At 48.2% G+C, this 57,497-nt stretch overlaps 1 protein-coding gene across 1 annotated transcript; it reads left to right on the top strand.

Annotated features, from left to right (window-relative positions):
- The first annotated feature begins 9,073 nt into the window (after positions 1-9,073).
- Efhd1 (EF-hand domain family member D1) lies at positions 9,074-55,241 on the top strand. The gene is made up of 4 exons (XM_052192311.1): positions 9,074-9,501; positions 31,651-31,798; positions 40,727-40,861; positions 54,101-55,241. Exons 1-4 carry the CDS (start codon positions 9,197-9,199, stop codon positions 54,233-54,235), a joined length of 723 nt encoding a protein of 240 aa, XP_052048271.1. The 5' UTR covers positions 9,074-9,196; the 3' UTR covers positions 54,236-55,241.
- The last annotated feature ends 2,256 nt before the right edge of the window (positions 55,242-57,497 follow it).

Here is a 57,497-nt window from a genome sequence, read left to right as displayed (position 1 = left end):
AATGTAAAAAAAAGAACAATAAATAAATTGCTCAGTTAATAAAAGAAAAATAAGAATTGTTGGAGTTGGCAAAATGGCTCAGCAATTAAGAGTTCACTTCTAGGATCCCAAATACATTTCCCAGTGCCCACATCGAGATCTCACAACCACCTGTACCTCCAGAGGATGCCATGCCCTCTTCTGGGCTCCACAGGGACTCTACACACTTGTGAATACCCCACATGGACATACATACATACAAACATACATACATACATGCATATAAATAAAAATAAATCTTAAAAAAAAAGAAATTTTGAGATTCAAACTGGCTTTGGAAAACTTGTGGTAGTGTTTCTACCTGCCCCATTATCTGCCTCTTGGCTCTCCTTCTGTAGGACCATCCCCTACCTGGAGGGCCTGATCCTCCTGTAGAGCTGCACGTTAGAACATCAGATCTATATGTTCTCTTGGAATGGGCAGCTTATAAATCAGAGCTGTAATAAATGGATTCAGTGCAAGAAATTCTGAAAGAGGGCTGGAGAGATGGCTCAGAAGTTAAGAGTACTGACTATTCTATCTTCTGAAGGTCCTGAGTTCAAATCCCACCAACTGCATGGTGGCTCACAACCATCTATAATGAGATCTGACTCCCTCTTCTGGAGTGTCTGAAAACAGCTACAGTGTACTTACATAAAATAAATAAATAAATCTTTAAAAGAAAAAAGAAAGAAAGAAAGAAATTCTGAACGAACAAACCAAACCATTTCCAGACCCTGCCTCAAAACAAAACTGACAAGATTGGACTATACCTCAGTGGTAGAGCATCTGTCTAACAGAGGCTGTAGGTTCAATTCTCTGCACCTCAAGCCCCACAAAACGCACACGAATAAAAACCATAAAAACAAATATAAGAGAAACAGGAATCCAGGGAGGCAGCAGGTTTGATCTGTATAAAAGTCCTGAAGCCTGTGTAATAGTGCCTACATCTTTTTCTTTTTCTTTCTTTTTTTGTTTTTGTTTTGTTTGTTTTTTGTTTTTGTTTGTTTGTTTGTTTGTTTCAAGACAGGGTTTCTCTGTGTAGCCCTGGCTGTCCTAGAACTCACTCTGTAGACCAGGCTGGCCTCGAACTCAGAACTCTGCCTGCCTCTGCCTCCTGAGTGCTGGAATTAGTGCCTACGTCTTTAATCCCAACATTTAGGAGGTAGGGGCAGGAAGAGCTCCGAGTTTAAGGCTAGCCTTCCAAAAAAAAAAAAAAAAAAAAAAAAAATCTTAAAGCCGGGCAGTGGTGGCGCACGCCTTTAATCCCAGCACTTGGGAGGCAGAGGCAGATTTCTGAGTTCGAGGCCAGCCTGGTCTACAGAGTGAGTTCCAGGACAGCCAGGGCTACACAGAGAAACCCTGTCTCGAAAAACAAACAAAACAAAACAAAACAAAAGGCTAGCCCGATCTACAGAGGGAATTCAGAGACTATATGGAGAAACACAGCCCCCCTCGTCTTGAAAAAAAAATAAAGAAACAAAGACCTCAAAAAAGTCCTGAGGGCCCTTTCAGTGGGGCGTGGGAGCAAAAGCTGAACTTCCTGCAACTTTGGAGCAAGCATGGAAGCCGCAAAGACAAAGGTTTTCAAACCCAACAGACAAGGAGAGATGCCCTGGTGTCTCCAAACCACCCTCCCTGCAGCGGGCTGGTCGCTCTTCAGCTGGCAGGACTGTGAGGGCGCTGGGACTCCTCACCTGCAGCCAGGTTAGAGCACAGAGAGCCCTGGGCTGGAGCTAATCCCCTACTCACCGCCCTGCGCCGGTCTGAGCGCTTGAGCGCAGCAGGGGTCCTTATAGCCGAGGTCTGGGAGTGTTAATTCCCCTGGGTTCCTTCCATTGCACTCCACCCTCAAAAGCCTTGGCTTTATCTCGGTTGAGCAAATGAGGAAAGTTCAAAGAGTTTAAGTACTTATTCAAGGGCGCGTAGCCATGAAGTGACAAGGGCTGAATTTATAGCGTGGCTCTCCCTCTCACGTGGCTAAGGCGTATTATTCCTTGTTCTGTGTGGAAAGGGAAGGGCTAGGACGGAGGTGGGCGGGGGAGAGAAGGGAGAACGGAGAGAAATTATGAGAGTTCCATACCAGTTGCTTCTGTTATCGCTGCAGTTGTTTGCAGTACTGAGATTTGAACCCAGAGCTTGGCACATGCTAGACTCATGCTTTACAACTGAACAATATCTTCAGCCCTTATTACTGAGTTTTGAGGCAGAGTCTTACTTATACAGCCCAGGTTAGATTATGTAATCTACCCCTGGTTCTGGAAAGACTCAATGCAACAGTATAGGGGAATACCAGAACAGGGAAGTGGGAAGGAGTAGATGGAGGAACAAGAGGGCTTATGGGACTTGCGGGGAGTGGGGACCCAGAAAAGGGGAAATCAATTGAAATGTAAATAAATAATACATCGAATTTAAAAAAAAGATTATGTAATCTAGGCTAGCCTTGGATTTATAGAACTCCTCTTCCTTCATTCTTCTAAATTCTGGAATTAAAGGCATACATGACCACGCCCTGCTAAGGCTTTCTTATTTTTAGAACTCAAAGAGAAACTTGACTAGTGCTGTCTATAAAACTGGCAGCGAATTTTGGGGTTAAATGAAGTGTGGTATCCCCAAACTTCTGTTAGAAACGCTCTGGCATGTGCCTAGAACCCCAGAAACCTTTCAGCGTTGGACTAGTCCACTCTGAAGGAGAGGCAGCCTCACCCTCTCTTACGAGCTTCGTGCAGCCAAGGCCCCAGACTTCAGTGGCACAGAATGCCTGGGTTAGCGACGCTCATGGCCGCCACTGAACGCAGGGTACTATGTGGGCGGGTTTGCACAGCGCTGGGGTGACAGGGTCAAGAGGACCCGGAGCAGCAGCGAGCCTGACAGCGCTAACACATTCCCAGAGAGGAGCAGCAGAGGGAGCAGTCAGAGCGGCAACTACTCTAGGTCTGTGGACTAGAATATTCCGTGGTGTGGAGCTGAGTTCTCAAGCCTCCTACGACGTCCCGCATAGCTGCGGAGCCCTGGGGATTGGCTAGTGTCAACTGGCCTAGTCCTTATTGTAAAATACGTTCTAATTCCCCACCCCCAACTTGTTACTGGTGCACAAACCCAGAGAGAGCCCCGACCTCTACCATGAACTTTTTTTTTTTCCTTTTGGAGACAGAGTTTCTCTGTATAGCTCTGTATAGCTCTGGCTGTCCTGGAACTTACTCTGTAGACCAGAAATCCTCCTGCCTCTGCCTACTTTAAAAGCAAGACAGTAGCAGCGCTCCTCCACGGCCTCTGATTCAGTTCCTGCCTCAGGTTCCTGCCCCAGTTTGGTACCCACCTTGGTTTGCCTCAATGATGAACATATAAGCCAAATAAACCCTTTTCTCCCCAAACTGCTTTCGGTAGTGGTGTCTTTATCACAGGAATAGAAACGTAGACGCCAGCTGTGATAGTGCATGTCCGTAATCTCCACACTTGGGAGACTGAGGCAAGAGTCAGTGCAACACAGCAAGACCATACCCTAAAAGATTCCCACCCCCCTCTCCTTTAAAGACAAGGTTTCTGTGTATCCCTGGCTGTCCTAGAACTCACTCTGTTGAACAGAGGAGATCCATCTGTCTCCTCCTCCTCCTCTTCCTCCTCCTGCTGAGTGCTGGCCTTAGAGGCGTGGTCACCCTCTGGCGCATGTTTTTCTTTAACATCGTCCGTCCCAGATTTCCTCGGTTTTCTAACTCACAGACGGCTGTTGTTGCCCAGGTAACCTAGTTTCGCACTATGTAATAGGCAGCGACCTTGGTATGTCCTGTGATCCGTAGGCTCTGTCCTGTCCCCCACGTCACAGCTGTGAGTGACCAGAGCCTAGAAGTCACCAGAGCATGTACATCTCTGGGGTTTGGAACCTGCTAACCTGCCCTGGGAGGTCTGAGGCATAGAACCCCCAAACTTTTGCTTCCACATTTGGATATGGGGTTTTCAGGGGATTCTGCTGTAGCTGTGCCAGCTCTGGACTGTAAAGTGAATTGTGGGCAGATTAATTCGGTACCTGTATTTCCTTAAACATTGCTAGTCCCCAATAACCACATAGAGAAAAAACAGATTTATTTAAAACTTCACCTCAATAGCTGGGTAGTTAAATGATTCTATTAACCCTAAGCTATCTGGCCATCTCCCAGCCGGGAGCTCAAATACTTGCATATAATTGTTGAACTGGTTCTTTTGAATTCAGATGTTTTTCTCACGGTGTTTTCTCATCTCCTCATCCTCATGGGAGACACCTGAATATCTCTCCTCTCTCTCTCTCTCTCTCTCTCTCTCTCTCTCTCTCTCTCCTCCCCTGGCCAGTGGAAGCTTAGGAAGAACAGCATTTATTGACAAGGCAGAGAATAAATAGTAAGAACTCTTTATACAAACTTAAGACAGGAGATTCTTGGTGTGAGCATTACAATGCCATGTCTGGACTGAAACAAGATATGAAGGCAAAGAAATCAGCATTTGAAGCTTTTTGTTGTTGTTTTTGTTCTTGGTTTTCATTTTTTCCAAGACAGGGTTTCTCTGTATAGCCCTGGCTGTCCTGGAACTCACTCGGTAGACCAGGCTGGCCTTGAACTCAGAAATCTGCCTGCCTCTGCCTCCCAAGTGCTGGGATTAAAGGTGTGCGCCACCACTGCCCGGCTAGAAATCAGCATTTGAATAACACAAGGAGCCGGGCGGTGGTGGCACACACCTGTAATCCCAGCACTCTGGGAGGCAGAGACAGGCAGATTTCTGAGTTCGAGGCCAGCCTGGTCTACAGAGTGAGTTCCAGGACAGCCAGGGCTATACAGAGAAACCCTGTCTCAAAAAAACCAAATCAAAAATTAAAAAAAAAAAAAAAAAAAAAAAGAATACCACAAGTGAGAACTTTACACAGTGCACAAAAACATTATGCTTACACTGGATGTCGGGACCTAAGCCAGGAGCATCACAGGTGCAAGTCTGGCTAGTCAGTAGTGACAGGATGCAATTGTGGGGAGGGGGTGGGACGACAGTGTGCTGGCAGCTGAGGAGAGGATTTGATGCTCACCACCTCCAAGGACTGGTGGGATGAGCGAGCGCACAGCTGTTAGGCCTCATCACTTCCTGCTGCTCATTACTTAAATGTCAGCTCCAAGGTGCCCCAGGATTCTTCTCGTCCTTTATTTTATTTAAAATTATTATTATTATTATTATTATTATTAAAGATGTGTATAACTGTGTGAATGCAGGTTGGGTGGGGGAGGGGTGCCCAAGGAGGCCAGGTGTCAGATTCCCTGGAACTGGGGTCACAGGCAGTTGTGAGCTACCCTGAGGGCGCTGGGAACCCAACAGAGATCCTCTGCGAGAGCAGCCAGTGCTCTTTACCCCAGTCATCCCTCCAGCCCCATCATTTCTCTTAGCATATACTAATTGTCATGAACTAGGTTTGGAGGTTTCTCCCCAGAGCTCTGCCCAAAGTGCAGACTTGGGAGCAAAATAAATGTTGTCTGAAACCACTGAGTTTGGGGATGGCTTGTCACACACAAACTAGACCAGAAGCCTCTGACTTAAAACAAGCTTTACACAGTGCTTGGTGGCGTAGGCCTATAATCACAGTGCTCGTGAGGTAGAGGCAGGAGGGTGAGGACTTCAAGGCTATCCTTGGCTAAATAGAAGGTGGAGACTAGCCCAGGCTACTTGAGATCTTGGACACACACACACACACACACACAGAGAGAGAGAGAGAGAGAGAGAGAGAGAGAGAGAGAGATTGAGAAGAAAAATAATTAAGAAACATAATTATCTGATTTTCCCCTGTGAAATGGAGACATTCATCACCCACTCCGGAAGAGTATTACTGAAATAGACGTGTCGTGGCCATAACTTGACATAACCAAGATGCTTACTAGGCAAAAACTTCCACTTTCCTATATTCCTTCACGGTCAACATGACATTTCTCTTTCCCTTTCTTAGGTTAATTTTTATCCATCTATGTGTGTGTATGTGCACATGTGCACACAGATATGTGTGTATGGTGCCCTCAAAAGTCAGAAGTGATGTTGGATCCCCTGGAACTGGAGTTATAGGTGGCTATGAGTCACTCAATGTAGGTGCTGGGAATTGAACCAGGGACCCCAGGAAGAGCAGCTAGTGTTTTTAATTACTGAACCGTCTTTCCAGCTTTGCCTAATAGCTTAAAAAAAAAAAAAAAAAAAAACCAAAAACCTTTTTATTGATTCTTGGCCTAATAGCTTTTAAATCATGCTGTTGTATACTTTGATCCCAGCACTCAGGAGGCAGAGGCAGACAGACAGCCCTCTGTGAGTTTGAGGCCAGCCTGGTCTACATAGTTATTTTGTGTATGCATGTGGGTGGGTGTGTGCTTGCCATGGTGGACATGCGTGAGGGTCCAAGGACACCTCTCTGGAGTCAGCTCTCCTCTCCTTCCAGAAGGTGGGTCCTAAAGACAGAACTCAGGCTGTCAGCAAACACCTTATTGTAAAGGTCTCCTCCGAGATCAAAATATTCTGTTCTGCATGAGAGCCCGGTATGCCAGGAGGTAAAAACAAAAGAGCCTAAAGAACTCCCTGAAACCGACTAGATTCACTGGGCCCCTTCCTGCCCGAGTAAACAGAACTCAGCTGCAAAGAAGTCTCTCAGATGAGCCTAGGCACCAAGACTCAGACCAGCTGAACCGCAAAGAACACTCTCAGAAAAGCTGCAGAGAGGAATCAGACTTGGAACAAACTGTTGAGCTCCTGTCCGCTGTGCAGTGTGAACTGTTGAGCTCCTGTCCGCTGTGCAGTGTGAACTGTTGAGCTCCTGTCCGCTGTGCAGTGTGAACTGTTGAGCTCCTGTCCGCTGTGCAGTGTGAACTGCTGAGCTCCTGTCCGCTGTGCAGTGTGCTCCAGCCTTTGTGAGCATTCACCCATGCTGGGGCGTGCCTTGGTGTGCGTTGGTGATACAGCTGTTTTTGAGTCATTTTTGCTCCTGTAAGGGACCCCAGTGAAACTCGTTGGTTTACCAAGTTGGACTTTGGTGATACCTGGTCTGTTGCGGGTTCCCTATCTAGGAAGAGTAGATAAATATGTTTTGTCTCTCAAGGGAAAGTTTTGTCATACAACATACTTTTACCTACCAGCCCATCTCACTAGATCCCTAATAGCTTTTGAAAGACACACACACACACACACACACACACAAACTCAAACCCAGGTTTTCAAAGGTCTGCTACTGAGTTTCAATCCTCACAGTTACCCCCTCCCCTTATAACTGTTTTGTTTGATCTTCGATCTTTGAAGCAGAGGGTTTTACTGTGTAAATATAGCCCAAGTCCTGCCTCAGCCTTCCAAGTAGAATCTCAGGCTCTCATGAGCCACCATGCCCACCAAAAGCGCATTTATTTTAATGACTTATTTTCTTGAACTGCCCTTAAAAATAAAAAATTGCAGGGCTGGAGAGATGGCTCAGTGGTTAAGAGCACTAACTGCTCTTTCAAAGGTCCTGAGTTCAATTCCCAGCAACCACATGGTGGCTCACAATCATCTGTAATGGGATCTGACGCCCTCTTCTGGTGTGTCTGAAGACAGCTATAATTGTACTCATACATAAATAAAAATTAAGAAAGAAAGATGCATCTTTTTCTTTTTCTTTTTTTTTTTTTGATTTGGTTTTTTCGAGACAGGGTTTCTCTGTATAGCCCTGGCTGTCCTGGAACTCACTCTGTAGACCAGGCTGGCCTTGAACTCAGAAATCCGCCTGCCTCTGCCTCCCAAAGTGCTGGGATTACAGGCGTGCGCCACCACCGCCCGGCTAGAAAGATGCATCTTACTTTGTGTATGCTAGGGATTGAACTCAGGGCCTCTTTTATGCTAAGCACTGGGGTTCTGCCCCTGAGACACATACCCCTGTCCCCCGTCCCCCCTCCCCCACTAATTTCTTTTTTGCTTTGTTTCAAAACAGAGTCTTGCTATGAACCCCAGGCTGACTTCCTACCCCGGAATTCTCTTGTCTAAGCCTTCTGAGTGCTGGGGTTATAGGCGTGTACCCCAACGCCAGCTGATCGAATTCTAATCCAATTACGTTTTCATCAGAGCACTGGTAGGCTGAATTTTCCCTGTAGCCCCCTAAGAGGTGCATGCTACCAACTCATGCCTTTCAGAGGTGCACACCACCGGGCTCACCACAGACACTCCCCAGTCTTCAGCCCACAAAAAGTGGAGCAGAGCTGATTATTGTTTCCAGGCTGCTTCTCCATGCTTGGCTGACGTAACCCCCCTTTGCACCACAGCCTTCCTTAGGGAGAATGACGGCTCTACTTGTTTTTACTTCAATCTCTCGTTTTAAAAGTTGGCTTATTTTCAAGCCTTTTCGCCTCCCACCCTCCGCAGTGGTGTCTGTCACGTTAAAAAAGTAAATAGAAAAATCCAAACAGTCAAGATACTTACTACTTTTGGTCTCAACACGACTGCTCCCCCTCCCCCGCCCCCTGCCCCGCCCCCCCCCCCCCCGCTTTTTCCGGGAATCGGGAGGTTTTTCTCACTTTATGTCTAGTGTTTTTTTAGTTTGTTGTGGAAACATTTCAATGGTATATGAAAGGCACCCCGTACTGCCGGGGCATCTCCTACTCCAGAAACACAGGGCGACGGCTGCTCACTGGGGACGTGTAGATGTCACCAGGCACGCTTAGTTCTCCCATCTCAGAGGGTCCTAGGACTTGAGCTCTCTGGTTGGAGAGCTTTGGAAAGAAATGGAACTGCCTGAACGTTTGCCAGACTTAACTCCCCAGTCTTTACTACCAATCTTCCTAGGGACCACGAAACCTCCCAGTTCCCCCAGTTCCCCAAGGGCCGATTCTGGGAGCAAGATCAGAGTTGATTTCAGGGTCCATGTTTGGAATGGGAAACGGATTAGCATTAAGTCTCAGCCTCTGAGAGGTTTAGGCAAACGCGACCCCCAGGACGCGCAGACACCCGCTTGTCCCGTGTTCAGCCGACAGTCCTACAGCTCCCGCGCCTCCTTAAAGCCGCAGCTCCGCCCCGCCCGCCCCGCCTGCCCCGCCTACCCGCGGTTCTTTCCAACCGCCGGGCCCCGAGCGACTCCACCGAGCGTCACAAAGCCACGAGCCCTCAAGGAGCGCACAACCCTCTGCGTCCCCGTACTGGATCGCGAACCCCAGTTCCATCACCACCACCCGCCACCATGTCCAGCGAGGAGCTGGCCTGCAAGCTGCAGCGGCGGTTGAGACTTGAGATGCGGGCAGAGACCGACCAGGGCGGCCCCCAGCCTGCACCCTGCGCTGTCCCCGCCGGGCACCGGGAGCCTGAACCGCCTGCCCGGGCGCCCACGGCCAGCGCAGACTCCGAGCTGAACCTCAAACTGAGCCGCAGGCTGGACATCCACCAGGGCGCAGCGCGGTCCCGCCGCTCCAAGGTCTTCAACCCCTACACCGAGTTCCCGGAGTTCAGCCGCCGCCTCCTGAAGGATCTGGAGAGGATGTTCAAAACGTGAGCGCTCGTCCTGTGCCCCCGAAGAACAGGGGATCCGAGACAGGGCAAGGGGTGGGTGGCCCTGCCGCGAGTGGGACAGTGAAGAAAGGAGGTGCAGGCGTTCAGGAGAGCACTGAGCATCTGGCCAAGTGCAGCCAGATCGTGCGCACCAAGTTCATTGCGCGCTATGGGGGACCTCGTTAGGCTGGGGATCTGAGAGTTAGGAAGCCTCTGTCCCCGGCGGAGCTCAGAGGGTCCCACTAAAAAGCACCCTCCCTGGAGTCCCCTACTCCCCAGGGCGAGGGCGGGTCCCTCATCCTCCTCAACCCACAGATCCAGAGATCTGCTCGGAGCTTCTAGGAAGCGAGGCCGGGGCGCACCTCACCTGCCAGCCTTAATTTTATCCCTCAAGGGAGAAATTAGCTGGATTGTCTTTTATCTTATAAAACTAAAGGAAACAGCTGACCCTTGTCTTCAGTAAGGGGTGTGAGGTATGAACGAAGGCTGAGAACAGGGTTGCGTTAAACTCGGAAGACACATAGGCGTCCCTAGGCCAGTGCGGGGGCGGGGTGGGGAGGGAGCGCAGGAGTCTCCTGGGGGCGTTGCCTAGTCAGTTACCCCTCCAGCCGGTGAGTGGCAGATGCCTCTGGCTGGGGACTGCTGTCTGCCACTAGTCACTAGGGTGCTGCTGGCACCCTAATGCCCATCAGAAGAGGAGGGCATACAAAGACTCAGTAGGTGGCCCGTCACGTGAGAGGACTCTTCTCTGGCCTCATTTCCCCACTTAAGAGGGAAAGCAGTAATGACTCTTGCTGCAGCTTCTTTCTCTGCCTCCCCCCACCCCCCACCCCCGTTACTTTTCTTTCTAAGCGGGATGTGGTGACACTCTCTTCTAATCCCACCATTTGGTTTTGGGAAGCAGAGGCAATCTCGGAATTCGAAGCCAGCCATGACTGTGAAGTCTATATATATATCTAGATATATCTAGATATATCTATATCTATATCTATATCTATATCTATCTATATATATATATATATGTACACACACATAGCACGTGTTTCTTTACCGTGAGTGTGCAAGTGTGCATGCGTGAGGAAGTGTCATGGCACACTAGTGGAGGTCAGAGGACAAGGTGTGAGAATCCCTTCTTTCCCTTCGCCATACAGGGGTTGGGATCAAACTCAGGTGATAAGACCTGGTAACAAGTGCTTTTTTTACCGGCTGAGCCATCGCGCTGGCCCCACCTTTGCCTTTTAAGGCCACAAAGTAGTCAGTATACAAAAAAAAAAAAAAAAAAAAAAAAAAAAAAAAAAAAAAAAAAAGCGCCTCACTAAGCTATTAATATTATTTCCAGAATTGGGCCGAGACCGGAAAATGGCTGGGGGAGCGAAGGCCGCTGGCCAGGTCATGCTTGGGCGTCTTTAAAAGCGCTTGGAATGTGTTTGCCCTCAACAAGGAGCTTCTATTTTAAAGGCACTGTGGCGGTCACCGCCTCCACTACTCCGCTCGCGCTCGCTCAGAGGTCTGCAGAGCACCTGCGATGATCCGGGCTGTTTCTCCAATCCTTTCTCGGTGCCAGCCTCTGTCTTCTGAGTCCAGTTTGGGCAACTGAGGAAGGTGGAGCTGGTAGTAGAGAATGAGACTGAGGTGATGGTGGGAAAGCCTGGGAGGACACCTTGGTCTGACAGATTCCCCGCCCACCCCCGCGCCCCCCTGCAGCTTTCTTTGGGTTTTACTTTTCGCGCGGGAATGGCTGCTGCGCGGATCTTGCCCTCCAGTCCTGGCAGATTCACCTCCACCTTGCTCTGTGGTCTCACCAGCTTCCTTTGGTTTTACTGGGAAGCACCCTTTGGAAGGTTAAGTTTGTTGGTGTGCTGTGTAAGAGGAATAAGGTCCATCCAGTCGGGAGGTCTTTGGGGCCAATCAGGGTTGGCCCTGGCAAAGAACAGGTTCTGACCCAGCATCAAGCTGATGGGGGAAGGCAGAGGGCAAGCTGAGACCCTGGGAGAGCTGACAACCCAAACTGGGCTGGGCGGGGTGTTTCTACAAAGCCAAGCTGCCCTTCTGACGGCTAGGTTAGATCCTTTGCCACCTGCAATAAAACCGCATGAACAAAGGGAAATGACCTGGTTCCTGAAACAAAGGTCCGGTGCCTGCTTCAGGTGTGGCTGGATCAGGCAGACAGGTGACTATACACAGCCACATCTCCTGTCTTGACTCCCTCCCTTTCTGGTTTCTTGAGGTCAGTTACTATGTAGCTGAGGCTGGCTAGCTCCTGGTCTACAATGCCCCCTCCCCTACGGAGAGTCTTCCTCTATAGTCCAGGCTGGGCTTCCAACTGTTGAGGTGACTTGTGTACACCAATAAACCCAGCCCATTTCTTCTTTCCTAAAGCCAGCCTCTCCTCCCCTCCCCTCCCCTCCCCTCTCCTCCCCTCCCCTCCCCTCCCCTCCCCTTCCCTCCCCTCCCCTCCTCTCCTCCCCTTTCCTCCTCTCTCCTCCCCTCTCCTCCCCTCTCCTCCCCTCCCCTCCCTTCTCCTCTCCTCTCTTCTCTCTTTTATCCTCTCCTCTCTTCTCTTCTCTCCTCCCCTCTCCTCTCTTCTCACTCTCAGGTGGCTCCTTTTAGTGGCATAAGTGTGGCCACAGTTGCTCCAGACAAGTCCAGTGAGAAAAAGTAGTCACAGCAGCAGCCTTCCTGTGGCCTTTTTTTTAGGTGTGTGGGGGGAGGGGAGAGGTTACTATTTCTAATTGGCTCTTAGCCAGTTGCTCGGGGTAAATTGTTCTCTTTGGCCAGGACTGAGCCGCGTGCCTTACCACTTTCTAAAGTAAAGGATGCACGCCTTTCCCCACACCTGCACCCAGCTCTTCCTCCCTACCTCAGGCTCCTCATGCCTAGGAGGAGCAGGGGCTGCTCAGCTCAGTCTTTCCCCAGAGTGCTGGGGCTGGATCTTCCATACCTAAGGCTCCAGGAACTTCATCCCGTGTCTCCCCGATGGCCAGGGCCACCCAGTCTAGGAGCTGTCACCCTCTAGACTCTCCTAATACACTCTGGTTTTAGCTCCTGCCCAGCCTGGACCCAGGGAGGCGGGAACCGGGAAGCCCTGACTGAGGTGTGAATACAACCTCGCTTTCTGAAGGGTCCAGAGGTGCCTGCGCTCACACCTGCCCAGACGCTCTGCAGCCTGCCGCCTGCCGCCTTGCACCCTGAGCTGCCTTAGGGCGGCCAGCTGGCTCAGAGTCCTTCCCTCTGTTTCATCAACTGGTGTTTGTGCGCACATACAGTTATGTGCCTGCACTCTGCTGCTTTTATCCAGGCAAGGGCAGGCCCTGAGTCCCCTTCCACCCTTCTGCCGGAGTCACTGGGGCTTGGCAATTTGCAGATCTGCTCTGGCCTGGCCATGTCACCTGTCCTGTAGTTGGTTAGGGTTCCTTTTCCTCTGCCTAAAATACATTTTTTATTTACTGAGACGGTTTGTTTTTTTTTTTTTTTACTGTATAACCAGGCTGGCCTAGAACTTGTAGCATTGCTCCTGCCTTAGTCTTCCACATGCTGAGATTATAGATGTGAACCACCATTGACTCTCTATTGCTATTTTCTTTTCTTTGAGACAGTCAGGCTAGCCTTAAACTCACCCTGTAGCCAAGGGTGACTCTACACTTCTGGTTCTCCTGCCTCTAGTTTCCAGGTGCCAGGTCTACCGTATCCATTTTTGCAGTACTGAGGATCAAACCCGGGGCTTTGTGGAGGCTGGAAGAGTGCTTTACTAACTAAGCTACACCCCTCTCCTCCTGCACGACTTAAAAAAGAAAATACAGGGCTGGAGAGATGGCTCAGCCGTTATAAGCACGGACTGCTCTTTCAGAAGTCCTGAGATCAATTCCCAGCAACCACATGGTGGCTCACAACCATCTGTAATGGGATCTGATGCCCTCTTCTGGTGTGTCGGAAGACAGCTATAGTGTAAGAAAGGAAATATAAAACGGTCCAGGTCCTCCTGAACACCCACTTGCCCTGTAAGTTTTATGCTTTGCCCATAAGAGAGCTTTGGGCAAGACAAGGAAAACCCTGCACAAGGCCTGGGCCTCCTGTGACCCAGACTTCCCTTCAAATCAACTCTCTGCTCTTCTGACCCTGAGAGGCAAGTCTATAGGGGCAAGTTCAGGTCCCCTTCCCACCCTTCTGCCCCCAAAGCAACATGCTAAAAAACAAACAACAGAAACCCAAACACAGAGTGTACCAGCTTGTCACCGGTTAGATGGCTTTTTACCCTTCCCTTCTGGCAGACAGACCACTATGGATAGGTGGTTGTAAGGGGCATGATTGGGAAACAGGTTTCTAAGGTTCAAACTTGGCCTCTGTTCCACTCCCAGGAGAGTTCCTCTGGGCAGCCAGCTTAGGGTTGGTTTCAGTCACCCATTTTTCAAATATTTATTTATTGCTTCTTATGGTTATTTTGGTTTTTGCAAGTAGCCTCTCACTCTGGATCCCAAGCTAACCTTGAACTCAAAGCAATCCTCCTGCCTCAGCCTAAGCTGGGGTTATAGAAATAAGCCACTATGCCTTTCACAGATTTTTTTTAGATCATCACATGGCTGTCATTTAGTCCCCATAAAAACTTCTGCTGCCTTTTTTGTTTAATGAGTCACCTTGCCCGAGGGGTTCTCGGTTGCTTGGTTTTCCTCTCCTGCTGTTGGAGGCAGGATCTCACTGTGAATGGGCTGCATGCTTACCACACCACAGACCTGTGGACAGCCTGCTCTATAAACTGCTGTGGTAGTCTGGTCCTTCCGGGGTCTGCGGGTGGATCCTTGGCTCAGTGTCCTGTTCCCCTGAAGCTTCCAGAACTCAGTCCCATACCCTGGGTAGCTGAAGACAACCATGCCTCCTTCTTCATAGCTCTGAAAGGCCGCAGTGCAGGTGTTGGCTGTACCCTGCCTGTGCTGTGGGCTCCAGGGGGGGATTTTTCCTCTCCTCTTCTCTTCTCTTCTCTTCTCTTCTCTTCTCTTCTCTTCTCTTCTCTTCTCTTCTCTTCTCTTGTCTTCTCTTCCCAAATCCAGCATGGCCTCATCCTAAGTTATTACCTCTACAAAGACTATTTCTAACCAAGGTCACAGAATGAAGTTCTGGGTGGACATGATAAGGAGGGAAGGGGATTCTACTTAACTCAGGAGAGACAAGCGAAGACTCATGAGGGGGGGCAGTTGCAAGGAGGACCTGAGTTTTAGGAAGGTGGGAATTTTATACTTACAGTTTACATAGTAAGCTATGCCCCTGCCACCTCAGCCCTCTCCCTGTGGACCAGCCTTCCAAAAACCTGATCCAAAGGCGCACAGCTCCACCTGTGCCAAGAGTACTCTGGCTTCAGCCGGGCCTGCCAGATTTTCACTTTTCAGCAGTTTCTAGATGCGCATTCTGATGTCGCCTTTTGGCCCCTCGCAGGGTGTAACCTGATTAGACCAGCATGCACAGAGCACACCCACTCTGTCAGGAAGCAAGGCTAGATAGATTCACCCAGACAAATATTCTTTGCTCTTTTATATTCGATTTTCCTGTTTTAAGAGACTTAGCACAGGAGTTTTACACTTTCAAAGCTTTAAAATCTGAGAGAGAGAGAGAGAGAGAGAGAGAGAGAGAGAGAGCACGAGCAGGCAGATATTCCCGCCTGGGAGTTTGCTGGGTTCTTAGAGTAGGTGTCGAATGTCCCGAGTCCTAAATGGTGTGCTGCAGAAGAAAGACAACTTTCTAATGAGTGTGGGAAGCCAGAGGCATCGGCAACCTGGCCAGAGCTAGTTGCCTCTCTGTTTCCAAGCGTGTAAGTGTGTCACTGGATAGCCGGAGCCAGAATAATAGTGGCCTGATTTTAAAGAGAGACTGAGAAGGGCCCAGAAGAAACCTACCCTACAGTGTGTGTACACGGCTGAAACGCGATCGGAGCTGGCTGTGCAGTCAAGGTTAGACAGGAAACTTTAATTACCCTGGCTGCTCCAGAGGCCCCTGGCAAAGGAAGGTAATGGGGACATCCACTTGCAGGCAGGGCCCAAGCACAGCAGCCTAGCTAGCCTGCAGCTGCCGCATCTCTTCAGGCCTGCATCGAGAGCTTGTGTTTCAACTCCCCAAAGAGAGGGTGGGAAGGGGAATGTTAGCCGGCAGCAAAGTTGCTGTTTTATTATGAATTCGAAATGCTGATGTCATGATGCCCCGGCCAAGGCCACATTCCCTATCTGGAACGCCACTGGACACTGGAAGTGTGTACTTCTTACTCCCCCCCCCCCCAGAACTCCCTCCCCCACACTGTAGTCTGCCTAGGAGGAGAAAGGGCAGGAGGAAGAAAGGGGGATAGTATAGATGATTGTCTTTTCTTTCTCCATTTTGGTTCTGGGGTGAGAACTCAGGGCCTGCATGTGCCGAGCATACCCTCTACCGTGGGGCTACACCCTTAACTCTTCTGGATTGGCTGAAGATTTTTCATACAAGTGAAGCGTGTCCTCTTATGGGAGATGGGGTAGGTGCCTCATCTGGGTGTCTTTAGCTTTAGTGGGCATTGGCTTTTGCCATAGGGCAGCCAGGGTGTATGTAGCTCAATCAATGGTAGAATGGTTGCAGTCAGCCTGCTTGAGGCCCTAGATTCCATTCCTAGTGCAAGGACACAGACAGACACATGCGAACACACACACACACACACACAAGATAGAGACAGTAGAGGGAAAAAAATACATGGAAGCTAAGGCCTTTCTGACTTCTGCCTTCCAGCCCTTGCTGGTAGAGACTCACCTTGGGTTTAGTGTGTTCTCTTGTAGGACCCAGGGCTGGTCCAAATCCCTGGGCAGTAGCTCCAGGCCTACTCCAAGGGCCCTGGTTTCTAGCAGGAAGATACATAATTGCCCATCTCCTCCCAAGTCTCTTCTTTCACATTCTCAGCGTCTCCTCTGCATCCTATCTTATGAGAATTTGAGTGAAAATCCTTTGAAATGAGGTGATCAAAGCAGTTTTTAAAACCGGAAAGATTTCTGTGATAGGGAAATCCTAACTGGTGTGCTAGCTGCTGTATCTCCTATACAACCTCCCGGTTATCTCCCAAAGGCTAGCCCTGCATCCTGGGTCTATCCAGGCCAGTGGCCACCCAGGTGAAGGTGATACCATAATGGGTCTGGCCATGCTGGAGGTAGCTCCCCTTCCCTATTGCCTGTGATGGGGATTCTGTTAGTGAGGAAGGAGGGTGTGTCCCTCTGGATCCTGTTTGTGAGATAATGCACCATGATTCTTGTGCACCTGCCTGTGTTGTCTACCTGAGGGGTTCTGCTGCAGGCCTGGAAGAGGTTAGCAATGGGACATTGGAGAATCCTATCATGAAGAGGAGGGGTGGCCCTTAGAATTCTTTCTCCTGGATATCCTGCAAATGTCTGTCTCTGCAGTCTGCATCTACCCCTGTGTTTTCTTCTTGCTTATGGGTAGGTCTCTGGGCAGTCTATAGTACTGGCTACTGTGTGGAGCTGTATGGGTTATTACGTCAGCTGTCTTGGTAACCCTCCACTTCACCCCTCAGGGTTTGAAGGTCCCAGCTGACTGACCTCAGCCACTCCTGCCTGCCTTCTGTCCTTGAGAACTGCTCGCTGATGCTTCTTGCCTTTCCCTGACTCCCTTCACCCCTCAGCTTTTGTTCTCTTCACCAAGTATGTCTTGGGGGTCAAGCCTCTGAGAGTGGGTGGAGTCAACCCACACAGATAGGCCCTGTCCCTTCTATAGAGGTCTGTGGTTTTGTTGCTAAGGTCCCTAACCCTTGGCTTAGAGGCCTCTGTGAGGGTGGGTTTTTTTTCTTTGTGTGTATGTGTGTGTCTGTCTGTCTGTCTTGGTTCCACATGCTGGAGATAGAGCCCAGGACCTTGTGTGTGCTGGGCAAGTGTTTTACTGCGGAGCCACCCTCACCCCTGGGCCATTTCACTTACTTAATAAACACACTCTCTTTGGTGTATGTGCGGCACAGGTGTGGAGGCAAACCTGTGGAGTCGGGTTCTCTCCTTTCACTTTTATGTGGGTCCAGGGGATGGAACTCAGGTCTTTAGCCTTGCATGACAAGGACTTTCCCTGCTCAGACTGCTCACTGGCCTTGTTTGTGTGTGTGTGTGTTTGTTTTGTTTGTTTCAGTCTGGGATCCCTTGCTTCAGAATGAAGGTCTGCCCTTTGGGTTAGAACTAAGCCTGGGCTGCTGGTGCTCCTATCCTTCTAGTCCTAGGCTAGTCAGGGCCTTGGGGACTGGGTGGGAACCGGGTGGAGACCTAGTAGAGTGGCAGGGGCCCCCTGTAGCGGTGCTAGAGTCTTCTGATTCCAATGTAGTGACCCTCATCTCTGGTGGGTGTGGTGGCCTGGTCTCTCTTTCCAAGGCCAGTGGTAGGCCACAGGCCCACCCTCAGCCTACTGCCAACTTGGACTGGGATTGTAGGAAGCAGGGGGATAATGCTCAGGACTTACAGGCTGTTGTGTGCTGGCCCTTCCACCTCTTCCTGAGGGTGAAACGCCAGGAGAACCCCCAACCCCCCAGTCTCTCTCTTCCCTCCCCCCTGCCACACTGCTTACTGAATACCCATTGTGCCTTCGGACAGCTCCTGCCAAAAATATCTCACTGCTGACAGCTCTAGCTCTTTGGCCTTGGGGGCCTGCGGAGTTCAGTCATGGCCTTGGGGAAGCTGGCCCTGGATTCTGCCCAACTTGGTCTTGGCAGTGACTTTCCCTGCCCTTCCCTAAGTGCTTCAGGCTTTCCTGAGTTCTGCCCCCCACCCCCCACCCCCAGCCATGCCCTGTGCTTAGTCATACGAAGTGCTTACTGTATACAGGCACAGTTTGTGCTCATGCGCACCCGGGAACTCATTCCTCCCTTTCAGCGCTCTGACTGGCTGCCAGGAGCAAGCTGGTACGGGACATCGAGGAAATGGAATCACAGAGAAGCCAGAGGGCTGGCCTGCAAGCGGCAGACCTGGAGTTTGAACCCAGATAGCTCGCCCTCTGGCCCTCTGCATCAAGAGCATCCTCCATGACTGCTGTGTCCACTCTAGGCCCCAGGTACCAAGTCACAGCCACCCTTGACACAGATCACTGAACCCTTCACCTCGGTGGACTGCCTGAACTCCAGCTCCTACTGGACCACCCACTTCCTGTCAGACTTGGCACTGTCCATCCATCCCCCATGTTGTAACCACAGGGACCCTGCCTGTACTCAGATCTCATTATGGAGTCCCTTTGCAGAGGCCCTTGTGGATTAGAGGCAGCACAGCACATTGATGAAGCAAAGCCCAACCCATTGCTGATCCTTAAGGCCCAACCCAACCTTCTTTTACTAATTCTTCTGGCTTGTCTCTGCCTCGCTGGGCTAATCTCCACGGTTTCTGCACTGTGTCCTACTTAGCAGCAAATGAGACTTAGGTGTTTCAGTTATGGTCTCTTGTGTGGTCCCCTCCTTCTCCTGGGAAACCAGCCACATACATACATACATACATACATACATACATGTGTGTGTGTGTGTGTGTGTGCGCGTGTATGTTTTGAGACAGGGTCTCCCTATGTAGTCCTGGCTGGCATGGAACTCACTATATAGACCAGACTGGCCTCAAACTCAGAGATCCTCCTGCCTCTGCCTCCCCAGTGCTGGCATTGATGGTTTGTGCTACCACAGCCTTCCTGAAGTCAGATATTTTAAAAGGAAAAACAAAAAACCAACAACAACGTTTTTTAAAGACTAGGTCAAGTGCATTTCAGGTTGGCCTCAAACTTATGTAGCCAAAGATAACTTTGAATTTCTGATACTCCTGTCTACCTCCAAGTGGAAGTGTTGGGATTATAGACAGATAGATGCCACCATGCCATGTTTATATCATGCTAGGAACTGAACTCTGGGTTTCATGTGTGCTAGGTGAGGACTCTGCTAATGTTGTTAATTCTTTATAGTTGAGTGTGGCCAGCCCTTCTCTATGGTCTTCCTGGCTCCTCAAGGGTGTAGATACAGCCAGGTGCCTTGCCCCACCACAGAGAGGTTCTGGGCTCGGGCGACTACAGTTGCAAGGCCCCATGTGCTGCTTGGAAGTAACTCGAACCTGTGGAGGGATCCTGGTGCTCCCTTGAGCAGAGCCACTGACCCACTCAGGCACAAGCCTGTAAGTGAGATGTGGAAAAAGGTAAATGACCACTTCTCGGGTTGTACCCAAGATCGCGTGACCCACTGTGTGTACAGTTGAGGCCTTAATTAGGTCACCGGTTCTAGCTGGGTGCTCTAGACACTGAAGGCTGCTGGGTTTAAGGTGGTGCCAGCCTGGAAGGGGGCACAGGCAGAGAGGTCTTGGTACGGAGCAGACACAGACGACTGAGGCTGAGGACAGGAGGGTGACAACCGGGGTGGCCTAATTCTGGAGCCATAAGTCAGTCCTCACCTTACACCTAAGCTGGACTGTGATCACTGCGTGTCTCCAGGCCCCACCCACCCCAGCTGGCTGCAGAGTTGCCCTTCACCCACCCGGTATCTCCAGGCCTCCTCAGTTTCTTGACCTGGGAGTGAGGAGCAGTGGGCACTGCCTGACCAGCCCTAGTGGACTCTGGAAAGCCTCTAGTGTGTGGGGGCATTGCTCCCCTAGTCCCCAACAGGACTAGTTCCAGGAGCACCTCTATCCTGGGGCCCAGCTCCTCAGGGTTCTTTGAGGCTGCAGCATTGCAGACTCCCTTGGCCAACTCTGGTTGGAAGAACTCTGTGCGCCAAGTGTGACAGGGCAGGCCTGTATCCCAGCTCCTCTGAAGGTGAAGACGTTCTCACATAGCTGGGTGGTGGTAGCACACACCTTTAATCTCAGCTCTCAGGAGGCAGAGGCAGGCAGATCTCTCAGTTTTGAGGCCAGCCTGGTCTACAGCCTGGACTATACAGAGAACCCCCAAGGGTAAAACAAACAAACAAACAAACAAACAAATCTCCCAAGTTCAAAGCCTGCTTAAGCTACAGATTGAGTTCAAGACCAGCTAGAAATACAGTGCTTGTCTAACATGCATAAGAGACCCCGAGCTCAACCACCGGTAACCAACAAAATGAAAAAAATCCCTGACTTTCCCTCTGTACCATCCCACCGTACTGTCTGGGCTGCTCCACACTGCCATCCTACAGGCTGCTAGAGCCTCTGCCTTCTCTGACTGCTCCTTTTTTTCCTCCTTTCTGAATGAACCACCCAGAACTCTAAACCTCCGGGGGGTTTTGGTTTTTGTTTTTTTAAATCACTCTGTTCCCTGTCTCAAACCCCAGGCCAGCCTGCCTGTACCACCTTAGACCCCTTTGAAAAGGACCCTGGGATCAGGGTCTAGCACCGAGGGGCCAGTTTGGGGAAAGGAAGCCGGACACGTAGGTGGACTGAGTGTACTATCTGGTTTGTACTGCACAAGAGTACTATCCTGGGTGATCCCCCACTACCCTTTCCTATTAAATCCCTGGGACAGTTCCTCACAGGGCCAGTGCTCTGTCACTGTATGCATTTGGATACAGCTGATTTGGAGGCTGTTAATGTTGAAGACCCAGTTAGTGATACTGGTCTCGCAGGGTGTTAGGCACACAGTGAGTTCCTTGGGATAGTGTGAATGGCCCTTCTGCTCCCTTAACTCCTACCTTTCCTTGGAGATTTCTAGGCACAGTATACAGAAGTGCTATGGCTAACTAAACTGTAATGTTCTAGCCTCCACTGGTCTTCTGTAGCCTTCAAGAAAATGTCAATCTTTAGCGGGGCGGTGGTGGCGCACGCCTGTAATCCCAGCACTCTGGGAGGCAGAGGCAGGCAGATTTCTGAGTTCGAGGCCAGCCTGGTCTATCAAGTGAGTTCCAGGACAGCCAGGGCTATACAGAGAAACCCTGTCTCGGAAAAAACCAAAAAATCCAAAAAACAAACAAAAAAACAAAACGAAAATGTCAATCTTTTACCAAAAAAAAGAAGAGAATTTGCCAGAAGGGAGCCCCGAGGCTCTGGCACTGTAAAAGCAGGTGAGGCTGGAGTTCAAACTTGCTTTGTGCTACCTCATATCAGGGGCCACCCTCCCCAGCTCTTCCGGTCTTGGCTAGGGATGCCATATATTCAACCAGCTGGGTCATGCCCCCCAAAGATCTATCCTGTGTTGGCACTGAAAGGGAACGTCTTCCACAGACTCACCATGATCTGCTCCTGCTACCCTGAGGGAACCACAGCCCTTCCAGAATGCCTGTGTGAGCTAGACTGCCTCTCCCTTTTCAGAATGTTCTGGTACTCCAAGACCACATGCTAATAGAAGTCTCCTTACTGGGCTCTGCACATTTGCCTCTCAACGCAACGCTGCCATTGTGTCTACATCCCTTCTGGGACTGTCTTTGTATTTCCCCTGTGCCCTGGAGAGGTCCTGGCACACGTGAGCCTAGTGTCAAGGGAGTGACTGAATGAGTATTGCAAGCTCAAGAAGGGGACGGAAGTGGCTGAAGTGGCCATGAGCAGCCGTGACACCAGAGGATTTGTATTAACCCTGTTGTTACACTCCTCCTGAGGGCCAAGGGCTGCCCAGAGCCTGTGCGCTCTGGAAAGCAATGATAACACACTGAAGATCTGGCTTCCCAGTGTGCTGCAATTGGGAAGGTTAGAACAGGCGATATAATGGGTAGGGAGGACCCAGAGAATTGGTTAGAGGGACTACAGCCTGTGGCCTCAGGAAGTCCCTAAGGCTAATCTAGACAGGTACAGTTGGGGCCTCTGAATGACCACCTGCGTGGGGTGGAACCTGCAGTACCTTCCCTGACTTTGGGGTCATGCAGGAGCCTTTGACACGCAGGCTGTTATCCAGCTAGCCTGGGGCAGACAGTGATCCTGATGATCCCACAATATCCCTGTTCTCCTGTGCTCCCAGATCCGGTCAATTGAAAAGACCTATGTTTCCAACAAGGCTTTGCTGTCTGTGCTTGCAGGTGTAAGCTGCGTGCACTCAAAGGGAGATGAATGCGACCCAACAGAAAATCATAAAATTATTTAAAACAGATTTTGGGGATGGGGTGGCAATTTGTAACATGATCTTCTTGACCATGACTTTGTAGATGGCATCATTTTGTGATGTCAAAGGTTGTCCTTGCAGAGACACAGGGCCCCTCCACCAACCCCCAGACACTTTTTGGGCACCTGCCACCTTTCCGAGAATACCCTATCTGAGGGGTCCCCGGGGAGTTTCTTATGGCAGAGTCTCTGGACAAAGGTTACCTGGCTTCTTTTTTTCTTTCTTCATTAGTGGCAGGATTATTCCAGGAGAGGTGAAAATCAAGAAAGCCCAGGGGCTCTGTGCAGTACAAACCAAAAGAATAAGCAATTCACGAGCTGGGGGCTGGAGTGTCCAAAATTGGGCGGACACCAGAAACCGACTCTTGCAACCCTTGCCTAGTCTTCTTTGCTGCCCAATTAGCAAACAGTAGAGAACCTTTTCCAGTTGAGCTGGGACCCTGATGTTGTCCCCAGCGGGCTGGCACAGAGTCTTTTCAGACCCAGAACAGGGGGCAGGGTGGTGGTAGGTTGATGCTAAAGACGGTGAGGACTGGGACCAATGCTGAGTATGGGCATTTCTTTAGGGTAGAAGCTTAGAAGCCATTTACTTCTTTGTCTTTGTCTGTGGCTTGTCTGTAGACAGTAACTCCTTCATAAAAAGAGCCTCAGGCACCAGTCATAGTGCCTGCTGAGGACAGCTCCACAGAGCAGGTCAGATCTCTCCCAGGTACGTAGTAGGCTGGGGCTTGTGCTAGGTCTTCAGAGCCAATGGGACTAGAGTTGTGTCATCCAGCAACAGGTCCCAGAGCCTGAAGAGGGAAGGGACAGAGAAAATGAAAAATGTTGCACATCTAGATCGAAGCCTCAGAAAACAGTGACAGAAGGGCTTCCTTCTTCTTCTTCCTCCCCAACTCCTCCTCTTTAATTTTGTTAAGGTTTATTTTCTTTTACATGTATGAGTGTTTCTCCTGCATGCACATGTTTGTGCACCACATGCCTGAGGAACCTGTGGGTGTCAGGAGAGGGCACTGGATCCCCTGGAACTGGAATTGCAGGTGGTTCTGAGCTACCATGTGGGGGCTGGGAACTGAATCCAGGTTGGCTCGAGGAACAGCGGGAACTCTTAACCACTGAGCTATCTCCACCAGCCCTGTGTTCTTTGCTGGGTGAAATGGCTTTAAAGAGAAATGTTTGGGTTAAAATTTAGATCAGAAGTCCAGGTATGGTTGGAGCATGCCTTTAATCTCAGCAGAGGGGATGCAGAGGCAGGCCGATTTGGTGGACTAGACTGATCTACCTAGTGAGTTCCAAGACAGCCACAGTTATATGGTGAGACCCTGTCTTAATTAGAGTTTTCTTGCTGTGAAATGAAACCATGACAAAGGCAACTCTTATAAAAGAAAACATTGAATTGGGCCCATCTTACACTTGAGAGGTTTAGTCCATTATCATCATGTTGGGAAGCAAGGTGTTACACAGGCAAACATGGCGCTGGAGAGGGAGGCAAGAGTTCTACGTCTGGATCCACAGGCAGCAGGAAGAGACAGAGATACACTGGGCCTGACTTGAGCATATGAGACCTCAAAGTCCACCCCAGTGACATCCTTCCTCCAACAAGGTCACACTTACTCCAGCAAGGCCACACCTCCCAACAGCACCAGTCTCTCTGAGCCTATAGGGCCATTTTCATTCAGAATTCAGACTACCACAGCCCCTCTCTATAAAAACAATTTAAGCACAGGAAGGCTTGGGATGTAGCACAGCATTCGAGTGCATGCTTAGTCCTGGGTTTGGACCTAACACCCCCCCCTCCTCTACTTACAGCAGTTCTCACCTTCCTCATGCTGTGACCCTTTAATATAATTCCTCATGTTGACCCCAACCATAATATTATTTTCTAAAACAAAACATAAGGAAAGAGGAACTAAGATGCTAGTAGAGGAGAAATGGGGACCAGGGGACCTTTCTAAGCCTAAAACCATCTGAAAGATGGAATCTGCCTCTCCAGCCTGATATGTGGTGTGAAGGGTGGGTCTCCCAGTTTACTTTGGTATGCCTAGTGACCTCAGTCGCAGGAGTCGTGATGAGCTTCTGTTTCTTCAATAGCTGGACAATGTCACGCCTTGGAGGGTGGTGCCGAAGGATTAAAGAACTGAAGATTTTCTAAGGGGTTCAGCTGGTGAGACACTGTCTCTGAATGTGTGTGAGGCAGTAATGGTAGCACTCTCTGGACCAGAAAGGAATTCCATTGTATATGCCCCGGAATCTTGGGTACCATGCTATGGGGTCCGACCCAGAATCTATGCATACCTAGGCTATATAGATAGAGCTCCTGTCCTTTCTGCTGGCCTTCATATGTGAATTGCAAAAGATGTAATTCAGCTCAAACAGCTACAATCTTCCTTAGGATGGTGAGCACACCCTGCGCCTGCCCTAACATCATGCACGTTGAGGGCTTCATAGTTTAAATGAAGTCACTGGTTTTTCTTGTCTTCCTTGCAACTGGAGAAAACCTAAAAACCCTTGCTTGCGCCGGGGTAGGAGAGATGGTTCAGTGGTTAAGAGCACGGGTGTTCCTCTAGAGGACCCAGATTCTACTGAGTCCTCTAGCTACACAATGCCTAACTAGCCATAACTTCAGTTCCAAGGATTCCAGTGCCATTCTCTGGCCTCCTCAGGCACTGCATGCAGTTGGCACATAGATACACATACAGATCAAAACCCTACTTGAGAAGCCCATGTTCATAACGTGGCATAGATGTGGCTGGAGTGAAGGCTCAGTGGTTAAGAGCACTGACTGTTCTTCCAGAGGGCCTGAGTTCAATTCCCAGCAACCACATGGTGGCTCACAACCATCTGTAATGGGATCTGACGCTCTCTTCTGGTGTGTCCGAAGACAGCAACAGTGTACTTACATATATAAAAAGTAAATCTTAAAAAAAAAAAAAAAAAAAAAAAAAAAAAAAAACAACCTCAGCATGGGGTTGGTAAAATAACTCAGCTGGTAAAAGGTGCTTGGCACCAAGCCTGATGACCTGAGGTCTATCCCAAAGAAGGAGATTGACAGTTCCAGTAAGTTGTCCTAGGACCTCTACCCAATACCATGGAATATGCCCCACCCCTGAATAAATGAATGTTATAAAAACAAACAAATAAATAGAATTTTCATGGTGGTTTAGATCTATAGGCACTTGGGAGTCTAGGACAAGAGGATCACCCACCAACATGAGGCTAGCCTGGGCTAAATAGGTTAAATAAAAGAGAGTGAGAAGGAAGAAGGTGAGAGAGAAAGAATATACTAGCTTAAATCAGGTCTGCCGTTGTTTTCACCATGCTTTGTGTGAGGCCACTAATTGCCTTCTCCCAGTGAGGTAAGGCCCCCTTAGTGAGTTCTTAATTAACAGCGAGGGCAGGCAGCTATTATTAATTTGTTACAGGATTGTCCTGCTTGCAACTGAGTCAAGGCACTACAGACAAAACAGAGAGGGGTGGGAGCCCTGGGTCCTTTTTTTGTACCACGAAGCTGCAGCCAAGTTAAGTCACTTCCCTCTCTGAGGGAGCGGATAAAATGGGGCAAATGAAAGCAGCCCTGTGTGAAGTTTTATTCTCTGCCCTGAGAACCCAGGCCCTGGGCAGAAGTGACTGCATGCAGGCTCCTCTAAAGGGTCCCTTTGAAGACAGGTCTGGTTTTAAACCCCAGCTCCACAGGGGAGGAAGGCAGCCCTGAAGCGGTCACTTTCTTGTTGCAGCCCAGGACCTCAGCAGATGCCGCCGGGCCCATGATTCTTGCAGGAATAAAAGTCAGCAGCCTTGACCCCAGTGCCTGGGCGGGGAAGGGGGGCTGGCCGGTGCCTCTGTCCTGCTGTGGTGGTTCAGAGATGCTCCTCCGCATCTCTATACACGCTTCTTTCCTGTGTCTGTCAAGTGGCCTCCAGCCACTCGCTCCTGCATCACCCTTGCTCTTTAACCTGCCTGGGAAGAAAAGGTGGTGGCCATCCGCTTTCCAGCACATACTTTTCAAAGGGGCTGACTGCCGATCTCAGCCCCCCCCCCCCTTCTTCTCTACTTTCCGGTCATCACTGTGGTTTTGAGACAGGGTCCCTGTAAGTTCAGTCGGGTCTCAAACTCTCTGATATGGCCTCAGCCTTGAATTCCTAATCTCTCAGCCTCTACCTCCCAGCCATCGGGATTACATGTTTTCTTCTCTATTTCTTCTCCCATGGCCTGTTTTCTTCTCTATTTAAAAAGCAGGTTAAGGGGAGGAGGCTCAGAGAGATGGCTCAGTGGTTAAGCGGAGTAGCTGATATTCTAGAGTGCCCAGGTTTGGTTCCTAGTACCCACAAGGAGGCTAGCAACTGTAATGTATGTCCCAGGGCGATCTAATGGCCCCTTCTGACCTCTACTGTCACTACACACACACACACACACACACACACACACACACACACACACACACACGGCATACATACATGCCGGCAAAATACCAATACAGTTTTTTAAAATTAAAAAGAATAATTCGGAGATTAGTGGATAAAGCCTATGCCACACAAATGTGGGGGCCTGAATTCAGACCCCCAGAACTTTCACAAAGCTGGAAGCAATAGCTTGTCTGTAGTCCTAGCATTCCTACTGAGGTGGGAGGCAGAGACACAGGGGGTCCCCAGGAAACTCTGAGCCAACTAGCAGGGCATACACAGTGGTGACTGTTAATAACTCTCCCTGAAACAGGGTAGAAAGCAAGGGCTATCTCCTGATCCTGTCTTCTAACATACACTTCACACTTGCATGCATGCGTGCGCGTACACACACATGTAATTGTAAACTGCCTAATTGGAATTGTGTTAACTGAGCCTGGTGCTTACTGGGGTCCATTCTGAACTATGTGAGCTTTCTGTCTGGAAGGTGCTTCAGATTTTGGGTCTGTTTGGTTTTCCAGGTCAGAATCCCAGGGGAGTCCCAGAGGACTGCCTTGGTGAGCCGGTCTCTGTGCAGGGGGAGCCCCTGCTCACAGCGGCCTCATTGGCAGCTCTCTGGGGGAGCACGGGGGGGGGGGGGGGGGAAGCTCCCTCTCTTTCCTCCTGAAAGGCTAAAGACAAGTCTCTGCCTTGTTTGTTGACCTTTATCTATCACCCCCATCCTCCAGCTTACCCCTCTCCTTACACCTAATCTTCTCAGCTGCTCCTCCCACTCCACTCCTCTGTTCAACCAGCACTGGAACCTTCTGTTAAGGCCTGGACTGTGTCTAGACGGCACCATCCTCAGTGGCCCCAATCTTCTTTGTAAATGTTAGAATGCTTCGTGTGAACAGAGGACAGCAGACATTTATCTAAATCTCGGCATCAATGTTATGTGGGGCGGGGGCTAACTAGGCCATTTCCCCTGTTATTTTGTGAAGTGTGGGGATGGAATCTAAGGTCGGGTGCATAACAAAGAAGGTGCCGCGCCACTGAGCCACAACCCCCAGCCCTAAGGCCAAGCCTCCTCAAACAGTACCACCGCCTTTTCCATGGAAAATCCCCAGAGGAGGAGGATTGTGAACTTGGGATAAGCTTGTGTGATCTGGTTCCTTCTTGTAAGTTTTGGACACATAACCTTATGGACAGGGTTCTGGAAAGTTCCACACTGTAGAAGTCTGTTGGCTTTGATCAGGACTCTTGCAAGGGAGACGACCCATTCTAGCCTGTTTGTAAAAGATTAGCTTTGCAGGGTCAGTTCTCTGAAGCTCTCTTTTCCCGTGTCTGAGGGCAGCCTCTAACACCTTTAGGCTTTCAAGCAGCATCTGCAGGCTGCTCTTTGCCTCTGCCAGATACCCGCTGTCTCTGATTAGGAATTTAGCCTGTTCACCTTCCTAGGGCTCTCACTGACCAGGCCCAGCCTCTCTGGAGTGCAGGGTCTGCACAATGTAGGACAGAGCATCATGGTACTGGTGAGAAGGTGGCTGTCTTTATTGGGCTTGGGATTTGCCATTACTGAGTGTTGTCAGAGGCTACTGGACTCTGCTGTTCAACAGATATCCAAAGTCATGTTGCTGAACCTGCCCCTTCTAAAGCCTAGGCTTAAAACGTTGGTCTGGGAGTAGAGGGAGATCCTAGTTTTAGGACCTTGGTTTTCTTTTGCTTTCATTAAAAAAAAAATTGTATGGGTGGGCTAGAGAGATGGCTCAGCCTCCGTTTCTTGAATGTTTGGGATTACAGTCATGGGTCACCTGGGTACTTGCATTAATAAGCACCCATACCTCAACTTTTGGTTCCTCAAGGGTCCCGGACTGGCTGGTCTCTCTGGAAGCCTGGAAGCACCCTGTTATTTTCCAGACCTAGACCATGCTTAGTAAGGGATTCTCAGAGGTCATCACCAGTCTCTTGTATCCTTTGTAGTGGAATTCTTCCAGTGCTGCCTGGGCCCAGTGGGTGCTCAGAGAGCTTGAGAGGAAGAAATAAATAGCCAACAGAAGAGGCGGTGAATTCTGGCACCAGACAAAGACGTACAATGGATGCTATTGGAGAATAGGAATCCCACAGAGGAGAGGAGGGAGGGAGGGGTGCCAGTGTCTACAGTGGGTGGAGCAGCATGAATCAGCCACTGTGCCTGGGATGGAGTGTGTCAGGGTTTCAGGGAGTCCTGGGCCCCACATGATAATGTAGACTGTAAATACCACTGCCCCCAGCTTAGATTTCCAGTTGCCCACAGGCTACATTTCTTGTGAATAGTGATGGTTCTCAACAGAGGTGCTTTTTCTTTATGGGCTTTAAGTTGGGGGTGGTGGATAGTGAAAAAGACAGAATATATTAAAAAAAATATGGTAAAATGTCCATAACAGAAATGACCACTTTGAGTTGGTATATAGTTGCACACAAGTGTAATCTAGGTCTTTGGAGGTTTCAGAGTGAATTTGAGGCTGGTCTGAGCTACAGAGTGGAACCCTCTAAAAACACATGTATGCACGTGTGTGTGTGTGTGTGTGTGTGTGTGTGTGTGTGTGTTTATAAGTGGGGGAGACACACAGAGGGGCTGGACCTATGGATGCTTCAGTGGTTAAGAGTGAGACCTGGGGCTGGAGAGAGAGATGGCTTAGCAGTTAAGAGCACTGACTGCTCTTCCGAAAATCCTGAGTTCAAATCCCAGCAATTACATGGTGGCTCACAACCATCTGTAATGAGATCTGACACCCTCTTCTGGAGTGTCTGAAGATCGCTACAGTATACTTACATATAATAAATAAATAAATCTTTAAAAAAAAGAGTGAGGGGCTGGAGAGATGGCTCGGCGGTTAAGAGCACCGACTATTCTTCTAAAGGTCATGAGTTCAAATCCCTGCAACCACATGGTGGCTCACAGCCATCCGTAAGGAGATTTGATGCCCTCTTGAGGTGTGTGAAGATAGCAACAGTGTACTCATATACATAAAATAAATAAATCTTTAAAAAAAAAAAAAAAGAGTGAGGACTGTACTTTTAGAGGACCCAAATTGGATTCCCAGCACCCACAATAGGTAGTTTACAACCTCCTACAACTCCATCTCCCAAAGCCTCTGGCCCCTGTGGACACCTACACTCGTGTGTACATAACTCCATGCAGATGCACATACATGCACATAATTAAAAATAAGAAAAATGTAAAAAAAAAAACAGAGGAAAGAAAAATGACCATTTTCAGCATTGAAGTGAGCACAGTTAGGGGCATTAAGCACATAGATGGCAGCATTGCACTGGCACGGCGGCCACAGCCTCACCCCCGGACTGAATCTTTACCTGTTAAGCCATCCCTCCAACCCCAGGAGAAAACCTTCAGCTTTCTGTCTATGTCAGTTTGACGCCTGTCCTTTCCTGACTGATTTAATCCAATCATCGTGGCATCCCTGAGGGTCACCTGTGCTTGCAGCCCACATCAAAGTTCTCTCTGGCCTTTATTGCCAGAAAATATTCCATTCTGTCACGGTGTGGGTGAGTCCTGGCGCTTACCAGCCCATCTGTCCCTGGGCTCTTGGTTCCCATTTCTTGGGTGTGGAGGCTGGATGGACTCATTCTTTTTTCTGTGTATGTGGTGCTGGAGCTGGGGCCTCCTGCCTAATGCTGAGCAAGTGTTTTTATGGAGCTTCACCCGAAGCCCCTTGTTCTTGTTATTTATGTTCTGAGACAGGGTCTTTCTCTACATAGGCCCGGCTGGCCTAGAACTTACAGAGATCTGTCTGCCTCTGCTTCTGGAATGCTGGGACCTCTTAATTTGTTCTTTAAAGCAGGATATTTAGACCTGAACAACAAGGGGTGGGGGGAATCTCTGGGCAGCAGAAAGTATAAAAAGGACTTGGGAAGGGAGACGGGGAGTCCTGTGAGGTCATACCGGTAGCAAATGGCTGGGAGGAGGTTCAGAGCAGGTACCCGAAGATGGCTGACCCAAGGAGAAAGGCTAACAGTGGACCTCTCACTTCATGAAGCTGGTCTTATTTCCAGGCAGGGATGTAGGGCTAGAGTGACAGGCAGCTGAGGGACCAGCCACTGTGAGAGGACAGCCACCCACACAGCTGTCTGGCCACCCAGGCTGGCTTTGCTACTACTCAGACCTGGAAGTAAAATGAGTGATGTGGAGGTAGAAGCTTGAGGTGAGACCACGCCCACATCACAGCCACAGATTAAGTGGAAAGCAGCTTTCAAAGATAGACACGAGACAAACAGGAGGGTAAGGGGGTTGCCAGGACAGTGTGTGGCAGAGACACCAGGATGGTGACCACTGGGCAGGTTCGTCATTGCGTGTAGCTTTTGTTGGGTTTCAGAGACAATATATGCCCAGAGTCCAACATTTAGAGGAGTTGAGTCCGGGTTAGTTGACTGAAAATGATGGCAATAAAAGACATGAAAGTCAACATGTTGAATAAGATCCATTTTGAGTGTGCACAGCATGAAGACAAGCTTTTATTAACTAAAAGAGGGGTCTCTGATGAGGTGACCTGAAGAGTCCTGATAAAGTGGCCTTGTGTGGGGTGTGTGTGTGTGGGGGGGTGTCCCTTCTGATGAAGTAGCTTCCAAGGGGTACCTTACAGTGAAGTGGCTTGAAGAGGCTTGCAAAGCAGGAGGTGATAGAATTTTGCTCTTAAGTAGGTGAAGCCACACCTGGGAAAGTAACGTGTGTCTTTTTTGTCCTGACCTTGCCTCCGTGGACCATGCAGGTATGATGCTGGAAGGGACGGCTTTATCGACCTGATGGAGCTGAAACTCATGATGGAGAAACTGGGGGCCCCTCAGACCCACCTGGGCCTGAAGAGCATGATCAAGGAGGTGGATGAGGACTTCGATGGCAAACTCAGCTTCCGGGAGGTACCTATGGCTTGTGGGGTGTGTGTGTGTGTGTGTGTGTGTGTGAAGACCCCTCCCCCACAGCTCCCAAGTGCAGATGGGTTTGCCACTTGAGAATGCTCTCTGGTTGGATGCTTAATGTTCAGCTTAGCTCTCAGACATATCTTTTGTAAACTATGTGGGTGGCATATTCCTGTAATCCCGGCTCTTGAGAGCTATTCAAAGAACATGAGTTCAAGGCTAGCACCTGCTACATTGTGAATTACATGAGACCCTGTCGCCAAAGCATATCTTTCATGATAGCTTATGTCTGTAATCCAAGTATATGAAGACTGAGGCAGGTGGATTGCTATAAGTTTCTGCCTATGGGCCACTGTGCCTGAATTCTTATGTAGTTTTTTTTTTCCCTTGGTGTACGTGGGTTTTATTGGAAGGCTTCGGAATGTTTCAGTCACAATGCCATATAACTTGAGACAGAATCTTAACGACAGGACGGTAGAATCGGAGCATCTTCTGTTGTCCTGTTGTGGGTTCTCAATCACCTGAGCCCTTGGGATTAAGAGCGGTAGTCCTAACCACTGAGCCATTCTTCAGCTTTCTTTTCCTCTTATTTGGGGGCCACCTGTAGGTGACCCAACTGAATCTAAGCTACTTGGCTCTCTTTTGGTCAGCATCCAGTGTGGCCTTTTCTCACAGAAGTGAGCATCTAAGGCTTGGAGACCTCCAAAGCAATTTTGTCAGTTCTTGGCCCCTTTAAGAGGCTCCAACAAACGTTGACATCAATCCTTTGTGAGCTCCAAGTCTTGTCTTGGTCCCTTTTCTAAGTTAGCCCAAGTGTGTGGGCTTGGAAGTGGAAGGACATGTGGCCATCTATACCTCACAGGCCACATCCTGCTCTGTGATTTTACGTTGCTGAGTTCACCCAAGGCCAAGCCACCTGGGCTTGCAGTCAGACCTCAAGCTGACAGAGCAGGGCTGTGCATCTTGAGCAAGTTCTTCTTTTCTGGAGACAAGAATCTTTCCCAGGCTGGCTTCAGCTATAGATCCTTCTGCTTCAGCTTCCCATGGGCTGGGACTGCAGGCTTGTACCAGCATGCCTGGCCACCCTGGAGTTCTTTTGCTCTTTTGAGACAGACTATCATACTGTTGTATATGCTAGCCTTGAACTTACTGTGTAGCCCAGTCTGGCTTTGGACAAACAGAAATCTTCCTGTCTTAGGCTCCTTAGTGCTGGGAATTATGGGCATGTACCACATAGTCTGTTGGCACTCCGCCTCTCTTTCTCTCTGTCTCTGTCTCGCTCTCATTTTTGTGTGAGAATGTGTGTGTGTGTGTGTGTGTGTGTTTGGGGTGGGGAGAGTTAAGACGGGTCTTAAAACCAATTTTTTTGTTTTTTTGTTTTTTCAAGACAGGGTTTCTTTGTATAGCCCTGGCTGTCTTGCAAGTCATTCTGTAGACCAGGCTGGCCTTGAACTCAGAAATTCACCTGCCTCTACCTTCCAAGTGCTGGGATTAAAGGCATGTGCCACCACTGCCCGGTTAACAAAACCATTTATAAAATTAATTTTATGTGTATGAATGTTTTGTCTGAGTGTGTGTCTGTGACCTGAGTGCCTGGTTTCTTGGAGGCCAGAAGAGAGCATCAGATCTGTAACTGGAGTTAGAAATGGTAGCGAGCTGCCGTGTGGGAGCTGAGAATCAAACCTGGGTCCTCTACAAGAGCAGCAAATACCGTTAACTGTGGGAGCCATCTTTCTACCTCTGAAGACACAGTTCTACAGAGTTCAGGCTGGCCTTGAACGCCTTACCCCTTCCCCTCCCTCCTAAGTGTTGGGATCACAGGCTTGCGTCATCACACCTAGCTTTAGCCCCTGGGGATTCTTTTGACTTTTTTTTTTTTTTTTTTTTTTTTTTTTGGTTTTTGGAGACAGGGTTTCTCTGTAAAGCCCTGGCTGCCCTGGAACTCACTCTGTAGACCAGGCTGGTCTCGAACTCAGAAATCTGCCTGCCTCTGCCTCCCAGAGTGCTGGGATTACAGGCGTGCGCCACCACTGCCCAGCTTTTTTTCTTTAACCTTATTTATTGTATGGGACGCATATGCCTCTGTGCATGTGTGGAGGTCAGAGGGTGAATTGGATGTCCTTCTGTGTCAGTGCAGTCCTTGAACGCTGTCTGTCTGTCCGTCTTGGCAGCAGGCATCTCTACCTTTTGAGCCATCTTGTCAGCCATGGGTTCTTGACACATCCTTTTCTACAATGAGTTACCTCCTTTGTCCTAATAAGAAATTTTGTTTCTACCATTTACAAATGAAAAGCTCTAACACAGTGTGTGGACACCTCTAGCCTCAGTTAAGAAGTCATGAATTCCCTCACTCAGAGCGAGCGTCCATGGCCCTGTGGGGGAAGGAGCTTCTGAGCTCCCTCCTCCCTCTGTCTTTGTTCTCTACCTCTCCTTCCCTCCCTGTCCCCAGAGTCACAGTTCGGACAGTTTCCAACTGGACACCATGCCAGTCTTTGTGGACTATAAATAGGAAAACAAACAAGGTTGTGAGGCAGTGAGGGAGATTGTCATTGGGGCAGCGAGGGACTATAATGGCTGAGATGGGAGTGCCTGGTGCGCTTGGGTTGAGCTGGATTTCCTTTCTTTTCTTTTCTTTTCTTTTCTTTTCTTTTCTTTCTTTTTCTTTCCTTCCTTCTTCCTTCTTTCCTTCCTTCCTGTCTTCCTTCCTTCCCTTCTTCCTCCTCCTCTAGCTGGCTGGCACTTTTTGGCTGCCTCAGGTTGGGAGACCCCTGAGTTATGCTGGGATCCTATTGGTCATCTGTCATCTGTCGAACTGGCCAAGCGAGCTCCTACAGCCTTGGACCTCAGGCCTCAGAACAAACAGTGCCGGGAAAGAGCAGAGGGCATTCGCTAACGTTTCAGGCACACAATGCCCTTCTGTGAGCGTGAACACTGTCATCTCCACCTACACCTACTTAAAAATAATGTCGTATTTATTTATTTTGTGTGAAGGGAAGCAGGGGGTACATAGGTGCCACAGCACACCTGTGGAGGTCAGAGGTTAACTTCCATCACATGGGCCCTGGGGATCAAACTCAGGCTGTCAGGCCTGACGACAAACACTCTGAACCATCCCGTTAGCCCTCCCTCGTCTTCGGAGGTCAGGAAGTGAATCTTGGGGAATGGAGAGCCCCTGGATGCTCAGCTGGGGCGACCCTCCCTCTTTTCTGAGTAGACTTCCTGAGCCCCTTAGGAGTGCTAGTGTGGAAGGCAGCTCCTCGTTGGGACCCCCAGGAGATGAAGTGCTTTAAGGATAGCTACATGCTCCGTCTAGTTTCTGTTGCGATCTCAGAATGTCCCCACCCCAGCCTAGATAGTTTGGAAAGGAAAGACATTTGTCTTGGCCTGGGAGTTCAAGGTCAAGGCGTCTGCAAAACACTGTAGGCCACGTGCTGCGTGAGCTCACGGCGGAAAGCTCAGGGTAAGCGTAGATGAGAGTCTCACGGTGAGAGAACAGGAGACAACAAAACTCCCTTCATAACACGCAGCACCCCCACCCCCACCCCGGCCTGTTTGCCTTAAGGCAGCCAACCACCTCTCTCAAGCATCATAGGAGACAGGTACCAAGGAACAGGCACTTCCTGCATCCCCCAGCTCATATCTGCCACGCTCAAGTCTCTACTGCATCCATGCCTTTCACTGAGAGAAGAGAGAACCAAGAGGAACGCAGCAGCCACCATTGGTCCTGCCCTCCTGGCCTTTGTCCGGTCGCTGGGGGCCTGGCCTCTTTCAAAACCAATGTGCAAGCTCCAAGAACTGCTGCAAACCCAGTCTTTGCCGGCCTCTAGTGAGGGAGTTGGAAGCTGCAGGTGGGAAACTGGAGAATTTCTTCCTTTAATCCAGACAGCTCCAGGGACCTCAGAGAAGCCACAGGACCCTATACATGTCGCTTCATCTCTCTGATTAGTGTCCCCAGTGTCCGCGGCAGAGCGAGGGCTGAGTGAGAAGCAGAGAGCAGGGAGTTCGAGCCTTGGGAGCTGAGGCACTGGAGGTGGGACTTGGGAATTCCAACCCGCCCGTTGAGGCGGTGACTGTCTTTTTAACATTCTTCCTAAGTATGTGCTTTCCGTAGGTAGCACCTGAAAACCTGGAGAAAACCCCTTTTGGTGGTTTGGATCCATCTATTTATAAGTGGGGGGATGGTGGTGTTGATAGAAACTGCACAATGCTAATTAGGCCGATAAATTTGTAATTTTTTTTTAAAAAAACATTTTTTAAAAAAGATTTATTTATTTATTTCATGTATGTGAGTACACTGTACTGTCTTCAGACATACCAGAAGAGCACATTGGATCCCCAATACAGATGGTTGTGGGCCACCATGTGGTTGCTGGGAATTGAACTCAGGACCTCTGGAAGGGCAGTCCTAACCACTGAGCCATCGCTCCAGCCCAAATTTGTTATTTATAAAGATGTATTTATTTTGTGTGTATGAGTATTTTGCCTCCATGTATGCATACCATGTACATGCCCAGAGCTCACAGAAGCCAGAAGAGGGCGTCGGATCCCCTAGCAGTAGAGTTAGGGATGGTGGTGAGCCACTGTGTGGGTGCTGGGGGAGAGCCTGAGTCCCCTGCAAGTGCTCTCTTAACCACAGACCCATCCCGCCATTGCCCCCTCCCCCCACCATGCTACAGAGTTGTCTTCTGACCTCCATACATACACCATGGCATGCCTATATATAAGGCGAATAATTAATTCACGGAGTGTTTTGTTTGGGGCTAGAGTTTCACACTAGCCCACACTGGCCAGAAACTGTTGGCAATCTTCTGACCTCAGCCTTCTGATGCTGATGCTATTTTACATGGGAGCCACCATGCTAGCTTTATAAAAATTACAGAGAAGGGAACCAAATAACCAGAAAGTAACCCTGGGAGAGAAGGGTAGGTGAGGAGGGACTGCAGTTTCAGAATTTATTCTGCAGAGGCCCTAACATGGCTACCCTCAAAGACTGCTTCGTTTAGGTTACACATTTTGAATGTGGAAGAAGACAGTGGGTTACACAATAAATGTGGGGCTTACTGAGTAACTATTTGGAAGAAAAACAAGGTTAATGATTACCCTACCAATTGAACAGAATACATTTCAGAGATTAAATATTTACGTGTTTTTTTTTTAAAGCTATAAAAATACTAGACAGAAACATACTTGACTGTTTATGTAACCTTGGTGTTGGGGAACATTTTTCGCAGCCTATCTCTGGTAAGAGGAAAGAAAAAGATTTGACAGACTTTAACATTTTTTTGGAGTCAAAAGATACCATAAAGAAGCCAGAAATTTGTGGCACACACTGGTGGTCCCAACTCATTCCAGAAGTCAACACTGGAGTATCAGTTGAGACCAGCAAGATCCTCTTGTCTCAAAAATTAATAAGCAGAGGCAGTGTAATGTCGACTGTCTTTAATCCTAGCACTCAGGAGGCCAAGGTAGGTAGATCTCTGTGAGTCTGAGGTCAGCCTAGTTTGCAAAGTGAGTTCTAGGACAGCCAGGGCATTGAGGGGGAACCCTGTCTCAATAAACAAAAGTAACGAACAGGGCTGATAGGGCAGCTCAGTGGGTAAAGACAATTAATGCCAAGCCTGCCCAGCTGACTTCCATCCCAGGGACTCAGGGTAGAAGGAGAGAACTGACTCTTGCAAGCTGCCCTCTGACCTCCACATGTGTGTTCTGGCATGTGTGTAAACCAACAAAATAGCCATAGCCCCAGCACACTCAAATGACACGCAGCAGAGCTAACATGTTTTAAATCTACTAAGGCCTACAAAGATCTCTCACTAAACTGCAAGAACAGTAAGCAGTCTCATTCAGACACAGGACACATGAGAAAAAAATAGAAGTGGCTAAGAGATATGAAAGGGGGGGGGTCAGGGGTAGTGGGCAGTGAGATAGCTCATTGTGTAAAGGACAAACCTGACAACCTGAGTTTAATCTCAGGGACTCACATAGAGAAGAGAAGCAACTCTACAGTTGTCTTCTGACATCTACATGTGTGCCATGGCACACACACACACACACACACACACAGTAAATACATATTTTTTTTTTTTTTCGAAACAGGGTTTCTCTGTGTAGTCCTGGCTACCCTGGAACTCACTCTGTAGACCAGGCTGGCCTTGAACTCAGAAATCCGCCTGCCTCTGCCTCCCAAGCGCTGAGATTACAGGCGTGTACCACCACGCCCGGCTCATAATTTTTTTAATATAAAAAAATTAAGTTGGGGCTGGTAAAAGTCTACAATCCCAGAACTTGGGAGGCAGAGGCAGGTGGATCTTTGTGAGCTCAAGATTCAAGACCAATTTATGCACGCCTCAAAAACATAAACAACTAAAACATAATTAAATTATTTAATTAAAAAAATAGTGTTTTGCCGGGCGATGGTGGCGCATGACTGTAATTGTAATCCCAGCACTCTGGGAGGCAGAGGCAGGCGGATTTCTGAGTTCAAGGCCAGCCTGGTCTACAGAGCAGGGCAGAGTTCCAGGGCAGCCAGGGCTATACAGAGAAACCCTGTCTTGAAAAAAACCAAAAAAATTAAAAATAAAAAAATTAAAAAAAATAGTGTTTTGGAGTTGGAGAAATGGCTGAACAGAGCAGTGGTTCTCAATCTGGGGTCTCCATACCCTGGGGGGTTGGCACATATCAAATATCCTATATATCAGGTATTTACATTACAGTTCTCAACAGTAGCAAAATTACAGTTATGAAGATAGCAAGGAGGATACTTTTATGTTGGAGGGTCACCACAGCATGAGGACCTATACAAAGGGTTGCAGCGTCAGGAAGATGGAGAATTGCTGGGACTGAGGCTCTAGCCGTCCTCACTGTGTAAACTGGATGCCTGAAGTTTAATCCCCAGAACACACGTAGAGTGCTGGGTGTATTAGCACTTGTATGTAATCCCAGCACGACTACGGGGAGCTGGGAGGCAGAGACAGGAGTCAGTGGGAAGGTGGAGGGTCAGGTAACCTTGAGCAGACAGCAGCAACAGAAACATGACAGACCCTGCCTCAGTAAGGTGGAAGGCAAGAACTGACACCAGAAAATTGACCTCTGCCCTCCACACATGTGCGTGGAACATGCATGCCTATGCTCACACCCAATAAATAAATAAGTGCATCAGTAAATTAATTAATATGAGCTAGACGTATGCCCTCAAACCCAACAGTCAAGAGACAGGAGACAGAGACAGGCAGGTGAACTTTTTTTTTTTTTTTTAAGATTTCTTTATTTATTTTATGTATGGTGAGTACACTGTAGCTGGACAGATGGTTGTGGGCCATCATGTGGTTGCTGGGAATGGAATTTAAGACCTACCTCTGCTTGCTCCAGTCGGCCCTGCTCACTCTTATTAACCATGCTCACTCAATCCCAAAGACTTATTCATTATTATAAATAAGTACACTGTAGCTATCTTCAGACACACCAGAAGAGGCCATCAGATCTCATTACCGATGATTGTGAGCCACCATGTGGTTGCTGGGATTTGAACTCAGGACCTTCAGAAGAATAGCCAGTGCTCTTAACCAGTCACCATGTGGTTGCTGGGATTTGAACTCAGGACCTTCAGAAGAATAGCCAGTGCTCTTAACCACTAAGCCATCTCTCCAGGCCCAAGCAGGTGGATTTTTATAGCTTCAAAGCCTTTCTGATCCATATAGCCAGGTCTAGGCCAGCCAAGGCTATACAGTGAGACGTTGCCTCAAAGAAATGAATACAAGCAAATTAAGTACATGTTAGATTATAAGCCTCCCCCATCATATGTAGTTTAAGTCACCACTCTTCCTTGACCCTGCCCTTGTGATACTTGTGACAGAACCTGGTGACTGTACCCCATCATATATAGCTTATGCAGTACTTACCTGGGATTGAACCCAGGACTTTTTCCCAATGGGGCTACTCTGAGCCCTACTGTGTGGATTTTTGAGGCCTAGATTTCCAACAGTGGCATTAATAGAAGGAGGAGAGAATTTATATTTAATTCAATGAATTTATTTGGTGCTGGGGATTGGACTCTGGTCCTTACACACAGTAGGTGTGTATTTCCCCACCCGACTATGCCCTTAACTCCATGTTTTTGGTGTGATGACCTGGTAACAGACAAAACAATTCTCTACATAGGTACAGACGTAGCATCCTTTTCCAGGCTGCTACGAGAGATGGCTAAGAGTGCTTGATGCTCCAGCAGGGGATCCGAGCTTGGTTCCTGGTACCCATATCAGGCAGCCTTCAACCGCCAGCAACTCCAGCTCCAGGGGTTGCAACGCCCTCTTCTGGAGTTTGTGGACACCCACAAACACACATCTCCCATACACATTTAGTTTAATATATATATATGTATATATATATATATATATACATATATACACACACACACATATATATAACATGTATTATATGTATACATGTATTACATGTATATATATTATATGTATATATAATTTTGGGGGCTGGGTGTCTGGCTCAGCGGTTTAGAGCACTGACTGCTCTTCCGAAGGTCCTGAGTGGAATATCTGAATACAGCTACAGTGTACTTACCTACAATAAATAAATAAATCCATATATATATATAATTTTTAAAAACCTTTCTTTTCCTTTGTTTGTTTTTATTTTTGTTTTGTTTTTTGAGATGGGGTTTCACCATGTAGCTCTGGCTGGCCTGGAACTCACTCTGTAGACCAGGCTGACTTTGAACTCACAGAAATCCTCCTGGCTCTGTCTCCCTAGTGCTGGCACTAAAGGTGTGCACCACCACCACCACCCTGCAGAAACCCACCCCTTTCAAATGCTTGGGCAGAATGTCACCTGCTCAGGCTAGAGGGCTTGTTATGGATGTTTTGGTGATGGTGACAGTGACGCAGTTGGAACCCTTTTGTCCTCCCTCTCCCACAGTTCCTGCTCATTTTCCACAAGGCCGCTGCTGGTGAGCTGCAGGAGGACAGCGGGCTGCTGGCACTGGCCAAGTTTTCCGAGATTGATGTTGCCCTGGAGGGTGTCAGAGGTGCCAAGAACTTCTTCGAAGCCAAGGTGAGCGTCTTTCCTACGAAGCAGCCACTGCTGTTCCTTGACCCTGCTCTTGTGACAGGCACTTCCTATCCAGGGACCAATGAGCTCCCTCAGGACAAGGAAGGCTGTATAATCCATGCAGGTTCTGGGGGTGGGGGTGGGGTGAGATAGTGTGTCCTTACACCATCAGTAAAACAGACAATATAGAGACACCTGCTCACCACAGCTTCAGAGGGTTTGTGGGTTCCAGGCTCCAAGACATACTCTTCGTGGGGGCTTTGCCTAAGGGTTCCTTTCTATCTCCACAATCACTTGAGTTGCTTTAACAGTGCCCTTTCCCCTTTATTTTTCACATCTTAAACATCTGCAGTGGAGGGCTGGAGAGATGCTGCTCTTGCCGTGGGCTGGAGATCAGTTCCCAGCATCTATACTAGGCTGCTTCCAACTCCTCTAACTCCAGATCCAGGGAATCTGAAGCCCTCTTCTGGCCTCCATGGACACACACACACACACACACACACACACACACTTTAAAAGAAATATTGTTAAAAATAAGTCTTAAGCCAGGCAGTGGTGGCACATGCCTTTAATTCCAGTACTTGGGAGCTTGGGAGGCAGAGGCAGGTGAATTTCTGAGTTTGAGGCCAGCCTGGTCTACAGAGTGAGTTCCAGGACATCCAGAGCTATACAGAGAAACCTTGTCTTGAAAAAGAAAAGAAAAGAAAAGAAAAGAAAAGAAAAGAAAAGAAAAAGTAAGTAAGTATGGGTCAGAGACAAGCAGGAGAGGGTTCAGAGGAGGATACCAGCATGGCCTGCCCCACATCAATTGCTTCATTGAAAGTGATCCAGAGGTGGGAAGAAGGCCCCACAGCCCTGCGAGTTCACAGGCACCTCCCCAAAGTTAGCCTCTGCAGAGCATACCTGTTGGTACACAGACAGGCAAGCCCTCCATACCTGCTGTGAAGCAGGGCAGGGTGCTGTGAGACAGTCACATGCTCCTCACCAGATCTGTCACCCAAGAGCAGATCTGCCTCCTGAGCTCACATTGTCACCCTGGCCCTGTTTCCATTTGTAGCACACAGGTAGCAACGGGATTAAATGAGCTTACATATACAGTGTTAAGCAATTGCCTGGCTCGTGGGGCAGCAGCCAGCATGTCGTCGTCGTAGCTTTGGGAACTGCATGCTTCTTCAGTTTCCAGCCTCTGGGGGACTTTGAGCTTCTTCTAGGAGCTTATCCAAGGCCAGGGTGACCTTGGTGACATCCTGGCCTGCTTAGAGCTCAAAACAGGACTCAGTCCTCATTTGTCTGTGATGCTGCTCAGGGATAAACTCTGTTGGCAAAGATCAGCCAGTGCATTGACTTCTGAAACCCAGGAAGAGGGGACAGAGCATTTGCCTTCCTCGGGGGGCCTAACATAGTCCAGGGAGGAAAGCCCATGACTCATTGACACAGGGTGTAGAGATAAGGAAGGAGTTCCTCTCTGTGATCGGCTCCATCACATTTGCAGTCTCTTGAGACTTCTTGGGAAGGGGCCTAGGACTGAGGCCGGAGAGTAGCAGACACTTCACTGCTGTGGTGCACTGGGCCAAGTGACATGGGTGAAGTGCATGACTCCCTGTGACTATCTTCTCGGAGTGTAGGACCAGTCAGGACTTGCCTGTGATCCCCACAACAGCCTCATCCAGTCCTTGAGATGTTGCTGGAAATGTTCACAACCAACCCTCAGAACCTCTAGCTCCTTTTGCCCAGAGTACAACCCCAAGCCCCCTGCTTAGAGAACTCTGCTCCCTTTGGAATCACCTTCTAGGGCAGCCTGCGCCTGGCTAACCAGGCCTGGGAAGGCCCCTCTACCGAGTGCCTGTATTCTATGTGTAAGCGGCACGGTTTTCTATCTGTTCAGAGTGCTCTCAGATGCTTGTGGGAAGAGTATGCATTGATCTGTCTGTAGAGCAGTTAATATTCTGCCTCTGGAATATCTCCCTTCTGATGTGCTTGGGCTCCTAGCAGGGATTCTCCTATAACACTGCTGAGGTAGAAGGAAACTGGGCACAACCTAAACTACTATTACCAGAGACAAAGCCGTCATGGTGCGGCCATGAGTTTTCTCACTCCGCAGCCATCAAAGATTGAGATGAGGCTGTGTGATACGTGTAAACAGACGTCCAAAATAAAGCTAGCAAAGTAATATGTGTGACACTTGGTTTTAAATACAGAATGCAGCTTAGATAATTACATATGAAAGTATTAGTAATAGTTAACGTCAAGGGACTCATTTTTTTATTTTCAGAGTGTCGTAGAATTAGTGTGCTTTGTTTTTATAAGGAGAAAAGATGAAAGGAAAAAAAACACAATAAACTTTTTCCTACTTGCCATGTTTATATGTCTGCCTCCCCAGTGAGACTCAAAGACAGAGTAGGCGTGTTATCTTTGTAATTACAGCGCCCGGTGTGTAATGGCTCTCAATAAATGTTTTGCATGAATGACGAATGAAAGGAAGCGCTGCTTGGACTTGGGAGAGGCCGTAAAGGAGATGACACTGGTGACAGATGTTCCAAGATGAATGGGGATTCACCTTGTAATCAAGGAAGGGAGGCGTTCTCGTTATGGGAACTGCAAGTGAAGGCTCCAAGGTGCGGAGGGCCAGGAGTCCTGGAGGCTGGGGAGGACACAGGAGCACGGGAGCATGCAGGGCTGACGCCATAGCTGGGTAAGCAAGCCGCGGTGCAAGTATGCAGACCTAGGAACAGGGCCACACCTCTCCCCCTTTGTCCTGTGGTAGGTGACTCTTGAAAGCAGATGGTCCCTGGATGTAAACCCCCGGGCTGAGAGGACACCTTTAGACTGGCCTTCCGGGCCCAACCCAAGTATCTTTTTTGGGTGTGTGTGTGGAGGCTGAGTTGTCAGGAAACAAGTGGTAGATTCAGCGCTGCAGGTGGCTTCCTGTGCAGTCAGCCAGGCTGGGATAGCACACACAGTTGCAGGGGCTGGAGAGCCCTCAGAGGTGCAGGACTGACCTAAAACAGATGCTAGGAGAGGTTTCTACAGGTGAATGGGGAGGGATATCGGTTGTCAAGCGTTATGACAGTAGGACCAGGACAATACAATGAGACACAACTTTAAAATTCCAGTCATTGGGAAACATGGGAATACCAATTGAAGGTGTTGCATAGAAGAGGAGGGCTGAGATTTTTCTTTTCTATCGAGAAAGCCCCTCCCCCAAGTGGGAGTGGTTTGAGGAGGGGAAGTGATAAACTGGGCTTTGGTGTGAAGTCCAAGGTAACTTTAGGTACAGCAGAGACACACACCAATTTGGTGGATGTGGTGATAGTTGCATGTGGTCCTCCAGTCATGGCCACACGGAGGCTATAAAAATGTCTGTCTGTCTTGGGCGTCTGTGTGTCTTGCTGTAAGAATAGATCATGAAGCAATTCTTCCATTTTCTGTACTTACCTTCAGCAATGGCTGGAACATAGCTGTCCTCATAGCCCCTTCCTGGAGCTGGGGGTGGTCCCAGACTCCACATGCCAGGTGAGCTTCCCATAGGAAGGATGAAGGAGGAAATATAATTTATGGGCACCCAGGAACACAGAGGGTGGGAACCTTTATCCCAAGTCCATGCTGAGCCAGCAGGAGAGTAGATCTTAGTGGCGACTGGCCTGTGGGGAAGACTTGCATTTAAGTCTTCAGGAAAGATGGGTCATCAGAGGCCCAAGGGAATGCTGGAGAAAAAATTGCTGCCAGGCTGTGGTGGCGCATGCCTGTTAATCCCAGCACTTGGGAGGCAGAGGCAGGTGGATTTCTGAGTTCGAGGCCAGCCTGGTTTACAGAGTGAGTTCCAGAACAGCCAGGGCTATACAGAGAAACCCTGTCTTGAAAAACCAAAAAAAAAAAAAAAAAAAAAAAAAAAAAAAAAAAAAGAAAGAAAGAAAAGAAAAAAAGTGCTATTTTGCTAGATGAGAGTGGTTTGGGTTTTTTAAATTTCATTTTTATTGTTTGTCAGTTATGTATATGGCTATGTCTGTTTTGGGGGTATGGGACTATGATAGCAGGTGCCCAAAGAAGTAAGAGTTGTCAGATGTCTCTGGATTTAGAGGTGGCTTTGAGCCTCTTGTGGTGGGTGCTGGGAATTGAACTTAGGTCCATCTGGAAGAGAGCAGTGTGTGCTAACCTGTGAGCCATCTGTCCATCCCTAGCCATTCTCTCCTTCCTAGATCTGTGGGTCCTACAGATGGAACGCAGATTGTCAAGTTTGGCAGCAAGCCATCTGACCAGCCCTCAGTAGAGATGCCTAGGGGTGCATATTCACCCTGTTGGCCTGATTGCACTGGGATAAGACATGAATGGACCTGGTAGGAGGAGCTCTGAGAGCCAAGTCTCTATTGCAGGTGCCTGGGCAGGTGAGATAGTAGCTTGGGGTTAGGTTTAAAAAAAAAAAATTTTTTTTTTTTTGTTTACTTTGCACCGAGAGAGCTTAGCATGTGTTCTTATCAGGGGGAAATTGTCTAGGAAATGCAGAAATAAAAAGCAAGATGACTGAGAAAACAGGACATGGGGTTGGGAGTTAGGGTGGCCTATAGAACCCAGAGGTGAGACGGTCAAGGACGGGTTATAGACCCCAGAGGCGAGATGGCCAGGGGTGGGGGTATAGAACCCAGAGGTGAGATGGTCAAGGACGGGTTATAGAACCCAGAGGTGAGATGGTCAAGGACGGGTTATAGAACCTAGAGGTGAGATGGTCAAGGACGGGTTATAGAACCCAGAGGTGAGATGGTCAAGGACGGGTTATAGAACCCAGAGGTGAGATGGTCAAGGACGGGTTATAGAACCCAGAGGTGAGATGGCCAGTGTGTCAGGCTATAGAACCCAGAGGTGAGATGGACTTTTGTGGTGCAGGAGACAAAAGATGAAAGGTGAAGAGATGGCAAATCTCCCTCTAGGAGATGGTGGGGAGGGGGAGAGCTGGTGCTAGGTCCAACCTCTTCAAATGCTTCAGGTTCATACACCAACTCCCTGGAGGTAGGTAGGTGTTATTGTCCCACTTGGGTTGGTTTTCTTGTGTGTGTGTAACTTGAGAAGAAGTCTCCCATAGTGTGGGCTAACCTTGAACTTTTAATCTTCTTGCTATCACAGCCCAGTGCTGGGAAAAACAAGAATTTGCCATTAGACCCAACAGTTGTCCACATTGAAGATAAGGCCATTGAAGCGTAGACAGTGTTTCCTTGGTAAACATTTAGCAACAAACTATCATTTTGTAATCCTAGCGTTGAGGAGGCAGAGATAGGAAGTTTATGAGATCAAGGCCCAGGTCCACTACGTACAGAATTCAGCAGCTGCCTGGACTACAGAAAGCCCTGCATTATAAACATCAAGTTTGTTTTAAATTTTATAAATAACATACTTTATATCCTCTGTCATACTCCGAGTAGCTATTGATTCACAGAGATTAATCTGCAGAGAAAGTGCTTTTTCCCCTGGACTCTTGCATCTGTTGCCAGATTGTGGTTGCCATGGACAAAAACAAACAAACAAACAAACAAATAAATGAATGTTTCTGGGACTGGAGAGATGGATCAGTAGTTCTTAACTGGAGGACCTGGGTTTGAGTCCCAGAACCCACATGGCCATTTACAATTGTCTGTAATTCCAGTTCCAGGGCTACCAAAGTCCTCTTCTGGCCTTTACACATGCATGTAGAACACAAACTTACATGAAGGCAAAAATACCTAAACACATTAAAATAGAATTTAAAAAAAATTAGTTCCATTATGAATGTTAGTTATGTTATGAAACTGGGAAGGAGGGTAGTTCCTGGTTTGAGGTAATTCATAAAGAAAAAAGTGAAAGAATGAATTCTGAAGCCTCGGGCTGGGTGCGATGGTGCATGCCTGTAATCCCAGCCCTTAGCAAGCTGAGGCAGAAAGGTTTGCAGCTTGTTTGAGGCTAAGCCTGGGCTGCATAGCGAGTACCAGGACTGTCAGAGCTACATACTCCAGGGGGCTGAGTGTTACAGCTCTGAAGAGACAGGTACCCAGGTAGTCATGGAGCCAAGGAGTACCACTGAGTCACACCATACAAGAGATTGGGAGACAAGCAGGGTGTTTCAGGCTAGAAACAATAGGGAACTAAGCAAGCAAGACACAGGCTTATATATAGGGCTTCTTAGGGGAGGAGTTTTTCAAGGGTGGAAATTTCCAGGGTGGGGATTGATGAGATTTTACGTCCTAAGCCTGGGCAAGCCCAGGGATTGGTGGGTTTTTGAGGTCAGAGATTGGTGGGTTTTTCAGCTCCAGGATTAGAGGGGTTTTGAGCAGAGACTGGTGGGTTTTGAAACTGGGAAGGAGGGTAGTTTAAGAGATAAAGTGTTTGCTGCAGGCGGGCCAGAGTTCAGGGTTCAAAGTCAGAGTTCAGACACCTTGTAAAGCAAGGCATGTTAACACATCTATAATCTCAGTTTTCTTGTGGCAAGAAGGGAGGTGGAGAGAAGCAGTTTCCAGAAGCTAGCAGACCAGCTAGCCTGGATACAGGGATATGAGCAAGAAAGCTACCTTGTCTCAAACAAGGTGAGGGTGAAGACGGACACTTGAGGTTGTCCTCTGACATTTACACATGCGCATGCAAACACACACACGCACATACACACACACACACCATCAACAGAGAGACAGAGAGAATGGGAAGGGGCGGAAACTTCAAGTTCATTGCTTGACGTCCTAAGCAATTTCTTGTTGATGCTTTCAAGTTCCAAGAGGTCATCCTCTCTCACTGTTCACTGTCTTGGGACATTTCATGACGCAAAGGCCACAGACAATGTAAAGTTTCACCTGCATTGTAAACATTTCCCCAGTCCAGATTGAGTAAAACAGAGACAATGAAGGCCAACTGTGTGGCATTGACTGTCTCCCGTGGAGTAAGTATTCACACTGAGATTGAGTTCAAGCTCTCGGTGGAATGTGGGTGCAGGTGGATCCAGGAACCTGTTCACAGTCTTAAAATCATCACCCAGCATTCCCAGTCTGGAGTCACAGCCCCGCCAGATAATAGTAACATTTAGTAATATGATGGCCCTTTCGGTACTTGACCCTTTTCCTGTTGGTGCGATTGACTACAGATTCGCTCGATTTAAAATGTTGTAATGACTAGTTTTATAAATGGCTCACAGACATTCTAGGAATGAAAAGGTTGGTTTTTGAGCAGTTACAAGCCAGTTGCTTGTAGGTCCAGCATTCTATGAGGTAGTGGAAAGACGACATCTGTTTTCTTCCAGTTGAAGGAGGCAGATATGGAAGGGATTGGTGACCAGTGTGAGGAGGGAGATGAGAAGGAAATCCAATGAAGACTCAGCTCCAGCTGGGATCCCAAGTCCTAGTGGTTCTAGCCACTATCCTTATAAGGGACTTGCATTGTTTTTATGTATGAGTCTTTTGCCTGCATACATGTACGTGCACCACATGCCTACAGAGGCCAGAAGGTGTCCAGAGTCCTTGGAACTGGAGGTTCTGATGAGTTTGGACTGTCATGTAGGTGCTGGGAACTGAAACTTGGTCCTCTGTGAGTACTTGTAATCACCAAGCTTCCTCTCCATACGGAGGAGATTGTTTTTAAAGTGTGCCCTCAGCTTGGAAGCCATGCATTCTAAATTGTGGCAGCGAGGGTGGACCTTGGAGAGGGGGCTGGGCAGATGTGATGGTGTGCCAGGCCAAAGTTTAGCTGGCAAGTGAAGTGTAGTTGGCCCTTTGTGTACATGAAGGGGTTGGTTCCAGACCCCACAATATAAAGTGGTGTATCGGGTTGGAGAGATAGTGTGCTTGGCAAAGCACTTAGCTTGCAAACATGAGACCCCAAGTTCAAGCCCCTGAACCCACCTGACACTTGGTATATCTGGAGCCTTGGGCCTCCCTAGCCAGCCAACCAGCCAGCCAGCGTACTTAGCAAACTCCAGGCTAAAGTGAGGTGAGCACCCAAGGAACTACAGTCAAGGGTCTTCTGGCCTCTCCATGTGTGTGTGCACATGCATGTGCTCAGGTATACACACATATGAAGTGGCTTATGTTTGCATAAATCTATGTATATCCCCTATGTATTTTAATACAGCTAAGTGTTGAGGGATTTAGAGATTTATTATGTCTTAATTTCATTTCAGTAGTTTTTGAAATACAGTCTCATATGTATCTCATGTTGGTCTCAAATTTGTAATCTTCCTGCCTTTATCTCCAAAGTGCTTCCAGAGTGCTACAATTAAATTTGTACACAAACACACATGGTAAGATCTTTTGTTTTCTTTTTTCTTTTTCTTTTTCTTTTTTTTTTTTTTTTTGGATTTGTTTTTTTCAAGACAGGGTTTATCTGTATAGCTCTGGCTGTCCTGGAACTCACTCTGTAGACCAGGCTGGCCTCGAACTCAGAATTCTGCCTGCCTCTGCCTCCCAGAGTGCTGGGATTACAGGTGTGAGCCACAATTGCCTGGCATCTTTTATTTTCTTAAAGAGCTGAGGATCAAATCCAGGGCTTTATTCCTGTAAAATATCCGCTTCTATTACTGGGATGTACCCACAGCTTGATATTCAGTATTGCAAAAGCATAGACAATAATAAGCAATTAAAGATTATTAATAACAGATAATGCAGATAAGTAACAAAAGAAGGTGATTGGGTGCAAAAAGGGTCATGTGATGTTCATTTTCTTTCTTTCTTTTGTTTTTTTTGAATTTGGTTTTTTCAAGACAGAGTTTCTCTGTAAAGCCCTGGCTGTCCTGGAACTTACTCTGTAGACCAGGCTGGCTTTGAACTCAGAAATCTGGCCTGCCTCTACCTCCCAAGTGCTGGGATTAAAGGTGTGCGCCAGCACCGCTTGGCTCCAATAGCAAATTTAATAGTGAGAAAAGAATCGTGTGTGGGAATGTGAAGGTAAGCACAGCAGCCATGAAATAGCGTGTTACACATGAAATAGCATGTTACACATGAAATAGGGTGTTACACATGAAATAGCATGTTACACATGAAATAGGGTGTTACACAAGGAGTAGATGTCTTCCATGAAGGAGCTGAGTGACGGGAAATATAGGAACAATAGTAAACTGTCAACAGAAGATTCTGAGAACAACTGGGCCCAGTCGGACAGGCTTTTAAGCTCAGCCACTTGGGAAGCTGAGGCAGCAGGATCACAAGTTGCCAGCCCAACCCTGTCTCAAACAGTTGAGGTCTGAGAATATAGGACAAGGGGAGATGCCCAGTTTTTGAGAGGTCTTTTCTAAAAGGCTCAGTTCCAAAATAGACTGCCAAGATAGATAGATAGATTAGATATATTAGATATATTAGATAGATAGATAGATAGATAGATAGATAGATAGATAGATAGATAGATAGATAAGTAGATAGATAGATGCGAAAGAAATAAAACACAAAAAGTTACAGGTAAATGTAAAAGACAATTGGCTAGCTATTTTAAGTAGAAGAATTTAAAATCTCTCCTTTAGATCTCTCTTTTTTTTTTTTTTCTGAGACAGGGTTTCTCTGTATAGCCCTGGCTGTCCTCGAACTCAGAAATCCGCCTGCCTCTGCCTCCCAGAGTGCTGAGATTACAGGCGTGCGCCACCACCGCCCAGCTAAATCTCTCCTTTATACCCTCTATAAAAGTAGATGAGGGACAGGAGAGAAGGCTTGGTGGTTAAGAGCACTGGATGCTTTTGTAGAGGACCTGGGTTCACATCCTAGCACCTACAACAGTGGCTCTCAAACATCTATAACTCCAGTTCCAGGGGACCCAGTGGCCTCTTTTGACCTCCACAAAAACCAAGCAGCCACAGCACTCATACACATAAAAAGAGGTTAAAAATCTAAAATGAGATAAAGGAGCATGTCTCTCTCTGTGTATGTGCATGCATGCACATAGCAACCAAGTCAAGTCAGGTATGTCTCATACCTGTCAAACCAATGTTTGCGAGGTACAGGCTGGTGGGTCAAAACTTGAAGGCCAGTTGAGCTACACAGTGAGTTTGAGGCTATCTTGTACTACATTGAGCAAAATCCGAATGAGAAAAGTATTAGAAGCAAAATCCACATAAAAGTATTAGAAGGAAATAGAGAAAGATGAATTTAGAACATTGAAGGCTTTTTTTCAATGTGATATAAAAGACAAGAGCTAATTGTTGATAAATTACATCAAGATTTTAAGTACTTTGGAGGCCCACAGATAGGAAGAGACAACAGGAAGATTAGCAGCAAGGGATTGATATTACGTAGAGAGCTGTAGATTGGAAGAGAAAAGCAGTTGGACAGGAAAATGGGCAAAGGATCCAAGTGGGTAACTCACCAAGGAGGAAATGAGAGAAGATGACAATATGTTTTTGTCTACAGATTGGCAACAAAATGAGGCTACTCATGATAAGCTTTGGCCAAGGGTGTGTGTGAGTGTTTCTGGTCCAGAAACGTGGGGGTGTAAATCGGAACGGCTACAGTCAAGGGCTGTATCATACATAGCCTTCGTTAAAATCACCTGCACACTCAGTGTGCCATTGAGAGATGGTACAAATGTGTAAACGGTGAAAAAGAAAACATGTCAGAGCCAGGCAGTGGTGGTGCACGCCTGTAATCCCAGCACTCTGGGAGGCAGAGGCAGGCGGATTTCTGAGTTCGAGGCCAGCCTGGTCTACAGAGTGAGTTCCAGGACAGCCAGGGCTATGCAGAAAGAAACCCTGTCTTAAAAAAAAAAAAAAAGCATCAGTTCTAGAAGGGAGGATTTTGAAATGGTTTTATCTAATAAAGTATTATTATTGAGACCTGTCTGGTGTGTCCCAGGCTCTCTTCAAACTGGCTGTGCAGCCAAAGATGGTCCCACACATCTGCTGCAGTAAATCTCCAACCCCAATAAGCACGTGCAAAGAACACATAACTTGGTTATTATATTTATAAGCTGCACGCCTGGATCTGGCAGATGTACCACTACACAACCTTCTCTAGGTCACATGGTTTGTTCCATCTTCCTTTCACTTCTTCTGCCATCTTCCTCTGTCTCCTCTGTGTCCTGTCTCCCTCCTTTCTCTCTCTCCCTCTAAAACCTCCAGCCTCACCTTTTCCTTCCACTGCCCAATCACAGGCTCTGGCCTTTATTTGACTAGTTAAAACCAGAAGAAGGTTCACTGCGGAAATCACCTCAGTGATCCACTCCTCACTGGGGCAGCCCCTCTTGTGGAGGCAAAATTAGCATCAAAATACAAACAACACCAGGGCAATCCACAACACACTTCTGATTCTCTGTTTCTACCTTCTGAGTTCTGGGATTACAGGTGGCCACCACCACATCCAGCTTCATGCAGTACTGGGGACTTATACATGCGTTCTCATACACATCAGGCAAACACTCTACCAGTTTAGCTACTCACAACATGAACACAAACATGTAATATTTGTTTTTATTTAATTGGTTTTAGAGACTGGACCTCACACGCTAGCTCTGGGTGGTCTAGAACTCTGTATGTCCAGATCGCCCTGGAACTCAACACTCTGCCTTCTGAGTGTTAGGATTGCAAGTGTGAGCCACCACACTTAGCTAAACACACAATGTTTTTATAATGTATGGTGCCAAAACAAGACAAAATGTAGTATTTAGTAGTAAATTTAGAATAACTCATTGAGTTTAAGTTTTATTTTTGTGGTTACTGCGGGTTGAACCCAGGACCTCACGCCTGCCAGGTAAGTCCTCAGCCACTGAATTATATTTCAGCCAAGAACTACAATGTTGATGGAAACCCAAAATCAGCATTGGGACAGGGGATGGGGGTGGGGAACTGATGCATTGGAGCAGGAGAGATGGTTCAGTGGTTACGCATATGTATTGTTCTTCCAGAGGACCCAAGTTCACCCCCTCCCCACAGTGTCCACGTCATTCAGAAAGCTATTGTAAAGATTTTCCTTGGGGGGGGGGGCAATGGCTCAGTGGTTAAGAGCACTGAGTGCTCATCTAGAGGTCCTGAGTTCAAGTCCCAGTAACTACATGTTGACTCACAACCATCTGTAATGGGATCCAGTGCACTCTTCTGGTGTGTCTGAAGAGAGTGACAATGTACTCATATACATTAAATAGGTAAATAAAATCTTTAAAAAGAAGATTTCCCTTTGCAGTCCATATCTGATACAACCGCAACCAAAGACTCCCAAGGCATTTGCTTCTGTTCTTCCACCTAGAATACAGCACTGTTTTTAAAAATATTTTTTATTAATTCTTTGTGAATTTTACACAATGAATTTTTTTTCAACTTTTTTTTTTTACACAATGAATTTTGATCCTATTTGTCCCTAACACCTCCCACTAACTCTTCCCAAATCCACCTCTTCCCCTCCACCATACAACGTGCATCCTTAAAAAACAAACAAACAAACAAACAAAAAAAAAACAAAACAACAAAAAAAAACTATTGACTCTGCTTTGTGTGAGACTAGAGCACGGTTGACCTACCAGGAGTCACACACTTAAAGAAAATTGACTCTCTCTTCCAGAAGCCATTAACTTCCCATAGGTCCTCAAGGGTGAGGGTTCATGAGCCACTTCCTACCCTGTGTTAGAATGCTGACTGGCTTGATGGCGTGCAGGTCTTTGGGCAGGCAAACGCTCTGCTGTGCTTTCCTGAGAATTTTTAGCTGGTGCCACTTCTTCAACTCCCGTACTCCCTGACCTCTGGCTCTTGTAGCATTTCCACCCACCCTTCTGTGATTGTCCTGGAGTCTAGGGAAGGGTGTATGTCCGAGCGCTCTGCATCTTGACCATTTTGACCAGTCATGAGTTTCTGTGTCACCTTTTCTGCTGAGGTCTGAGAGTACTCCCACTCTCAGACTCCAGGTTCAAGGACTGCTCCACCAGAATGTTGCAAAACCGTTGTGAAAACAAAGAAATGTAAATGTGGGGGAAATGGTTTGGGGAAGTGACTTCACAATAGAGCCCGCCTGCCACCGGGAGCTAGAGGATGCGCATTAGCACCCTAAAAAAGAATCCAGAAAGAACAACCCCCCACTCCCACTCCCACCCCCATCCCCACCCCACCCCACCCCCACCCCCGGAAATAGAAGCTGGTAGAAGTCAGCCACAGGTAAAGGGCTCAACAGCAGATTATGGACCAAAGGAAGAAGTGTCATTGGAGCCCCTGTCCTCAGGAGTGCCAGCACCCTTTGTCCAAGCTTTGCATGGCCGCTGCAAGGGTTTGGGGTGCCAGCACCCCCATATCCTTCCCTGCCCTCACCGTGTCATCTGTTTGCTATTTCTCTGCAGGCCCAGGCCTTGTCATGCTCCAGTAAGTTCGAAGCCGAGTTAAAAGCTGAACAAGATGAGCGGAAACGGGAGGAGGAGGCCAGGAGGCTCCGCCAGGCAGCCTTCCGGGAACTCAAGGCGGCTTTCAGCGCGTAGTCCTGCTGACCTGACCCCTTGACCACGGCTGTGCCTTACTGACACCCTGGAGGTGATGACCAGGATTTTCACAGCCTTCTGCGCAAATGACTTCCCCCTCGAGGCTCAGGCCTGTTTCTTAGTGCTTCTGGGTAGCCAGCGACTGCTTTCATCCTTCCCAGGGTTCTGGCCCCTTCCAAACGGCTGGCCAGCTAGGCTTTCCCGGCCTTCACTCTTATGCTGTTATCTGTAGCCGAGATTCATTTCTTCTTGGAAACCTTCTTTGGCCCCGCGTAGTCCTATGTCACAAGTCGTGTTCATCTATGGTTCTCAGAGGACATGTTGCCCATCGTCCCCAGTAGTTTTTCCTTGTAGTCCTTACATTGCTTCCTGGTCAGCTTCTGTCTTCTTGTCATTACTCAGATTCCACTGACTTCTTTTTCACCGTCTTTCACCCTAGTGTGATGGCGGGATTTGAAGGAGGACTTGTGGGTCAATACCTCTATCCCTCACCAACCAGGGACAAGCCTGATGCTGTCTTTGCCCAACTTCTGGCTCTTAACAATGCCTACCCTCTCGTTCCCCCCTCGTTCTTCATCTCCCAGTCCAGCCATTTTCCCACTAAGTCCTTTACTGTGAAGAATGAAAGCCTCGTCAGAAGTAATATTAGTGAGTAGAAGGGTAGCTGTCATCCGACCCCATGCAGATCAGAGTGGACCTGAGAAATTCTCAAGTGACATCCAAGGCCTTTTGAAGTCATGACCGTCTTCCCGTGTCTGACATCAGCTCCAAAGAGCTGAGAGGAATGTACACTTGCCCATGGGACAGATTTTTGTATCTTGTGAGTTTCTTGGGACTTCTCACAAATACCAGGGGGTTGTATTTTTTAACAAAAACAAAACCAAAAATTCTTAATGTCATATTTATTACTTCTCTTTTGTAACTGCTGTCTTTACAATAAAGAAAACACCTGCCCTTCTATCTTACAGCTCTTTTAAATAAAATGTGCAAATGATCTTTGCCTTCATACCAGTGTGCCTTTGGTCTTCTTTGAATTAGGGGATGTGGGGGCTGGAGAGATGGCTCAGCGGTTAAGAGCACTGACTGTTCTTCCAAAGAGTCTGTGTTCAATTCCCAGCAACCACATGGTAGCTCACAACCATCTGTAATGAGATCTGATCTGACTCCCTCTTCTGGGGTGTCTGAAGACAGCTACAGTGTACTTACATATAATAAATAAATCTTTACAAAAAACAAAAAAAGAATTAGGGGATGTAAGAATGCATTTTCTATGGAGTCAGTTCAGCCTTGGGTTTCTCATGACACTGACGTTGAGTTCCTGATGGGTAGTGCTGGAGGGGCAGCTCAGTGGGTAGTGCGTGCCCACCATACAACCAATTATGGGCAGTGGATTCCTGTATTCTCAGCATTTTAGGACAAAGATGCAGAATTCAAGTTTATGGTTATCCTTGACTACAGAATGAGTTTGAGGCCAGGCTAGGTTACATGAGACCTTGTTTTAAGAGAAGTCGGGGGAATCCCAAAGAAGAGGGGGAAGGAAGGATTCAAGGAGCCAGAGCATGAGAAACAACCCACAGAATCAACTAAGCAAGGCTCACGGGCTCACGGAAGCCTGAAGAGACCATCAGGGATCCTGTATGGGTCTGAGCTAGGTCCTCTGTGTATATGTTATGGTTGCATAGCTTGGTGTTCTTGTGAGACCCCTAACAGTGGTAGTTGGGGGGCGGGGGCTGGAGAGATGGCTCAGCAGTTAAGAGCACTGACTGCTCTTTCAAAGGTCCTGAGTTCAAATCCCAGCACCCACATGGTGCCTCACAACCATCTGTAATGGGGTCTGGTGCCCTCTTCTGGTGTGTCTGAAGACCGCTACAGTGTAGTTATATATAATAAATCTTAAAAAAAAAAAAACAGTGGTAGTTGGAGCTCTCTGATTCATTTGCTTGTACGTGGAGCCCTTTATCTCCTAGTAGGTCACCTTGCCTAGCCTTGATTTGAGGGTTTATGCCTCATCTTATTGTAATTTGTTATGACATGTTCGGTTGATATACCTGGGAAGCCTGCTATTTTTTGGAGGGAAGGGGAGCAAGAGGAGAAGGAGGAAGAGGATGAGGAGGAAGAGGAGGAGGAAGAGGAATGAAACTAGGGGAGCTAAGAGGAGCAGAGACAAGGGGGATTGAGCTCAGGGGGTATAAAGGATGCAAAGAATAAAAATTGAAAAAAAAAAGAAAGAAAATCGACCAGCATCAAAAGCAACAAAGAAAGAAAGAAAGAGGGCTGGAGAGATGGTGTGGTTAAGAGCACCGTTTGCTCTTCGGAAGGTCCTGAGTTCAAATCCCAGCAACCACATGGTGGCTCACAACCATCCGTAACAAGATCTGATGCCCTCTTCTGGTGTGTCTGAAGACAGCTACAGGGTACTTACATATAATAAATAAATAAATTTTAGAAAAGAAAGAAAGGAATCCACTAGTTGTGGCAATAAAAACAGAAAGAAAAAAAAAAGCAAACCAGCCTAGTGCTGGTGGCGGGCACCTTTAATCCCAGTACTTGGGAGCCAGAGGCAGACAGACCTTTGTGAGTTCAAGGGTAGCCTGGTCTACAGAGTGAGTTCCAGGACAGCCAGGGCCTCTGCCTCCCAATTGCTGGGATTAAAGGTGTGCGCCTGGCTCCCAGAAGAGGTCTTAAAACAGAAGATGGCATATCTTGGGCCAGGTGACCACAAAGAGCAGAGGTACCATGTCTTTGTGTTCTCTCGATCCACACTTCACCACATCCTGCAGAAGCCATTCCCTTTCGTACTGTCACCGCCATCTCTGTTTGCAGCCTCTATCTCCAGGAGCAAACCCAGCCTTTTTCTGGCTCTTCCCTGGGGCTCTGCAGTGACCTGACTGGTTTTTCTACTCTCCCTTTGCCCACCATTTAGCAGGGACAGTCTCTGAAATGCAAATCTATTCCTAGCATCTTCCTTCAGGCTTTGACCCCTGCTCATCTGGCCGGCAGACTACTCTCCACCCTTCCCTTTGGAACCCCAAGGCCTGGGCCTGAAATGGCGGACCGGCGAGCCATTCCTGAAAGTGCCACACCTCCGCCCTTGCACAAGCTATTTCCTCTGATGGCTTGCTCTCCCTTCCCCCCTCACTATTGATCTACTTTTCCTTGACTCAGCCCAGAGTAGCTTCAAGAAGCCTTCTTAAGGCTCCTGGGAGGGCAAGGAACACCCAAGGGTTCCCTTTTTACCTTCAGGCTTTCTCTGTTGTAATTC

This window comes from Apodemus sylvaticus, chromosome 9 (genome assembly GCF_947179515.1).
Source record: "Apodemus sylvaticus chromosome 9, mApoSyl1.1, whole genome shotgun sequence".
Lineage (NCBI taxonomy): Eukaryota > Metazoa > Chordata > Mammalia > Rodentia > Muridae > Apodemus > Apodemus sylvaticus.
This window is presented reverse-complemented; position numbering and strand designations above follow the sequence as displayed.

Bases quoted from the DNA above. Each gene is read 5' to 3' on its own strand.
- Efhd1 (XM_052192311.1), top strand. From the start codon at position 9,197: ATGTCCAGCGAGGAGCTGGCCTGCAAGCTGCAGCGGCGGTTGAGACTT. The intron at 31,799-40,726 runs GTACCTATGGCT...CCTCTCCCACAG, and splicing joins GCAAACTCAGCTTCCGGGAG to TTCCTGCTCATTTTCCACAA. The intron at 40,862-54,100 runs GTGAGCGTCTTT...ATTTCTCTGCAG, and splicing joins AGAACTTCTTCGAAGCCAAG to GCCCAGGCCTTGTCATGCTC.